Genomic DNA, 72089 nt, shown 5'->3' with positions numbered 1-72089 from the left:
TTTACAGTTCGACTTATGTTAAAGGTTTTTTTTAGTACCAAGCGACTCCATTACATCCATGTTTCGAGTACACGAAACAGCCATGATATGGATACGGAAAAAACAGGACGATTCAATCGGGCAGCCGATCAGTCTTCGTCAGTCGCCGCCGCTTACAGATTCAATTCTGTATTTATTGCGCACTTTAACGGCAGGTGGTGCTTGCTGAGATCATCAAAAACAATGCTTTTAAATGTTAATCATTTAAATTCACACTTACGCTAAGGAGATACTTTACGACCAGGGATTAAAAGCATTTATAGTTAAAAGTCGGACGAGTAAATACTCGCTACTCGGGGTTAGTTGCCACTACATAGCAAATTACATTACACACATACATACATACACATTATGATTTTAAATTGAATTTGGACCAAAAGTTTAAGTAATATTAAGAAAACTACTTGACCTTACGATCGTTTCTAACATCGAATATTAAGTTTGTTTTTTTACAGAATAACTTTGCTGTTCATATATCCACGTTCAAACTGACGTTAGTCGCTTCTTAAGTTCCCCAGCAACTTTTCATTTCGCAACTGAAATAAATAATTAGAAGGTAAAAAATGCAATTAAATTTCTTCTATATTGACCGCGTATAAAAAAATGACACAGAAAATAACTATAATAAGAATAATAATTTTGGTTAACTTTTATTACCGCCTACTAGACGTCAACCCTCTGTCCGGGATATTCTAGGTGGGTTGATTTCCCGTCATTATAAGGGTCGTTGAAGCTCTAATGCTGATGGTATTAATTAATGTAACCCATAATTTTCTTTTACAGAGCCTCACGATGCTTACAAGTTGAGATGGCATGGTTCCATTCTAGTTAGCTGGAAACCACATTGCTAATATAATTGAAAACTAGATACTAATTACGTTATAGTTCAACGACCCTTAGGATTTTTAATATATATATATATATATATATATATATTTAATATAAAAATTGACAATCAATATCGGTTTTAACTCCATTCTTTTAGGATACAGAAAAAACTTCAGCCCTGAGAGTGGAATCCTACATTTACACAGATCTGTTGTAAAATATTGTTGCAGACAATTTTAACTTAAAATTATTATTTTCTTTCGATGACATTAGATCAGCTTTTGTTATTCTAAGAGCGCTGTTTACACAAATATAAGAGGCAATGGCAATTTATTTAGCCTTTTGTAATTTATTTTATCACAATCAGACAAATAAATATTTTAAATATACATAGTCGATTTTATTATCTAACGAAATAAAAATACTGCGCTGGGCTATCATTTCAAATAAATTAATCTTTCACAATATAACCCCGAGTTTCGAATGCAAATCTGTGTTAATCTCATATTTTCGTGATTAATTTTATTCTTGGCTACATTTCTCAAATAATATTGTCTCGTAAATCAGTCGACCAGTGTTTTTCTTGGAGCGCTCGACTCTGCCATGTTTTGTTTAGAATCACGCACACCCTGTCTCTGCTACTTCAGTGATTGTGATTTACCGTTCTTGAATTGTTTCGCCGCTGTTTTAGATATTTATTTTGGCATTTAAAATAATATTTGATACAGTTTAGAATGTTTCGAAATCGATATACTCATGTGTTTATGTATTATTTGTTTTATTAAGTTGTTTCTTTAAGCATGTACTGATTTTAATTACTTTTATAAAGAACGATTGCACTCGATATATTAATTAAGTTTTAGAAATTTAAGCTTGATTTAAGCTTAATATTTTAATGTTGGATTCCACCATTGAAATCTTTTTTGCTGAATATTTTCTTTGATATAGATCCTTAGTTTCGTTTGGTTGTAATCTTAGTGCAACATTTTCGCAACCAGGTTTTTGACTTCTAATCTTTCATTTTGTAGATTCTTTATGATGTTCCAAATGGAAGAGTAATTATTGTTATTCTAATGGATCGCACGCGGCATTCTGAGCATTCCCCATTGTAAGGAGTCCAGAATCGAAGCTCTGATTAATGATGGCGTAGTAAGGGGCAACTAAAGAACAACGCTTACTACGCTGTTTTGTAGTTAAACATTTACTGATTATTAAATTATTTAAAACTATAGTCAAAGATAAATACAAACACTTTTTTAAAACATAAATTATGATTTCTTATTTAAATATCAAACGAGAGTACATTCGATTTAAATATATACATATTTAGTGTAGTTGAGAAAAACCAGTATAACTCAATCGAAGATCGTGGATTCAAAATCGGACAAGCACTACTAAATTTTGATGTGATTTATAATTCCACATGTTCCGTTGTGAAGGACAACATCATATGGAAACCTGCATGCGTCGTAACCATAATAAAACTATAAGGCAATATATCTATAAGGCAAGCGTTTATGTTATTCTGTCGCTAAATTCAAAGACATCATTTTTAACTTGTCATATTTGGTGTTGTAGCGTTATTTTAGAAATTTTACAATTAAAAAAATAACAAAGCATTTGAAACAAAAATACGAAATAGCATTATTCTTAATTTTTTACAAGTAGAGTGTAGTGTACGTTGTTCTTAACGATGTTATCGCGGCATAATGCCACAGCGAGAGATTATAGTTGACCGGCAATGTTTGTTTGCTTAAAACTAGCTTTATGGGGACTTACGGGGCGTTCTGGACACGTAGCTCTGATGTGAATTCTGAACTATGATAACGAATATACAAATAACATTTTCAATATTATTCAATTCTAAGTTAGATGATTCATTAAGTTATTATTAGTTTAGATTAAAAGTGACTGATTACATTGATTGTAAACTTTTAAAACAATGAACTGTATTTTGATTATAATTATAATGATAGTCTTCGAAGTATAGTTAAAGATAGATTTTTTTATGATATAAGTAGACGGATGAGCAAATGGACATCGGCAATGGCTCTGTAAGAAATATAAATCATTCCTTACATCGCCAATGTGCCACCAACCTTGGGAATTAAGATGTTGTCCCTGGTACCTGTAGTTACACTGGCTCACTCATACTTCAAACCGGAACACAACAATACCAGGTACTGTTGTTTGGCGGTAGAATATCTAATGAGTTGTACCTATCCAGACGGTCTAGCACAAACCATCAAGTAAGATATTTTTTTAATAGTAAAATTATTTTCGTATAGAATTAGTAGTGAAACCCTATGCATTTTTATTATTCAAACAGCTAGAAGGCCGCGTGAATATCTCTATGAGTATGTACATACTCATCAAATATTTTTCTACCAAACTACATATATTGTTATATTTCAGTTTGAAGAGTTATAACAGCATGCATGTGCTTTGGAAGCACATGGCGTCTGAGGAACAATTTACATATTGTAATCCCAATTTGTACGAGCATCAACAAAGACCAATTATCTTGTTTCATTAGTTTCCCTACTAGTATTGATAAGAAAATTAAATCACTTACTAAGATTCTTAAAAGAGTATATAGCTCATTGCTTGGTATGCGTCTCCTATCCTCTATATGATACTATATGTAGTTTATTCCACATGAATCCGATATGGTAGATACACATATGTCAATATATCAAAAGAACATGTTGGTTTCTTAGGGTTTTTTTATGATATAGGCAGGCTCACAGGCAAATGGTAATGACCATCCATAGACAAAAGTGCTGAAATCTAAGTTATGTTCATTGTGCCTGTTACACTGGTACACTCCACCATCAAACCCGAATACAACAATACTATGTATTGTCGTTTGACAGTAGAATATCTGATGAGTGGGTAGTACCCAGTAGTAGTAGAGTTGTGCCAACAAAGCTCTAGCCACCAAGTAAGGGTTTCCTTCAATGTTGAACATGAGATTAACTATAAGCACATGAAAGATGATTGCCAGGTTATTCAACTATTATCGGTTGAGATTGACCTGGTCTATTCACTATGCCATAAATGGCATTGGGATATATATATATTTAATAAGTCATTTCTGTGCTTTTCATGCCTCTGTTACTATCAATTTCTTGTGCTAATATTATCTTAATCGAATTCATCTTATGAACAACACGAAGTGTACACTTTTGTTTCAGACCGTCAAAGAAATACAAGAATGTTTTAGGATTTTATAAACAAAGCCATCACGTTGGGTAAAAATACAAACAATTATTGCCCTTATTATTGTAAAGAAATAAAATAATGACGTCTTTATCTTGTTTACTATTTGTAAAAATCATTTTGTACTTCTTAAGTTGCCGCGTCATTTGTTTTGTTCTGTTGATCGCCTCTGTTCTTTAGGACGTTTTTAGTTTTGAAAACAATGATTGTATTTTTTTTATGACATTGCTAGTATAAAAAAAAATTCAAAACAGCTTTCGCCAATAAAATTGCAAAATTCTTTTGGTGATGGGAACGGGGTTTCGAATTTCTAAAACATTTAAAAAAACTATTTGTTACAAAGACAAGATCATTCTGTGACAAAGATTTCGTTTAATCTAGAATATGCACATGTATATCAAAACGTATCCTAAAATACGCACAGAGAACTTTTCAGACAGACAGATAAAGTTTGTAATAAGTAATTATAATGGACCATTCATTTATGATATATACTTAAACATATGTATTTGATTATTATATGTATTATTTTGCTCGATGAAAAAGAGTAATTACTGAATTTCTTGCCGGTTCTTCTCGGTAGAATCTCTATTCCGAAAAGGATCAAATTGCTTGTGAGAGCTTGAAAAAGTATATTAGGACTTTATAAAAAATCAAAATTGAATTAATTTTCGTGATCTTACGTCAAAACGAATCATATATAAGGTTCAGTTAAATATATTAATAGTGCTTATGTCTATTTTAACTGACATTGTTTTTTATGTTCATAAATAAGTAGACATAAATGCAGTCATACATCATGAATAATGTTCGCTCATGACGGATGCTTCTTGTTTCGGTCTTAATATATCGCTTACAACGAACAATGACATTATTAAACACATATACATTTTGCAGTTATTGCATACCCGGCTTCACTTGTGTGGATATTATAGTAACATAATTTTATTTTATTTTTTCTTCTGGATAACTATGGAATACAAACAGTCTTAGTTAGAAAACAAACGATAGATAAAGTTAGACATATATATATAATAGCATTAACAGACAAATTATTCAGTTTTACAGAGTAAGTGAATATATTTAGGTTCATTCATTACTAAAATGACACATTAAAATATCTAAGAAACCACATAAAATTTAAATAAAATCGTCCAGATTCCATCGCCACTTACCGTGTCTAACTTAAACTATCCAACTCATAAATTATGAAAAACAATTATTAATACCAGTGCAATCGTTTAGAAGTAATTCAGTGACAACACACATGCATTATTATTTTTATAAATATATTTTAAATTTTAAATATAATTTCTGTAACTAAATGAATCCATTTCGAATTTTCAATTCTCTATTGCTTTAAAAAGTCTATTGACTTAGAGTAGCCCAGACACCGCTCATAAGCGAGATACCGTTCTAACGTACGCCATAAATCTTCGAATTCACTACTTTAACTGTCAACAGTCGTTCAGTTGACAAAATAATGGAGTTAAACAATATCCTGAGATAATTATTCAATTGTGAGCGTGAAGCGCACCAAATTCACTTTAACAGTAGAGAACCGCGAAGGCTTATTCTGGAAGATATTATTCTATGGTGGTCATTTTGTACTAGTAGATGATAAAATGCGTGGAATTTGTAGTGATTACGCATAAATTTATTCATTATTCACAAGACATATAACTATAACTAAAACACTAACCATAAATAACTAAGCGATTACATTTCGACTAAAGTATTGTGATGTGAACACAAATTGTTAATTACTGAAAAGCCGTTCAACCGATAACGTAAGAAATTATTAATAACTCTTATAACTCCAATGTCTATGGGCGATGGTGTCCACCAGACATCAGGAGCTCGTGTGCTCGTCCGCCTACTATAATAATAAAAAAATGCACAAATGCACGCATAACTAACTTGAATTATTTATTTAAACACTTTTAAATAATATTTATGACACGTTTTTTGATTCTATTTTACGTTTAAATAATATCATCATTAATTTTTAAGTTTTAAATACAAATTAAGCACATCCAAATTTATTGGTGCTTTCCTGGGTTTGAATGCGCAATCTCAGTTTAAGATTCACGTGTGCTACTAAAACTATTACTACTACCTACTGGGAAAACTAAGGTCACAAATATTTATCTTTGTATAAATTTGGCACTCGTAAATATTTTTAAGTAAAAAAAATTGCACGCAGGTATATGCGTGACCTGAAATTACACGTGCAGCGGCAAGTCAAAGCGAACGGCGGCTAAGTAGGAGAAGGTATATTGTTTTAAAGACCCCAATAAAAGGCGAAACGATCTGTTTGTCGTGTAAATATGCCGCCTCTGTTTGTTGCTATCGACGTTTTTGATGCTTCGGCAAATATATTTTTTTAGCTCGCTAATATATGCACTCAAGATGATTATTTACAATTTAGTCCTTATTAAATAATTTATTGAAATTATTTTTAAATATTTATTGGGTTATTGTGCCAAGTTAACAATATCATCGGGTTTCAATAGTTGGATCAAAGAATCATTACAGAATTTGTACAAAAATTATACCACGACAGATGTCCAATTTTTTTTCATAATGCCCATAAATTGAGAAAAAGGTCCAAAGTAAACACGAAGTGAAAGACCCGCGGTAAAACCAAATACAATATTCTGAATAAGCCATCGATTGATTTCGCAAGATTAATGGTAACACATTGTCAGCGCCACAGTATGACGAAAATGTTACAGGAATATTACTCAACAAAAATACACTTTATCGTCATATAAATAAGACCTAGAAAATTCATTTTTGAAATCTTTTTGAGCTGACACAGCAATGAATGGTTTTCGCAGTTTTTATTTCCTAATTCAAAGAACATTATTCATTATGTGTCAGATATAGAGTCTAGAATTGTTTAAAGTCAATAAAACATAGGACTTTATTCGATAAATTAAGTATTTAGTTCCATTGAAATTGTGTTTGGAATTCAGTGTGAAATTGAAATAAAGTTTCTATTTGTAGGTTACACGACATAAGGTGCACCGGGGCGCAGCGCTATAAATATTTATTAAACTTTACACTAATATTATTCAGTTAATTGTTATTAGTTCGATATAAAATCATAAATAGTAAGCAAATATTTAGCCTATTAAAAGGGGTATTGGAAATTAAAGCAAAATATAATTTTGATCTTATTTATTTTAGTTATCTTTCAAAGATCTTAAAATATTTTTATCATAATATCTTATACTTTTAAACTTCAAACAAATGACTTCATTTTACAATAATTGTATGTTTTGTCATTTACTTTTTAATTTATTATAAAAAATAAACTTCTAGTTAAATTAGTTTAATTTATCTGGTAAAACTTTCATCAATAGAATATTTTTAAGATTTTTAATAATAAATAGCAGTTAAAGTCACATAAGTGATTTATGTAATAAAATTGAGTTCACAATGCCCTCGTCAGTGGGTGTGCGCATGTCTGACAGATGCGTGGAGCCGGGAGGTGTTTCACAATGTATCCATATGTCACTCGGGAGTTTAACCGACTTACCATTGGGCAAACGAAGTGTCAACTTAGCATGACTTGCAGCTTAGATCGTAGGTAGTGAACATGTACTTACGTAGGTTTATAGAACTATTATGTAAGTTTCGAATAGAAAGTATTAGTATATTTAGTCACTTTATTAATATACATAATTATTCATTTTTAATTACACACGTACGAAATGTTTGAAATTTTCAAAATTCTAAACATTAAAAGATTATAACAAACACTAATATTATTAATATTTAAATAAATCTATCTGTCTGTGTTTGTCCTTTCTGTTGCTCTTACACGGACAAACTACTGAACTAAATTTAATGAAATTGGATTGATGCGAGCTTGAACTCCAAAGATGGAGATAGGCTACTTTTAGGACTAATATCAGACGACCAACTCCCAAAACGCGAACGAAGCCCTTGTCTACACCTAGTTTCATATAATATTCATAAAGTCAAAATTAAAACTTCGATTCAACCTTAAAAAAAATACAACTTGAGTTTTACTAAATGAAAAAACTTCATAGAAATGGTAATTTATTTTAATAAGCACAATAAAAAATGTAACGTGAGTTATATAGCATTATGTTATATATATTATTATCTTCTGTTTTAACTAAAATGTAATTATAACAGATAAATTTCTTTCGTTAATATTTTTAGGCTTATTCGGTATTTTATTACAAATCTCAATCAACGACAATCGTGACGTCACACGCATGCTCGGGTCAGATCGGGTGCGCCGCACGCGCACGCATACTGCGCTTTTGTCGTGGCCCCCGTTCCAACTGTTGCGGGATGAGTTATGTGCGTTTGTAGACTAAAATTATACAGGCTGTTCCTTATAGCAGTTTGACTTTTGAAGTTAAAGTGAATTATTCAAATAAAAATATTTTCTAAATTGGAAATTTTGTTATGTTCAAAAGCATAAGAAAATAATGTTAACATATAACAACTTATAAATTTGGAAATTAATTTCATTATGTTCAAAAGCATTAGAAAATAAGGTTAACATATAACTTTATGTAACACGTAATTAAGGAAACTTATAATACTATCAAATTGATACATTAAAATTATTAATAAATTTATAAGTACTTTAATTTACGAAAGAAACCGCTTTAGTTGAGATTTATCAAAAACATCAGCCCGTATAGATGCAATAGCTAATTCAACACAGTGACACACATACGCGGCTTTACACTAAACCAATAATAGAATAAAATCAATCTATTCCACCCTCTCATACTCACACTATCGAAATTAAATCAATGATATTGTCGTATCTACGTAAACGCACACAAGCAAAAATTATTGGAAATATTGGCATTGTAAACATTCATAGCATATTTGCGAAATATTCCCCCAATGTACAAAGTATTTCTGTCTCTTTCATTAGCAGTACAATAAACAAAACGAGAGATTGCGAGAGCGGGATGTAAAATCCAGTTTTACAACTTAGTAGAGGGACAATGGCGGTGCTATTGTTGAGAGTACCCCAAATTTTTTTAGGTCACATAAAAGTATTACATTTGCTAGGGTCGTATTGCCTTCTGGCACTTATTGCATTCGATTCGCAGTCAACCTTAGAGAAGGATCATCGTCGCCCACGCAGACAGTTTAGTTTTAGTGAATCTATGTTTCCAGTGTGATTTTGTGTTCGAAAATATGTCTTCAGCAGCTACGACGAATCGTGCAAGTGATATGTGGAACAATAGTGCTCAAGTTAACAATCAAAATGTAAGACAGCCACATTATGGTTATCAATACCCAGTGACGCCTAATGCCTACGATTTTCATAACAACTTCTCTCAAAATAGTGAATATTCTAATGAACATTATAACAGATTACAAGGACTTAACAACTCGTGTAACAAAATTGTGAAAACCGAACCAAATTGGCAAAATTATCCAATGAATTACATGAACAATGGAGATCAAACTAATGCGGAGATGATCAATAGGTGGAGAGAAATGAATATGTATTCTCATCAACAACATGGACATTACGGATATGAACAAGGTTTGCAATCAATTGTTAATAACCATGCTTTAGATATCAAAGGTGAAGACGCCCGATCGATCAATTCTCCAAGTCAGTGTAGTTTACCTGATACCAGCTACGGATCCCCACAGAGTTCCTCAAGTGCTGTGAAGTCCGCATCTCAAGAAGAAGAGGACTTACCAAATTTAAGAGCAATTTTAAGCAACCCTCACGTTAAGAGAGCATCACATTACAATAAAACTTATTCTCATGAAATGTTACAAAGAATGTCGTATAACGCATCCGATTGCGATGAGAATAGTAGAAAATATGTTGAAAACACGGAAGGGACTGAAACCAATTTGCCACAATTTCATGGTGATTATAAAAATAATATAGATGGACATGCGAAAATTAGGATCAAACGTACTATGGGCGGAGCGCCGGTTGCAATCAAAGACGCTAAGTCATCTGAGGATAAATCTGAAAACTGTCACGATATGACGAGGGTTGAAGCAGGCGGGGACAATGAAGATTACGCTGAGAACAAAATGGCCGCTATACCAGAAGTCCAAGGATTTTACCCATGGATGAAAAGTATTGGTGGTATGTATAGTATCATTAATTATTATTTAATAATCCTTATACTTATGATCATATTAAATATATTTTTTAATATAACAATTATATTTTTTCAGGCGAGGATAAGAAAGAAGGATCAAAAAGGACACGGCAAACTTACACGAGATTTCAAACATTGGAATTAGAAAAGGAGTTTCACTTCAATAAGTATTTATCTAGACGACGCAGAATTGAAGTTTCTCACGCCTTAGGGCTAACTGAGAGACAAATTAAGATTTGGTTTCAGAATAGAAGAATGAAAGCTAAAAAAGATGGAAAGCTTTCTACGTCTCCTGATCCATATGGAGCTGAAGATTTAAATGCAACGAAATTAGCAAATGCATCTGAATATATGGACTCGAGACAGCAATTAAACGGATTGACGGAGTATTCCAATGCAAATTATCGTCATCCAAGTTATGAAGGAGCGATCGCTAATATGACTAACTTATCAGGAAATATGAACCCCAATTATGTAATGCCGCCGTATGGAGGCTTGATTCCCAAAATGTGACTGTGATTAATTTTGATATAGTACATATATAGTTTAATACAAATGCATATTTTTTCTTTACAATGTATATATCATTCGTATATAGTATCAATTTTACTAAAGCTAATTCTATTTTTATAATAACTTTTGTATTTTAATGTAATTTAATTTACATTAAAATACAAATATCACTATTTAAGCTTAGAATAAGTTGTTACTGTTAGGTATATCAATACAGATTAATATGATATGTAAATAATTAGTTTAATTATCATTAAGATTTACAGTTCCTATTAAATAAATAACAATAATATTCTTTAATATGTTACCTTAACAACGATTATATTTATAAAATGTATTTAGAATAAATATTTTTGTACTTCCCTAGTCATTATCGAGGCGCTATAAATAAAGACGAGCTCTGATTTCTCATTTACTTTGTTTTATTACATTTCAAATTTATATTTACAGTCGTAGTTAATTTTTAATTTAAAGTTATTCTTAATACTAAATAATAGTGTTTCGTTTAGGCAACTTGAGGCCCTAATTTTATTTTAAGTAAAATATAGATTAAAATATTTTTTTTTCTTTATCATTCAACCTTAAAATCTATCTAGATATAAGAGCAACTACAAGATAACTAAAAGACCCAACTTTATTATCTTTGTGTGCGTAACAGATACGCTTCAGACTCGCCAGTCGAAATACTACTTACTTACTAACTAGCGTGCATGTATATAGTGTCCACCCGTTGTCCACTATTTTTTTCAATGCGATTCGGCTTTAACTGTTTACTAAGACATATATATCAAATCTTTCAACTAATATTTTTATATATTACATACATTTTTACTTAAAAAAATATATAACACCTTATACTTAATGGCCAATACTGAAATATCCCTTGTTACGGACTTATACAAAGAAATCGACTCCCAAAATACGACAATATCCACGACATATGACGGTACTGATGTAGTTAGGCTGTGGTTAACTGTGCGTATTTAGACATTTTCACACACATAAGGTATAGAGCCTAAACAAGTTCAAATTTAAATACATAAAAGCGGTAATTAGAGCTTCAAGCTTTGTTAGCTTAACTTGAAGATATAATTACAAGATAATAAGCAAAGAAACTTATCTAAAGAGCTTTCTATGACAGATTATACTTATGAACAAAACTCATTTTGCCGAGCGAATTAAACCGAAGGAATTCTTTTTTTTATATCGCAACAATAAACCTATTCATTTATTTTAAATTCTACTAACATTTAACTAATGGCAAACATACTTTAAAAAAAACACCCTTAAGATATATATATATATAACCTCATAAGAAAAAGTGTAAACAGGATAACTTATTATAGCTTTTGTTGGCACGGTAAAAAATATTAAATTCTAAAAATTGCAAATATCATAGAAAAATAATATGACTATAAATGCAATCGAAATCAATCATAGCAAATAAAACTCGGTAAAAGCCAAATCTCCCGTCGTGGAGAAGGAATATATATATAATACTAATGTAGCGGAATTGCAGGTTTTTTCAAAATATTTTCCTTAACGAGATGAATTATAGTCTGTTCAAATGCTCTAATCATCTCGCGCTCTTTGTTTTTTATATACCTTTAATAAAATATCCGTAAGCAATTTATTATAAATCATTAATCTTTTGATAGAATAAATATTTAAAACAAAATAGACTACAAATAAAAAATTTAACAAACTATTTATCGGCTACTTAGCAGTACCGGCTTTTTGTCCTTGTTTACGTTCGCAATACTTCCAAAGAACTGTTAAAAAGGGTTTAAGGCTTAAATAGAGAGTCAATACCGAGTATCGGCCTCTAGGGATTAATATTCAATGTGCAAATGTTGACGGCGGTTTTGACTTGTTGTGACTGTTTGTCGGATTTAAGCGGTCAAATGAATGGTGAGGCATTTTGCTTAGTAATCCTGTTAATAGTTAGGCTACCTGTCTTCGGTAAACTAAAAAGGTTGTTTAAATGTTGAACTATTATTTTTTTTAAAAAGATTAAAATAATACTATCTGGATAATCTTTTAAGTTAAAAGGGTATTTTGATATTCTTGTCGGTAAGTCACAGGCTGACTTGACGGCATATTATTTTTTCATAGTGACCTGCAGTCTTAAAAATATATAAGATGGTCTTTCTAAACTATACTGTTGAAGAGGTCAGAGTATTAACTTTGTATAATATTATCCTGGAAAAATTTAAGCATCATTAATGTTTATGTATAATAATATTAACATAAGAATAAAATATTGTATAATTATAATTAAAACAATTGATTTAAAATACTTAATATGTTAATGCAGAGATAGAGAGAGAGGGATTATTTTAATTATAATACAAGTATATAATCTTTATATTTTACGAATGTTCTTTAAATGCAATGGATCGATTTTGATGTAACTTATTTTTAAGCAATTGTTGTTCTATTAAGGCCCAAAAACGTGCAACATGAGCAATTCTGAGGAATCTTGTCAATAAATAAGGCAATATAAAATTGAAAACTAAAATGTAGTTTTTAACAAACGACGAATACACTTTTACAAAGACACTCTAACATATTTTTAGTCTATTTTAAAACTACGTGCTTCAATTGTATCTAACTTCACTCACAATATAACAAAAGAGTTTACCCTCTGCGCACAATATCGGAAGAGGAAAAGAGACCGAAATATAGAATCATTGTTAATAGAAAGGTATAAGCAGAATATCAACCCTTAGTTCTGTGCTACGTCACAATGACGCATGCGCGGCAGCCATTTAACAAAGATGGCTGCTTGTGTTTAGCTCGTATGTGTTTATTTTTACTTAAAATGTGCAAATATTGGGTTTTTTATAAATCTTTGTAGCAATAATAGTGAAGTATGTATGTAAGTAATTGTAATATGACATTTTCCGAATGCCTGATTATATACAAATGTTTAATTTTGTGTTAAATATTAGTATCGTTTAATATTTATAGTGCGTTATGTCAAATTATTTATTTGCCACATTTAACTTAGATGAGGTAATAAAAATGAGATGCATTATATTTTAAAAGTACTAAATAACAAGATTAATACTACGTTACTGTAAAAATGTTCTATTTTTTTGGTTGTAAAATCATAAACAATTACTTTTTTGATTTAAGATTACAAACTATGCCTATATAGAAAAGTAAAGTAAAGTTTTATCTACATAACCGTTGTTGTTACGTACCTAAAGATATCACTCTCATTATTAAACTGTAAGAATCCGACATACTTTTTGCATACTAATCGATATACCTAAAATGACTTTATATTTCTGTTTATTTAGTCATTTTCAGCTCTTCGAAGAGTATTATATCTATATATGGAAGAAAATAACGTTAGAGCGTTAATCATAGGTACGACTAACATAAATATGCATTTTAAAAAAAAGGAAAGTTTTAATAAGAAGCTAATTACAATTAGGTATATCTACCACCACCACTACTGTATGGAAAATATACCAGTCCAAAACAAAGCAATCTAGTTTTTAATAGAGATCAAGCTGTTCATAGCATGTGTTTATCTTAGAATTAAATAGTATTAAATATAATCGTCAATATTATAATAAATAAAACCAACAAGTATCGTCTGACCGAAATATGATTATCCAAACCCGAATTGGGCTCGTCTTCTAATTACAGCCGAAACAATAACCGAAATCGAAATGTACAGCTTGGTTAATTTTTCGTTATATTTTCTGATTTTTTATTAGATTGATAAAAATAGATACACATATTTATTACAATATTATTTTTGTTTGGATTTAACAACGGCCAGCGAATTTTCACTCAACAATATTAGCGAGTGAATTCGTTTCAAAGAAATCCGAAAGTGCCCGACATGATACGAGTGCTAGTTCAAGTTAAATTCCAGCGTTTCCGAACCTTCGGTCTTTACCAACAAGGAATGCATGTTCAATATAAATTGTTATTTCATAATATTACTCTCGTAAATGAGATCAACGGATAGCAATATAATATAGATTAAGCATTTTTATTTTTAAATTGTAAAGTTCTGTTCATATAATTTTATTCGTTGAATTCGGTTTGAATGGCAGCTCTAATTAATCCTAACGTCGAACGAGGTACGTTCACTGAGACTTGATCAAAAGAAACCTTCTAATGGATATTTGAATATCACGCTTTACCTTTGAATTCCTGTTCACTTTATGTTTGGGGTATATCTATATATGTATAGTACACATAGTTAAATACGAAGTTCAATGTTTAACACGGAGACGTCATTTAACTGTTAGTATTTGAATTGAAAATTTCATTTAATTGAATCAATCAGTAGGTATACAAGGGCATTTAGTAATGTTCATTAATAGTGGGTGCAAAATATATTTTATCGAATAAGTTGAAATATACAGTTACAGACTAAAGTTATTGGATTTTTTAAAACTTTAATTGCTTTACATATACAAATATTTAAGAATTTCTCTCAGCTTTATCATAGAATTATTTTCGGAAGCATCAAACAGCACATGACAGATTTAAAAAAAAAGACGTATAATAAATAATGACATAGAAAGTTACTCATATGGTTAACGGTGTGTAAATATTTTTTATAAATATCTACAATAAACATTAGATGTACTTATTAGAGTAAATATTTTTCGTATATTAAACTTATGACAATACTGCCAGTATACTTTTCAAATGAATAAAATAAAATAAATAAATGCCGTAATATTCAAATAATTAAAACAAACATACATTTCACATTTTCTTTGAAGAATCTCAAAGTCGATTATTAACCATAAAGAAGCAAAACACTAAACCGCTTTCAATAAAACTATATACTATAAAATACTTCCCTAATGTCCATTACAATAAATTACGAAACTCGATCAATATTTAGTATTCCCTTATACATACAACATAAAACCTCATCCTTTTTATTATCTATGGTAAAGCAACAGATGTTCGCTCACCGTTGTCTTTGATCTCATGTACGATCAAAGAGCTACCTTATCAGGGCAATAAATTAAGCCATAATTATGATAAGTAACGAGGTATTTAATTTAAAAGTGCTAGAATGTTATTTAATTACATGAAATTATCTTTGTAGTCATTAAGTTGATTATCTTTGATGTATGTGTAGATTAATTTTATTTACCTTTGCTATATTTTATAGTTGGCTAAACTTATGACGTATTACATTTTAGCGTCATTGTTTCAATCTTAACATAGTATAAAACAAAGTCGTTTCCCGATGACTGTACGCTTAGATCTTTTAAATTACGCAACAGATTTTGATGCGGAGGGAGGTTAATATCTTTAATACATACAGGGTCGGATCTACCATATGGCTTTTTGGGCCTCAGCCCAGGGCCCCGTGGATTTAAGGGGGCCCCAGCTAAGTCAAGTCAAAGTCAAAATTAGACGATAATGCGAAAGAATCCATAACTTTATTAGATTAAACAGATCGTATGGTTTGCAGTCCTGTGAGTCCTGCAATTAATCAAACCCATTCAATTAATTTAATTCAAGTCTACGTTCAGATATGTCTTAGGTGGGTTCCTAAGTAGTGTTAGCCCAGGGCCCCCTAAAGTAACGGTCCGGCCCTGAATACATACAGTACCTGGAAAAGTCGAGAATTTCAACTGTCCTAGACAAAACTCTTTTGGGTTGTTATTTAGTCTTAAATATGTATAATGTATACTTAATTATATCCTTATTGTAAATGGGACTGGTAGTACGGAATAAAATCGTTTAAATTAAATTGTTTAATTTGTATTTTTCCGATTTATTTCAATTTTTTCGGATTAACGGATAAACTGCGGTCATATCGTTTTATTCTCCCGACCATTAGATGGAATTCAACTTGTTAATATAATTTATAATATAAATAAATAATAAACACACCGTTAAAATGAATGCCAAAGGTATTTCGTTGTACGTGAGTCTTAATAAATAATAATATTCCTTATTTCACATACGTCTTTCAATTAATTTATAAAGAATAACTGATACTGTGAGGTTGATAACAAAAAGCTACTCTCTAAATATCCTATACATATTGCGTAATAATGCATCTCGAAATTTCTAGTTATACAAACAGAAAATCTACAACGCTGTTTTCTTTTTTAAATCATGATTGAAACAAAAATAAACGAAAAATTAAATCTAGTGCGTACAAACACCATGTATTAATTACATAACAGCTATTAGTGTTTTATAATTAACAAGTATTAAGTATATAAAACCTTGTAAGAACCACATACTTTCATACAAAAAAAAAACACCGAATATTGCAAATAATAGAAGCCGTATCGTCCACGTCGCGGACACGTCACAGAAACATCAGTGTCCATACAAAAAGCGGGACAACAAAAGAATCTACAGAACGCATTGTCCCGGGCCACGATCATTTATCAAGAACGCTCCACTGGCATCGTTCGAAAGCAGATAGCCTGATCAATGCTGTACCAACTGAGGGTGGTGTGACGATTAAAATTTTTACATTAATATCCTTGAACGTTTTTATATTACATCTTAGATATAAGAAAATTTAAATGTGCAATTATTTTATTTTTATAAGTTTAATTTATAATCAACACTACTCAGACTAACTAGTCTAAACTAACTAGTTTTACCGATAAATGAATTTTCCTAATACGGAAGAATTATATTAGCTTATATAATTTGAGCACGTTTCGTGTATGTACGTGTGTGAATTTTATTTATTTTGAATAAGTCAATATGTTGGTATAATTAATTATATTTTAAACCTTGTAAATAATTTTATCTTCAATTATAATTTCTTTGATATAAATATATATTGTATGTGTACAAATTCTTTAAAGCAAGTCGTCAATACTTTTAAGACGTGAATTCTTACAAATACGCTGCAAATTATTCGTTGAACTTTAAGTTAATACTGAAATATGATACCAGCTTAGTCAATTATTACTTGATAAATATATTTTTTCGAAAAACCGCTTAAAAGTAACAAAATGGCCAGTGGCGTTTTTGGATAATCATAATTAGTTGACATCTCATTCTTTAAAAAAAAAGGCAATTTTTATTTAAATTTTACTGAGAATTCCTTATAAATTAACAAAACAGTATGTTTCATTATGATATTCATAATGTAAAATGAAGAACCTTGATAAAAAATATGCAAATCTATGTATTTTAATATATTATTATGAATAATAATAATTACCCCCGGCAGTGAGCAGCTCACTCTGATCTCCTCAGCCTGGGTGTGATACTCGGTCGCTTGCTACCTTTATACTTAATACATTTGTTTAAATAGTATGTAAGTGTGTATATTTTATTGCAATAGTTTTTGTTTATTGTGGAACATGTATTTTTTATGTATGCGGGCTATAGAATAATTTAAGTCATCTTAGTTATATAGAAAAATTTAAAAAATGCATAGCATAATTACTCCTTAACTAGTATTAAGATAGCCCTGCTATGGACCGAGCAATTATTATTACGTAATAAAGCTAAGTGGTCCCGTGGACCATCAAAAAATCGAACCAAAATATAGTTTCAAATTTGGCCAAGCACGTCATATATATTCATCTATTGTGAGGAGACAAATATTAGGTATTTCCAACAATCCGCTACGGAACAGCGCGTTGTAAAAAGTTCAACGAGCAAATGTAGCCATTGTCTTTCATTAGGACATTGATGTCATATAAATAATATAATCCTTATTAATGCAAACGAAAGATTAGTTCAACTTTTGAAAGTTTGTCATACGTATAAATAGTTTATGATATGAAAATGTATGCCTGTGTTTGGTCCCGTACGAAGAAACACTACGGTATTAACGCGGATACAGCTGCTTATAATAATTGCGTCTCTTATAGAACTGATGCTTAGAAAATTATATTCCACTAAGAAACAACTGTCACATATATTCTGATATGTGACACGTTCTGGTAATTGATAAATATAATAAAACATCTATTTATGTTCATCTATCTATTTTAACATCTATCTATATTTTTAAATTAATTGAGAAAATACTTTATGTATATTGTACATAATATTCATACAAATATTTGGTCCCAAATTAAAAGGAGTTGAAACTTCTACAATACCAACATTGACGAGTAAAATGTATTAATATCAATCTATATTTGTATTTCAGATCAAGTTACCATCGATTCAGCTACGTTACACTACCTGTCAGTCACAGAGGAAATCAAAACGTCTTTTACTTGGGTATAACGCAACATGACGTAGGTAGCATGAGCAGGTATCACGATGACCAGCTTAATTTGAGCTATGATCTACTTGTAATGTCTGGTTTCTGTTCATCATGAATTCATATTTTAATGATACTTATAAAAAATTGTATTACACAAACAAATATTGTTAAGATGTTTTCGTAAAACAGCTAACAGTTTTAAAATATAATTCTATAAGTTTTGTTTAAAGTAAATTAAAATGTATCTATCGTACTAACGTTTAGTTACTAATAAAAGAGAGTCCGATGTTTCAAGTAGCAGTGGTCGGGTACGGCGTCAATGTCACTTATGTGTTTAACCCGGCGAGTGGATGGAGGAAATGATGGATGGAACAGCACCCAGGCCGTTGCTGAAATGCGGTCGATCTAATGGAACTACATGGAGCTGTAACAGTCATATATATAATATAATAAAAGTATTAATTATATATTTTTTCTAAAATTAATAAACTTTTATTGCATCAATACTATGTTCAGTCTTGTACGTTATTTTTTGTTATATAATTGTTAATAATATTATGTTAAAAAAGTTCCTCTGCAATCATCTAAAAATAAAATATCATTATAAATTCACAATCAATGCAATTACTTATACCGATTTTTTTTCAAAAAACTATGTCAGTTTTAGGTGTTGTAACAGCTCTATGTATTTAACATCTTGCTACCCGACCCTCCGCGCGCACCAAATTCCAAATTGTTTTTGACTGACAGCTAAATGTAAGTTAGCATTGTTTGACGCACCGCAACCTCGCTTACCCGCTCTTTCTATAATTATTTCTCCTTTAACTTCCACTTATATTACTAACCCAATATGATTTTTGAGGTATAAATACAAAGACAATATTTGATATTGTTCCATCAATCCAGTTGTATAGGTTCTATAAGTTACTGTTATGCACAGAAAGAAATTAAATTTCAGTAATAAATTACTTTTGACATTCAATTAAATATATAAATAATAACATTATATTTAAAATCTTATAAAATAAATATTTAGTATCTGTGTTCCTTTTTAATCGTGAATGGAAAGTATTTAATGTTTATGAAATGTTACTCAAATGTTTTTCAAATTTGGGACATTCTGTTCTCTATTGTCATCGTATAGCATTATTCCACCTACCATATCTACCGTATTCCGGGGCGGAGGGGATAACATCTTAAAACCCGATGTTAAATGTTATCGATGTATTGAGTATATGGGGAACTGCTTAGGTATGTCTTAAAGTGCGGATGTGATGATGATAGCCTAATGATAGCATTAGGTGGTCTATTTGCCATACTGATTCACTATATCTACTGATGAAATGAATGCGAAAGTAATTTGATATGGATATTATTTGAGTCCCAGGGAAGTTCAGACATTTTTTTTTAATTCACTCCTCGAGGTTGAAAATGTCGGTTGACGGTTTGTGTGCTATAAGTAATGTACCAAAAATATCGCTCGGATAGAGCCGCAGGTTCAGCTAGTTATATACAAAAGTACAATATTTAGAGTCATCATGAGACATTTTAATAACATCACACGATGTCTGTAGGTATGTTCGGTATTGGACGGGTGTCGAAAGGGCAAGTTCAGCGTTTGACAAGGGGCGACAGTTTGACTAATGGCGCTGAACGCTTACTTCCAATGCAACATTGTTTGGAATTAGGAAACTTTTAACGTTAAATTAAATATACTAATACTGACATTATTGAGGTTGTAATACACTTTTATATCAATTTTGTTCTTTGATATCGCTCTAGACATATAACATATAAAAAATTGTATCTACAAGTTTTATTTTATGATACATAAATATTTACACCTATATTTGTTTAGCTTTACAAAATATAGAAAATGTTCTGTATGAGCATTAAAACAAAGTATGAAACGAATATTTACAATTTTAGCTTAATAATAATAATATATATATATACTAATTACAAAACATATGCGATTTAACGTGAGGGTCGTTTAGTCGTTGGTCTAATGACTATTCACAAAATATTTCTATGAATTACTTTTCTTGCTACCATTAGTATTCACTCCGAAATTTTCCTAGATGGCATTGCTTACAACCATGTGTCTCTGAAAATATGTAACGGTGTGATCTGGTCGTTCACTATCTCCACTGGTATCAAATTGCCATCCCATCAGATACAGAGAGATCAAGAGATTACGTACGAGTACGTAATTATGTTTGCGCTACCTGTGCAGTTGGTTAATCTTCGTTGGAATTAGCTGCTGTGACTGAAACTAGTCAGAAGAACATCATCATTATAGAACGTAGAACACGCGTCCATAAGGTGGCTTATTGTGAGTTTTGTAATGGTGTTAGCCTTCGTCGCCTTGGCAGCGTTAATAGTTGGGAGCCGAATACTCAGACAGTTTAAATAAGTAGAGAGTGGGACGAAAATCTTAAGATTGTCTTCCGTGAGATTTAACCTCAACTTTGAACGTTGTCTTAAAGGAGGAGATTCTTTTTCAGCGAAGATGTAACTGCGTGTAATATCATCTATTAGTTTAGGATATGCATGTGTCGCCTGTTTTAACTTTTGTACATATGTGCACGCTTGGGCGACCACTGAATACGTTTGAACTAGAAAAAACTTTTTCACAATATCGTGTTGGCAATTCTTCGAGTCGATTTTTGATGAACAGGAGAGGGAGAGAAATAGAGATTTGAGGTACTCCGACACATGTTGGATATGTTAGGTAGTAAGTATTAACATTACGCTGCGATCATAAGGTCATCAGTCCTATGATTTAAATCGCAGAAAAGATTCATTTATGAATATTTTTTAAACCGACTTCTCGAGCGCCAGGAAATTTCGTGGAGAAAATGTGAATGTTTCCGATAAAAAATAAATTGCGAGTATAATATACGATTGTATATATAAAGTTTTGCCTTTTTAGTATTAATTTTTATTAGCACATCGATTTTTCTAACGATTTAACAATCTCACGTTTGATATAGATGAGGAAACCAGATAATTATAAAAAAAACGAAAAGCACCAAAACAGTGTAGAAAACTTAATAAATAATGTAAGTTTTTTTTTAAATAAATGTTTGTTTGTTGTTTTTTAAATAAATGTCGTTTTTTTTAAATAATTTATAAAAATCCTGTGTGTTTTTCACGATTCAATTTCATCCTATTTTTAAAGACAATAAAGGTTATGGCAACCATTCAACAGGATCCAAAATAAATTTTGGTTGTTATACACTTATATACATACAAATTGTTTATGATTAATGTTATTAAGAGTACTTATTTCAATTTGATACATGTTATGACAGTTAATATATTTGTCTCGAGATTATAATTTAGGCTCCAAACCCATTAAAAACATTGTAGAAATCATAATAGGCGATGCAATACCTATAGTAATCTGGGTACGATTGAGTCGAGATGGCCCAGTGGTTAGAATGCGTTGAGCAAATAGGCCATCTGATAGTAAGAGGTCACCATCGCCCATAGACACTGACGCCGTAAGAAAGAATAAAACATTCCTCAAGACCCCAATACGGAACCAACCACACGCCACCAGCTAAGGTGTCATGTCCCATTTAGCTGAAGTTATACTAGCTCACTCAATTCTTAAAATCGAAATAGGTACAATGATAATGAGACTTGTAGTTTGGCGGGAGAATAGGGTATCTTATGAGTGAGTGATACCCACCCAACGGTCTTGTGCAGAACATGGTCTGCGTAGTTGGCTGATCTCGTTCAAGATTGACCACTGTACGTGGTAAAATATATAAATTACTTGTCTATTTTTGACATAATGAATTTTTACTTTGTATATTACAAAAAGAGACCTTTGTATGAATGTTATCTCTCGAATTACCTCGCATTTTAGGGGTTGGTCATCAGGTTTTACGTATAAAAAAGTAGCCTATGTCGTTCCTTGAGATTCAAGCTTGCTTCATACCAAAATTCATTAAATCTGTCTGTAATTTGGTCTAAGAATAGATATATATATTAAGGGTTTGTTTTGTAGGGACAATCTTAATAGCAAATCATTCTTACAAAAGTTCTATAAAATGCTCTACATTAATAGTAGAAAGCTCAAATTCATTTTAGCGCCATCTATCGAACAACATGGAGTTACCTAGTTTAAGTAACGTCACATCAAAGTACGCCACCACGCGGCGCCAGCGTCGTATTTAAATTAAAGAGTAAGTACCTATTGAATGAGTAATGAAATGAAAAACATACAAGTAAATACTTGAAAAATAAGTTAAATACTCACTGAATGATTGATAAAAATAGACGAAATAAAATAATTAATTTTATAGGTTTGTTCAATGTTAGATTGAAAAAGTTCTATAGAAATTTGATCCTTATACATTTTTTAAATAAAGTGTTAAATATCGCAACAAACGCTTTTGTCATACCAGCAGAAGTAATAAAAAAAACTGAAACTGAAAATATTAACAAAGACTAAATATATAATATAAATCTATTTACTTTTTTTCTTAATTAATACTTAGTTGTCTACATCCTATCATTAATTAAAATTATTGAGTTTTTAAGGTAAATTCATAATATCTTTGTAATCATTATTAGGTAACTATTTTAAAAGTTCTTTTTTAGATTTATGTATATAGACGAAGATTATAAATATTTCTATAAACGCTTGCAAATACGAACAATGTATAACTTTGTATAAGTATATGTATATCAACACTAGATTTAAATTTGTTTAAGTGTCACAGAAGTATCGTTTTTGATTAGTTTAATATTCATATTGACAAATGATTTTTTGCCAAAATTTCATCAAGACTTAGTAGGCACAAGCATTATAAATTGGTAAGCTGTGCGAAACAATTGAAATTTAGGATTTAAATTGCATATTTACACGAAAATCAAAGGGTCTCAGTTTTTATTAAATATAGCCAATTCAAATAGGTACATTGATCAAATGAAATTTAAAAAAATACCTACAGTAAAACTTACCTTAAAAATGTTGTCCATAATCGATGATAATGTGCTTTAAATCAGATCACGTTTTATAAAAAATCAAAGGAAGAAAATTTTATCAATCGTAAAGTTTTCTGCTATAAAACTCACGAACTTCTCCAACACATTCGCACCCCTCTTATCCTAACTAATTTCGACCAATCACAAGCAGTCATTTCACGCAAAGGGCCGCGCCCACAGCCGCTGCAATACGCATGCTTCTGATGCAGCGCAATGACAGTGCACCGTCTGTCTCACTCACTCCTATAAGGGGATTAAGTGTGTGACAGTGACAACAAGTATATTTTCCAGCACAATTACATGCAAATTTTTATTCAATTGCAAATCAAGTGTTGAATTAAGTAATTATGTATTATCTTATGGATCGTAGTCGCTTTGAGATTCGTATACATTTGAAATAATAACAATCGTGTCACGATACCTAAAGTTTTCCTTAATATTTCCTATTTAGTTTCTCAAACTAAATGTAATGTATACAAAAATAAAATAAATATATACCTATTAAAAAAAAACATACAAAATTTTAGAAGTTGAAAACCCAGTCTTCATAAGGAATATAATTTAAAGCTCTTATTTGATCAGATCTTATTATCTCTTTCAGATACTACACATATTCAAAAGTACTTAGTTGTACAAATATCTTACCTAAACTTAGATAATTAAAAAGTAAATTATGTAATAGAAAACAAAGACATTTTTAATCTATTTTTATTCTTAAAAAATGTATAAATTATTATATAGGTACAGTTGAAAAAAATTGATCATCTTGTTTCTATTAATAATACCCATTTAACAACTATTAAAGCTTAATCATATTTTGTATAGGTCAGCTTACCGCTTTATTATTAATAATGCAATAAAAACAAGCTGACTATTCATACCTTCCTTTTCAGTACTTTATATTGAACTAAATAACCGTTGAAAACAAAAACCACTTTTATTTATATTTAGAACTAATGCAGACAAATAAGACAACAGCTTTAAGTATGTGACTATTTTAAAAGTAAGTATAAGATAAAATTATTATTATTAAATTATTATTTTTGCGATTCAACGAGTCATGATTTGTACCGTAACGATTTTTAATTCTCATTTGTATATAGTGAAGGCCTTATTATGTCAATAATATGTAAACAGTTACTTTATTTTGGTCAAATTAAATCATAGCACCTAATCAAATGTTTTGTTCAGTTTTCAAATATAAATTTAATCAATAATAATATTTATTGTAATTGGTCCCTTGATAAGATACTTCGTTACACATGAAGCTATTTTTTCTATTAGTATTACACGTGTCATTTGTAAAGTATACCAATCTAATTAGATCTAACATCTAAATCTTGACAATATTTTCAGTCATATTAGATTACTATATATATAGGATTATGTAAACTAATTTAAAAGATCTTATAAGGAAATTATCTAGTTTGACAGTTCAATGAAACATTATACCTAAAACGTATCAGAGAAATCATATCTGAACAACCCGACAAAAAGCATTAAAAAATGACCCAAGATAATTAAATACCAATAAACGATTTTTAAATCAACAATCGTCTCTCCCTATCATTCTAGTGGTAACAGAAAGGGACGTCTTCATTACCCTAAGTCGTAAATAACGCCGAGACAAGTCACCGTTTGAGTTATGTGTTAGAACATGTGCATGTTTTGTCGTGTGGTTTATTAAGTTGTAATAAATTTTATACCCGCGGGACGGTGTCCCGGGAACGAGGTGAGACAATATCAAAGGACTTGTCATATATTGGTTATTTATAACTATTTTATTACAAGCTATAATATTAATTAAAATATATATAAACATAGTTTTGGAAATAAAACTTTCATTTGGCAACAACTTTGAACCACAAGAACTTATTTGGAACCTACCATTACTGCCTACCTATATCATTTTGTTATTAGCATCATATAGATAACAAGAATTCCAGATTAAGATTTAGAAAAAAAAATTAAATTGAATTGCGAGATTTTTGCCATACAAAGTTATTTTGTAAAGAGAAATAAAAGTTATGACAAGCTGAACTCAAATTTGAATTTGTAAGCTTACTCTCATTGCGCTCATAGAAGTTTCACATCAAAAACAATTGTATAAATTGCATCTAATACATATAACAATAATATACACTTACTGCATTTCATTCAGCGCATATTAATCAAGGAATTAATGGATTCTGGTAATGTAGAAACTATCGCATGATTTACAACTGAATACCTTCGTAATAATATAATTTATATAAAGGTATATTCAAGATGAAATTATAATTTTAAATTTATAAGTATGAACATATATACAGATATTTATGGTAAAGATACGTTCATAAATATATGGTTTACATATTCTGATATTTTCATAACAATTGATTGGCAATTACAATTATATTAAATTCCGCAGTGAGATCATACACATTCCTACTTGTAATACGTAGGTGTATGTATCTATTTATGTCTTTGGCAATTAGTCTATCTTAAAAATGTTACGTCTATATCTTTAGCAAAACTCAATTCATATTTTATACATTATATCCGAACAATTTACCTGAAAAGCCATAATTTGACGAATGTAGGATTAGAGTGTATTAATTTTCCACTGTGAAACTTAAAATCCTTAAATACCTACATTTTTTTCAAACAGTACAATATGAAACACAAATCTTGGCAGATACTAATTGTTATTTGAAAAAAAAAATAAACTTATAGATTACATTTGTGTAATAACAAATAAAATATAATTAAATATTCAGATAAATAAATTTATAACATTACTAATTATTATTAAAACTATTTCAGACATAAAAATATATAATTTCAAATACAAACAACAGTTTTAATTCATATATTTATTAATTTTATTGTTAATTAAATAACAAAGTTTAATTTAGTGGAAGGTTATTTGGTTTATAGAGCCTATATTTTAGTTTTTAGATTATACAACTGGATTTGGTTATTGTTGAATTATTAAAGTATATTCTGGTTATTATGAATAGTTTTATTGTAATCGTCAGATTATAAACCCGATATTATATACGACGGATATCTCAGGAAATTAAAGAGTTGTTGGCAAACAATCAAATTATCCGCAATTTCCCGTAAAACGACGGCTAAGATTGTTAATGAAAAACGCGATTGTTTTTCGTTTAAGTTTTTGACTTGTCAATGGTCCACGCATTTAAACCACGGATACTACAACCAATATATTGTATCCACATCTTCACAGCCTATTTTAATGCAAATTCTTATTAATCGTAAAACAATCATCTTGATTATAAAATATAATGATAAATTTCCATTGATGTTGTTATGACAGAGGAAATAGAAAATTTGTCACTTGTCTAGACGGTCAGCGTTTACACTCCAAAAACTATTCACAAATAAACTTGTTTAGACTTGTCTCTTTTAGGTAAATAGGTTATATCTATTAATATATTATTTAAAAACTTAAATAAAATCCCATCACATAATATATTTTATTTTAATTATTGATATTAAGTTATCATTGACATTTTTAAGAAGTACTACTTAACGATGAAATATATTTAATGAAATATTTGCACACAAGATTACAAATACTATTAGTGTTTAGGAAATAAGATAAACTTAAATTTTTTAGAACTTTTACACATCTAACAAACTGTAAAGAACATTTAATATAGAGCAAAATATATCTAATAGCCTTATGTTATATACTTACATAGAAAAAGTAGCATCGTATAGAAAACAAAAAAAAAACAAAAACAGTATAAGTAATACATTTCATACTTAATATAATAATAATATACAAATAAAACAAATAATACCACAACCAAACAATCGTCTCATACGATCATTATTACATAGTACCTACGCTCCTGTTATATTTTATTATTCGGGCTATATATCCAACTACGTAATTTACCTCCGAATACCTATAGCCCGAATTATACAAGTGTAAACTATTCACAAAAACACACCCAACTTGAAAACATATCCAGTTATTCGTATATTATTATAACATGCACTTCAATATTTTATTTGTTATTTTAAATACAATACAAAATACACCATCACAATTAATCACTATGCCACCGGCTTTCCTGGATCTAGTGCCGTTTAATTACCACAACGTAATCCTTCACATTGTCTTAGCGTGCATAAAAATAGACACATGTACATGTACATGTCATTTATTATGAGTAGCGGTTGGCAATTTTTATGCCTCACTCTTGTCACTCCCGTCACTGATGCATGGAGTGTGTCCGTCCGTTCCGACTTAGATTGAGCACTTGTAGGATATTTTAATACAGTTTTTATCATGTAAATAATTTTAAAACTATTATGACAACATACTTTGACGAGGACCTCGCTTAGTGTTCGTGTCTGATTTTTTCGATACGAGATTCGTTTAATCAGTACAAAAATATTTGTTTTATATTTAATAGCAAGTTTTATACATCTCAATAAATGAAATATAACTGCACAATCAATCATGCTCTATCGATATAGTTTAATAATAATATATTAAATAAATTAAATTAAACCACTCACTGAAACGCAATCGTATCGATCACTAATCCATAAGAAATAAAAAAACGTCAACACATTAAAACAAATACGAAACAGCGTTGTAATAAACGCTCAAGCGGAGCATAGAGCTAGCGTGAGCGGGCATGTAGCCAGGTGCGCCCCGCCCCACCCCGCCCGCTTCGCTCAGCTCACCTCGGCGCGCTGCACTCGACGCTCGAACGCCGGGAAAACACCAACGGTTTTCCGCCGCGACAACACGTAACTTTCGGAAACCTTTGACTCATACTTGCGTCTTCGAATACGAGAGCCGTTTTATTAGTGTGAAGTGACGATACATTGTGGGATGTTTGTGATTTTTGTGCGTTTTAAAGTTTGACAACGCTGACTTTGAAACTAATTAGAGTAAGTATTTTTATTTCAGTTCAATATTAATTATTAAACTGATTTTGTATTAAATAAATACTTGTCAATTGATCAAAGCGTATCGCAAATAATCTTCTAGGACGGCATGGACTTAAAATGTCAGCTACACGAGCTTAAAAGTTTAAACTAGAGCTTATATCGTCGACCATGAAGGCAATTAAATTGTAATATGTATTAATAAGAATATTAATTTTATTTTTCAAATTGACGAACAATTAATATCATTTTGCAATTGTAATACTAATTGATTTTAGGTTCGAATAATCACAATATTTGTGAGACTGTTTTGAATTAATATTTATAAAATGAAATAGTGAAATTGAATTATTTTTTTATGAATTTCGAATAAGTTCAATAAACAGGAAAATTAAATGTTATATTGTTTATTAAATTATTATATTATAACTTTATAGATTTATCTTATAAAACAAAGATTTATATATTATGCAACAATATAAATTATAAACGTCAGCTTAAGGCGCGAATTGACTAAAATATTCCACTTTGTAATAACAATAAGAACTAATAAAACAGCGGTTAACTAAAATTATAGACATTCCAAATCGCCTCATCAAAGGATGTCGAGGTTAAGCCACTAAGAAAAAGTAAAAAAAAAAAAACATACGAATCGTTCGGCCCATTTAATGTGGACCGGACGGGAGTGACAAAAATCTAAACTGAAATAACCTAACACATGTTGTCTGGGTGTCACACGAGAACAAGGGGATTAAAGCCGAATAGAAATTATATTGGAAATATCAAATAAGTAAACATATTTTTAATCTTGAAAATAAAAATATAAAAGAGTATTCGCAGTATTATAAAATTCATCGGCAGTCTAAATAATATAAGAATTGATACTCCTTTTTTAAATTCGTATATTCGAATAAAGATTAACTTTAAAAATCGAATAATTTCTAATCAAATAAGTATTTATAAAAATAATCTTTATTTGATATGTCGATTCATTGACTATTACTTTAATATGTACATATTTATTGACCAAAATCACAAGTACAGATTTAAGAAAAACATGTTTCTTAAGATTTAATTTTATCTTGTGAAACGACGATTCGAAAGTAAGCTTACTTTATTTAGCTTACCTTATTGTATTCAATTTTATTTTTATTAAATAGTAAGCTACAAGTTATTTGTAATATTTAACTAAAAGTATTAATGTTGCATGGGACATAATGTTTAATGTTAAAGTAATTATAAAACGGTCATCGAATATAAATTATACATAGAGCAACTTTCTGTGTAACATTCAAACAATATTTCATGTTGCAATAGCATTTAAAATTAATTATCTTTATAATATTGAAAATCATAACAATATTATGACTAGACGTTCAATAATATATCACACTTGCAATTCCTTGACTTTGAAACAAATAGAAGACGATGACAACGTTCATAAATAAATAGAGCCAAGGAACAAATTTACAAGTGCATTAAAGTGAAAATATTATGATATTAATACGAAACAATTATTCATTTAAATAATAACTCATTTCAGCCCGTCTTCAATGAATAATAAATCTTGCGGAGTTAAAAAAAAATCGAAACACGCTCCACATAAGATGCAGCGTGAAAAATCTGCCAAATGCACAAAATTACGACGCATTTCGGCAAAATTCGCACATTTGTCATTCGTTTCGCGTACGCGACAAATAAATCGAATACACAATGACTGCTAATTTGCTCATAAAGATGTATGCACCGAGCGGAGTTCATAAATCGGCAGAAGTCACATTCGGCCTACCGCTTACACCCATAAACCTCTGTGGACACTTTTATAGCCCTACCACGTGGCGGAACTGAGATTTTTTCCTCATGTCACTTGACATGTGCACTCCGCTTTAAAATGTCTTATATTAATTTATTGTTTAGTAATAGACCCCCTAAGAATGCCAATTTCTTAATAAAACGTTTGTAGTTTTGCTAAATTTCAAGCAAATACGTTTATAGATTCAGAGCAAGCTTATTAGTATTAAGCACAAATAAACAACATGAACTCGTGTGTGCGTTTCGTTGTTGTAGTTAAAATTATTGTTGTATAATATTTCCATTATTATGTTATGATTTACAATAAGCTTAAGATGTGTATGTACATACAAAACATCAATTATACAATAATAAGTTCGGCACAATTACTACTTGACAATATTAAGCTTTTCAAAAATACAAAATGTATAATTTAAGATTGCTATCTGATACGGACAATATACATTCATCACTAGTAACAAGACGTCGTACTTGACCAACTAATGTGTTTCATTCTATCACAGGTCCATCAATCAAGCTCCACTCTACGAGGACAATTGAGACGTACCGCGAACATCTGTAGCACTTAACATGTCCAACTAGACAATTCAGTGTCCGACTAAGAATGACAATCTTCGAGTAAACTTCAGGGAAAAGATAAAAAACAATCTGTTACCAATGAACGACCTAAATTATAACGCAGGAATGAGTTCCTACCAATTTGTGAATTCCCTCGCATCTTGCTACGGGAATCAGGTCCCGGGACGTACGGGGACCCCTGTAGAGCAATCTGGCCATCCAGGGCTTCCTACGCCCGGCGCAGATTACTACAATCCAAACGCTACAGCGTCATATCCAAACACATGTTATTCTCCGCCTCAAGTCGGGCATCATTATCCTCAACACCCTTACGCGACACCAGCAGCCGGGGCTCACATGCAGCCTCAGGCTATGATCGATTACACGCAACTACACCCACAAAGACTAGGCAGTGCAGCCAGTCATATGCATCAACATTCAAATCCAAGCCCTGGTGCGCTGTCACCTAATCTAATGTCTACACCACCTAGCCAAGCTGCTAGTGCAAGTTGCAAATTCGCTGACTCGACTTCCACGACTGGAGTTGCATCCCCACAAGACCTCTCCACTTCGTCGGGCCCTGGACGAACGTCACCGGGCTTTGGGAGTGTTGGTCAGAATTCAGGTGGAACGACTAGTACGAAACTAGGTCTTACTACACCCATTGCTTCTCCAGTGGAACATAAGGCGAATATAAACCAAAATATTTCAAGCCCCGCCTCAAGTACATCCAGCAATGAAAGCAACGAAGCTAATAACTCGAGTTCAAGTAATACGAAGAATACAAAGTCTGCTTCCAATACGCAGGCGAATCCTCCGCAAATTTATCCATGGATGAAACGTGTTCATCTAGGGCAAAGTAAGTAGATTTTTTCAAAACACTTTACTAGTTTTAAGCTATAACGGTTGTCAACGAGGATTTATTAGTTTATTGACTACGGAAACAATTAATGATGTTAATATCCCGATTCATTCTTTTTTACTGGTGGCGTGAAATCATTAATGGTTCTGTTTCCTCTTTTGATCAGCGTGACCACGCCTCCGTTAAATCCATCCAACACTCGTGTCTAACAAGAAACTATTCATCAATTAGTAGTCAAAGTGGAGACAAAATAAATTATATATCTGTTTATAAAACATTAGCATGCATTAATGTTGGATCAATATGGCGCGCTGATGGATGATGTCCATAATAAGGCATAATGGCTTTGTTGGCGGGCGCTTACAAGTGAACATCCGAAGATTTTTTTCTTTCTAATGACGGGGAAAGCGCGTCGTCACTGTGATATGTGATTTGACGGATCCTTCTGGTATTGAGCGAGAACTAGGTTATTTTATTTAATCGGCTTTAAATTATGCTTGTCTAACAAGAAAGCGATATATTTTAAATATCTTTAGTTAGGTATTAGTTGATTAATATAAAGGACATGTTTATAAATATAGCCCAATAAGCTTGAAGAAATAATTTAAAAAATAGAACACAAAGGAATACGGTAACAGGTCACGCAATCAAATTAACGTCGTAATTAACTGCACTAAGTACAAAAACGCTTTGAGTTTAGCTTTTAATTAATATAAAGTAAATATATCTAGTGTGACATAGCAGCGTATATTAGAATAGATAATTCAGAATGAAAATAGCGGAATCAAATCATCAATGTATTCGCGAATGATGTTGGTCTAATCAAATTAATCCTTTAAAAGAGAGATCTATGTCTAGCACTGGGAGATTTATAAGCTGTAACTTCATATCGATCATACAACTTGTAATAAGAAACTTCTATAATTAATATAAATATTTCAATCTTAATCGTATGACCTAAATAAAGACCGCATAGCGTCATATCACATAGCACGTTTTAAATTGACTTGACACATATGTACGAGTAGGTAAATGTTTTAAATGTTCATGTCACAAAAAATACAAGAGCAGATGTTCCGAATTCTCTTGAATAATTGTATTGTATTCTTACGTTATTCGTTTAGACGACCTTGCGAAAAAATTCCTCTAATTTGTTTTTAATTGACAAGATACAAATTATAGTAAGAGTTGTCAAAATATTTTGATACAAGAATTAAAAATATATTTTAAATATACATAGTTACGGGTATTTTAAAAATGATTTTGCTAAGTTCTTTGTAATTTCTTTGTAAGCTTACGTAATAACTGCCTGTATCTAACATTGTCTGCCGCTGTAATTTTACTTTGAATAATCTAAGTTATTATGTAATAAGATTATTGAAATATAGCCACTATATATGTTACAGACAAATTTATTAACATTTGGACAAATTAAATTGGAATAAATAGTTTTTGATGACATTAATTATTAGATAGTTTGGTATGCAAATAAGGGTCGCAGTGCTGCCATGTTTAAGCGTAATAATTTAAGTGTTGCCAACACGAGTATGCGTGCCGTGCTTGAATTTCAATAGTTTTGCGATAGATAAGTATATTAAAAGCAACTCGAGGCACTATTATTGTACTTATAAACAAAATACTGTACTTCATATCATAGTAATTTATATTTGATTTAAGTAACCCACTTCCTGAAGTAAATTCCCTAAATTTCTATTTGGAATAAATTCTGAACACATCTGTATAATTCTAAAATTATTATTGTAAATGTTAGAGAAACTTAAACTTCCTTGAATAAGTGACAATATACACTCCTCATACATTATCTGCTGAGCAAAGTTTTCTCTTTTTTGGAATAGGACCTAATTCTATCACGCCGGTTCATTGCGATTTACTACATCTCAATATTTCTCACGACAAATGTCGATTTCCATGCGTTCATACTTTCACCGCTGAGCACGAGATGAATAGAAAAATAACTTAAACGCAAATTAATCACCTGGAAATACGTTGGCACTAACACAGTTATAAATACATCTTAGGTCTTAAATAGTAAAAAGATTAATAACTAATTCTACGAAAGAAGTTTTACTATCCTTAATATTACATGAAGTCATACAAATATTCGAAACTCGAAGGTTTTGTTACTTAATCACGCTCGAACGGTTAGACGGATACATATAAAATTATAGAACTCGATTATGTCGTAAAACAGGATATAAGACCTTTTTCTACTATTTCGAGATAAAAAGGGTAAATTTTTATTTGCCTCTACTGAAATGGACGAGCATCAGTCCTTTATATAATAACTAAAGAAAAAACCTAAGTAAGTGTGTAACAATATAACAAACACTGTTTTTATTTCGCTCATAATTTTTATATCACAATGTATGAGTATGTGCGTGATTTGTTTGTTTGTAAATAAAAAGAAATAACAAAAAACACTCACGAACCAGTATTTTCTTAGGCAATTAAAAATTAATGTGAAATACAATCAACTCCTTCATATTTAATGTAACATATTTTAACATGAAAGCGATACAATTTTAGTCCTTATATTTGAAGGAGCAAGAACGATAATCGCATTAGATATTACTCAAAGGTTTAAAATAAGGTAAATAAAAATAGAACTAAACGCTTTTTTGTCAAATTAATGACACCATGAATATTATACGCTTTTATCGAACCGCGTTATCGCAAAAAGTGCGTTTAAATTCCGAGAAACTATCGAAACGTATGTATTTATGTAAAGATATTACTTCAAGTACTATTTACTGATCTCAATGCAGTTTAAGTAATTATAGAGTATAATAAATGATTAGATGTTAATCGATGTAGATTGCGATCGGTATTTCAAAACGCCGAGACATAAAATTATAGTTAGTTATTCAAAAGTACTGAATTAATTCGAGTAAAATTCAACTGAATGTCGTTAATATGATTAGTCGCAATTTATTATATCATTCTTGATAAGCGCGTGAATTATTTTAAATTACATAATAACCTTTAATTATTATGAAGGTGATTTTATTGTTTAATTAATGTTTTTCACACATAAACAGAAAATATAGTATCAGTTTAAAGGAATTGTTTTGCTTCTTGTTTATACTAAAATGAAAAAGGTAAAACAATAGATTTATTTATATTCTTTTATAGTGTTAAATTAATTTAAAGAAAAAATATCTTGATTTTTGTTGCATTAATCTTAATCCGTCTTAATTGATTTATAATCTCAATTTTAATTACAAGCAAATTGAAATGAGATTTAATTTATAATTTTTGTTTTAAGACTGTTGTGTACATATGGGAAATGTACATATAATGTTTATAAAATTTGTTTCATTATATTTACAACATGCATTTTAAGTTTTGAACGATCGTGGAGACCGTTATCAACGGGACTAGTCAACTGCGCCGAAGATATTAATAATGATGTACAAGCGCTTGAAAACATATTTACATTGATAATTCTCTCATATATTCTTAAAATCCAAACAACCTCCCACAAATTTTTAAAACATTATTGTATTGGATATTAAAGACATAAAATACATAACAATAACTATACCTAAGTGTCTTACCAAGTCTACATCACGACTGGTATAAACCAAGATAAAAGATAATGTAATGAAACAGCAACCTCCCCTATATTTACTATACATAGATAAGCCTTGGGATAAGCGTTAAGATAAAATGACTACAAGCGTTCTAGACCTCAGGCCCTTACTAACCGGTCACTACCGCGGCGAGCACCAAAGCATTAAAAAAACTAACAAAACTTGACTGGTTAAAATACATATACATGCAAAGGGTAAATATAAATAAAATTCTAAAAGTTGAATGGTCAGGAATAAATAAAAGCAAGGGATTAGTGAGGCGGCTGTGGTTGGTCGAATCGGCAGCTATGGCGGCGATGACGTTGCAAAACCTTGCGAAACTTGGGACCTGACATGCCCATTATAATTTTATGTATAAAAGTCATATGTAGTGGCCAATTTTAAAAAGGTCATATGTTTTACGAATTTTTATTTGTTTTACATCGTACCGTCGTAAAGTAAAATGCAAAAAATTGTGTTAGATACTTTGAAGAAAATTATTTGTGGATTATTTTTATGTGCCATACACAAAAAAAAACTAATATTATGAGTATGAAAATATGTACATTTGCTAAAAAGCGTGAAGTAATTTGATGTATTATTTATTAATTTATAAAATTTGAAACAGTGAATTCTATTCGTAATATACTTAATTACTTTTGTGAATCGATTAAAAAGTATAGGTATAATTTACCTTTAATAACATTCTCGGTGAGAATATTAAATAGCGCAAATAGTATATCGCGAGACGGAATCTATAAATTATACGTATTTACTTCAACCTGAGGAAACTTATCATAATTTTAAGCACGATTTAGCTCCAAGTACCTGGATAGAAAATACATACCTTAATATATCATTAAATAATTATAAAATACATTCACTCGCTTAGTATTCACGTAAAACCGTAGAAACTATTACGTACTAAATCATTTTAAATACAAGGCATAATTGCACTTGCTGCATTTAACATAAAGTTCATAATGCAATAAATTGAATATATATAGCCAGTATCAGGATTCAAGTAAGCCCTTCGACTCCCTTAGGACTTTCCAACTTCAATTATTGATGGCAACTTTAGCCGCTATAAAATATAAAGGGAAACCGTTATTTTTCATGATGTTTACTTTTAAATAACACGTAGCTTCAGTTGAACACCTTTGGTGAAAACATGTAATTTAGTGTCAATTTTTATAACTAACCTGTAACATATGCATTTTATATGACTTGCATTTATAATTTTACTGTAATCATATTTAAGAAACAAGGCGGTTACTCACGCAACTGCGAAAGGCAGGTGTAATGTCATAATTTTTTTTTAAATTTAATAATACCTTACAATAAATAATTTGCTATTATTTTATTAAATAGACGGTGCTTGGCATTATTTACACGTAGTATCGATCGATTATTATTTTTTCCTCTAATTACTGTCTAAAGTTATATTAAACTCGTAATTATTTCACGGTTCCGATACTTGTATACAACTAATATCAAGTTATTAATGTTATAAATTTAAAATTGTAATAATATACAATAAATGTAAATACCATATAGTTAATATTTCAACAAGTTTTTATAAAATAACTAAGTATAATATCAAATAATATCTTATAATATCATCAAAAAATGTTTATACTTAATAAGCAAGGCAACAATATTAATATAAGTATTGTATTGTATATTAAATACTAACAAATTGTTGATTAGTATTTTATACATTACGTTCTCTTTAATACGGTTACTCTAAGGTAGTATTTATTTATATATATGTGTGTGTGTGCTCTCCAATACTTGCGAGATAGACGAAACAGTATGTGCACTTTCGACACAACTAAAATAAAAAAAAGCTAAATTATAATTTCATTACATAACCTTACGTACATAGATACGTTTAAAATTTACACAGCAAATAATATTCGAAAAAAAAAAATCTCTGATCGTCTCTTACCACAGTCAAAAATAGTGTTCTCAAAAAGGCAATTACGATATAAATTCAAAAACAAACAATTGTTACCTCATGTTATTAATAATAATAATTTATAATTAATTAATCGTTAGTTTGAACACAGATTACTGTTAGATAAGCTGTCAGATGCTATCTGTATTGTCGTTGTATATCTACCTACTCAAACCTTGAACAATTACAATACTGTCATCAATTATAATTTAAGTAAATGTCTCTTAAACTCTACAAATAACACATTTAAAAAAATGTTGACATAATTTCTGTTTTGATTTCTTTCAATCCGATTTTAATCAATAACGCTCATGTAATGAAAATACATTATATTAACGGATATTTATATCACCTACGTTATATCAGTGTTTAAAATATTTTTTTTATTATTATATTGGTGGATGGATATATTGTATCGTAATGTAATAATATATTGTATGATATAGGTAGATGTAGGCCCAGATATATTAACCATTCTTTTCATCGCCAATGCAACACCAACATTAGGAACTAAGATGTTTTGCCCTTGTGCCTGTAGTTAAACTAGCTTACTCACCCTTCAGACCGGAACACAATAATACTAAGTATTGCTGTTTGGTTGTAGAATATGTGATGAATGGGTGGTACCTACCCAGATAGGCTTGCACGAAGTCCTTCCACCAAGTAAAGAATACGTATTAAATAGTTGAATCGGTATGAGCTAAAATCATGTATAATACTGAACATAAACGCAGTCTTATGAGAATGATAATGTTCTCCTGATTTTGAATACGACGCCGAACTCAACAGAGGCCTCTCAGCTGTTTTAGAAGATATTACAGGGCACAAGTTGTTGCACAAGAGGTGCATTCTCTTCTCTCAGTAGTATAATCCTAGGGGATAGCGATCCAGCACGACCGAAGAAACTACAGACCTAAAAACTTTGGATGATACCCGAGGTATGGAAGTTTCAACTTCCATACTCTGGGCTGCTACTGAGAGAGAATTCTCTTATTATTACTGGTTAGGTTCTCGAGATTCACAACCTAATAAGCTAGACAATATACGAACTAGACAATTAAAATATCGATGTATATATATTTTTCATATCCGAAGTTTAGTTGAAATCCTTATTTATAATCACAAAAACGAATAAAGCGCCGTTGAAATTCAAACCCAAGAAATCATTGTGACCCTTGGGCCTTATTGATAAATTATTGTATTATATGACAATATAACTCGTAAAACTTTGATATTTGCTTAATCTAAGCGATAATTTGCGATATCTAAGCACCAAAGCGAAATGAATGTTTTATGTAGATACATATATCGTGAGAGGTTCCCATTTACAATCACAAACTCTATCTAGTTTTAAGTATACCTTCTAGATTTCATCAATAAGATAAATAAATACCAACTACTTCAAATACCAAATCCAGTTATTCTGCCAATATTTTGTATCCGTGTTTCGATTTGAAGGATAGTTGATAAGGCATTAGCGGTCTGAGTAACGTCTAATGTTTCTTAAAGGGCAATAGTTTCTTTAAGGTATTTAGTTTTACTTTCCGTCATAAAACAAATATGCACTACCTTTCCCATCTTTTCAAAAATCAATAAAGTAATATATAGTAACTAAATACTTTACAAGTTTTTGTACAATTTTATTTAACAAATAAATAGTTTACCAAGAAATTATAATCAATATATTTAAATTATAATTACCTTTAAAATAATACAATACGATAAATTTTGAGTACGAGAAGCGTGCGGGATCCCTTATTAATATTACTATTAACAAAATACAGAAAGTTATATTTAATTAAAATTTACAACATGTATAATGAAAGCCGTGTTCGCGTTTTAATTTCATTTCAATAACCCGTGTCGACGCACAGACACTGATTAAGTTCCCCATAAGGGCTCGCTTATAAACGTATACATACATATACATATATTTATACATATATGCGCAAACGCAATATCGCGTACTCGGAATTAGCATAGGCATCCTACATCGTTCCTCAAGCGACCGGTTCAGACACTCTGAGTTATGAATTTTGAATATTTATAATTATTATCTGTTTTATATACAATTATCTATTTGTTTTAGCTGGTACTTGTATCGTTTAATGAAAACTATAATTTTCATTATGAAATGATTAATTTTAATACATTCATAGTATACATCTATGTCAATGACATTTATAAATAAATTTCAAGCGAACGAAACTGTTTGGTTTAATTAATGATTTTTGTTGAAAAAACTTTTTCTTTCAATTTGGAAAATGTCTATTTTTATTTACAGATATAAACTTGATTACTTTAACTGAACACAAATATGATTTCATAACAATTCATAGACGATTCTATATAGGTAGTTCTAATTTTAATAAAATGTTAATGCTAACGTAATATGAGAACATATTATATACAATTTTTTACTAAAATGTTATGCTCTCAGCATTTTTTACTAAATATTTCGAAATAATCTCAAGATCTTATGCATTTGAAAAAAATGTAAAGTCATATTTATACGACTCTTAAAATAATAAAAAGCTTTAAAACACATGGGAAAATGTTTAGAGCGATGTCACCCAACGCCCATACATTAAGATCCGCTACATTGATAGTGTAAATTAGCCAGAACCGTGCAATGTGTGTAAGAATCTGAGTCGGCTGCAGTGGAGATGTTCTCGTTGCAAAGGTCATGATAGTAATTTTAACACTGGTTGTAGCGTCTATTTAAATATATGAAAATATCTTAATACATCTTCCTACGAATTACATGTGATACTAATGTTACAGGGTTGTATGTACATGATGTCTGCTAAGCGATTAACAGCCTTACATATAAACGTTGATGAGCGAGTGTTTAGTTAAAGATTGACTTTTCTCTTTTTATCATTGTTGATTTAACATTTGAAAGAACAGGACACATAGCTTTGTTTAAACAACAAACCCTTTTAAACAAATTTAGTAATAGTCAATATTGTAAATGATTGAATTTATACTTAATAGAAGGAATTCGATAATTTAATAGCTTTTAGCTTTAATATAAAAGAAACGGTATATTGGTCATTCTGGCATTTTCAAATACCTTACAGGCAGAAAACTGTATTCTTGTCGTAGGGCTGGATGGTCATAATGTTGTTTCGAAATTAATCTTAAGGACATAATCAAACTTAACTCACAAATCATTTTCTACCTATCTCCTGTATTCACATTCGCTAGAACAGCTTGGAAAATTTCGTGCCCTGGTGAAGTGTCTCCCTCAAGCACAGCTTGTCATAGACAATGGGATTTAAACTGTGTTAAACTTACCCACGAGTTACTACTGTGCCTCAAATTCGGTCCTTGCCCTCAAATACTCAAGCTCCGCAAATAATTACTTTTATCCAACGAGTATGAATTTGGGTGGTTATCACATACTAAAAGTCATAAAAGATTTTAAAAAACTAGTCCATACTTTTAATGACACAAGAGCTGGTGCTGACTTAGCTCAAAGGCCTTACCATTCAGGTAATAAGGTCCTATTCTCGGTACAATGCAACAGAACAATCTTTTGGACGGCGTGTTCTTATTATAATTTGTATATCAGGTATTATTTAATTTAGTTTTTTATTATTTTTCATTTCATATTTTTTAGTCCTCAAAATTAAAACTTACAAACAGTATTCGGTTAAAGATGGTCTAAAATAATATACTTATATAAGATACCAACTCAAGGGATATTTTTTTAAAAAATTATAAAAGCTCTCATGGTTAACAAAAACTTTATCTTACATCTCACTGTCATGCGAATAAAATCACACCTTTTTCGTTATGTTTTTGTTCAATCAATTGATTTTTAATCTATTTTATAAATAAAAACATTACAAGCAAAGAAAGTTTATATTTATAGACTTAGCAAAATAAAAACAGCCCCCTTTTTTGAGTTGACTAAGATTTAAAAGAGTGATAAAATGTCAGTACACAAATTATATTATTATCCAGAAAAATGTCACACTACTCTTAACCAATAAGTTTCCGCTCTTAAGTCAATAACCGCTATTCCAAAAAAAAATTGTAGAAAGTACACACGCTTCTGATACGACTGTGACATCTTCATTGAATATATAAAAAAAAAACCGAAATAATACAGTTATTGCTGTCAAACTTGATATAATAGTAACACTGCAATTGTTTTCAAGTCCATAAATATCTCTTAACAAAGAATTTGCGGTTTAGTCAAAAGCTGAACTGTCTGATAAAGTTTTTTTTCATCTTGAAACCGCCTTTCCTGCGGCGATTCGATGCCTATAAATATTAATACAATCAAATGTTTTGACGTGGACCTTTTTTAAGCTTTTATCTTCTTTCGCTTATTTTTTTGTAAGGATCGATTTCGTTTTTATTTCGTGTTAATTTGGGCAACGAAGTCAGTCTTTTAACAGATCGTAAAGTACAGTCTCAGGGCGCGGCGCCAGGTGCGTATCGGGGGTTTGGCAAGTTATTCAAGGGATATTATTAAAATTGCAAGAAACGCGATAACTTCTTTGAATATTTTATTTTTACGTTATTATTAATTTTTCATAACAATTTTTACACAAGCCATGTTTAATTCCATCGGTATAAATTATAACCTTATAAATATTTATCACATATTTACCTGTGGCATTTTGAATAAACCATTAAATATAAAGGCCGCGGCGTTTAAGTCTTTAAAACAATCGTAACATATTTACAGATGTCTAGATATCAGCACTAATATTTAGATGACAATTTAAAACTAAGCATCGGGTTACAAACCCTAGGACGCATTTTAAATTATTTATATTTATGAGCTCAGATTATTTCAAATTAGCATAACGGCGATTACTCACACTATATCATTAATTCTTAAATAAAAACATAAATCTCTACGCCGACTCTAAAGACTGTAGAACAAACACCCACAATTTTAACAATGATACAATCAAAACTAGACTTTAGCATGTAAGGAATAAGTGTGACGTAAGCTTATTTTATCATTGCAGGTTCGGTTTCGACAAGATCTGATCAAAGTATCTAAAATGGTCACAGTTAGTGGGTTAACCACTTTAAATTGTCATCTGTCTGATTTATTTCTGTGTCTTTTGCGGTCAACATATTTTTGTGTGCGTCCTGTCTTTAATTTCGAATTTCTTTCTCGTTCCGTCTTGTTTTCGTTTTGAACGAAGTTATCTTAAACTGTAACAGTTCAAGCATATTTTGCACTTATATAGGTTACGTATTAGACATATTTTGGCCACCGCCTATTTACAATTTCGCCAGGGGCGTATTCAGTCAAACGCTCGTAAACTATAATCATTTGCGGACCATAAATAATTGCGTAGTCCGGACCAGCTTTTTGTCGGTCGCGATGCGCCCGCGCAGGTAATATAGTCATAAATTTCCATAACCGCCACTCGATCTTATCAAACACGATTTTAATTTGATTTCGGAACCACACGTGTTGAGGTCGTTTCTTCACGAGTTACGATGGTAGGTATAACTAATAAACATACGCTTTAGTAGCACATAATAAATTTATGAAAATATCGCATAAAACATCGTTATGGTTGTTTTATACTAATTTTATAGCTGTTTTTATTGATTTTAAATGACTATTAAAATATTTTCACTTTATTATAAATTGATGTATATCGTTGTTGAATAATCTTTGAGTAGCATTTAAAAATTCTTCCTTTGACTTATTGGTTCTATTTCGTAATCAAATTCAAACCGAACGTCACAATGACCTTACCATATAAGCCATTAAATCATCATTCGCTTCTCTATATTCACAAAAAGTATATTACTCTTAAGAGTGAGTAGTAATCGATTAAAGGTCGAAGATCATTCAAACATTAGCCTAATTCACACGATATTAAAAGTGCACCACGATTTATTGTCAAATGTAATCAATAACAGCGAGAATCGAATCGTTTTGTAATGACATGTCGTAATAAAATACATCACGCCTTTTAAACTATAATGTGCGACAGACTATATATCATTTGGATAACGATAGCACAACGATAATCGCTATTAATATAAAATAGTTTTTACATAAATGTTTTTGTGACTGTAAAACAATGGTAGCGTTAATGTATTTTGAATCGCGTGCTTGATATATAACCATCATTCAGTAAATGGCTTACAAATAGAACAGCTAGAAAACAATGTGTTTAATAAGAATAATTTTATTATAATTTTTTTTTTTTTTTTTTTAAATTAAAGTGTGAAATTAAAATAAAATTATCAAACGATAACGAATAAATTGTCAAATTCGAATTTCGAATACCAAAATCTTTTATTATTGTAATCGAATAAAACTTCATACATCATATTAATCGTTAAAAAGTCCGATTCTTACATTGATACACACTGGCCACTGGCCCAAAATAAGTACTGAGCGCTTACGAAACGACGATTTACAACCCACAGTGCCTATTATCTAGTATCAGACTATAATCCATTTATCACCGCTTTTGTTTACGATCCTCGCGTATCATCGACTATTAATTATAATGCGTTTTTCACTTTCGAACTTTGACGTGCTCGCTGTGTGACAGACCGCAGATAAGAATGTTAATGTTATTTGATACCGTCTGTACCTAATACCATAACAATGCAATGAAAATAACAATTTATTTCAAGGTGTTAAGATCCGTTTTGAGTTTTCGCTGCTACTATAAAAGGATAATTGATTTTGAATTGTACGAAGTCGAGTTAAAGTCGACTGTTGAGTTTTCAGAAATAACTTTGGAACACCTTAAAAGCAGAATCGAGAATTTTGATGAATGCGGTTATAATTGTTTCTGTATTGATTATGCCATTGATAAATATTTCTACTATTGCTCGTTTTATTAATGACGTGGAAACGGAAGAGCTGGGCGATGCCCTAAAGACACGAACGTCACAATTAATATCGGAGCTGTCAAAACAGCTGTCATCAGCCCTGTACGTCTGCTTTACAGCTTGATGTAATTAAATTCGTCATATTAATTTACTTTCAACGTATTCAATGTCTTCTGTGTTTGAACCGTGACCGTAACTTTTTATCATATTTAAGCAATATTGTTAACGAAACTTTGACAAGTAGGTTAGTGTGCGATATTATTTTAATGACATTTATATAATAAATTATTGTTTCTAAAACTTTTATATTTTACATACTGTTACTGTTATTCACTTCTTATTCTTTCTGAATCTTTTTTACGTATACTTATAAAGTAAATGATATATGATTTTTGTTTTACAAAAATCCTATCAAAAATATATTATTTTGTCTCTCAACGAGCAAATAGCGAAGAAAATCAATAGCACCCTTAGTTCAATTTCTCTAAAATTAACGGCACCGTATAAACCAGCGACGCAACGAACCGAACTGGAATTTAAATAGTCTGAAGACGACTTTAGCGCCGCAGTGTCGATCAACTGGAATCCCTCGATAGTCAACTACACTGGACAATGTAAATTCAAACTTAATTCAATAATTATACAGTTTAAAATCTACTAAAACTGTTTTAATGATAAGATTTGCATTATGTAGCACAAAAAATATAACATTTTATAAAATTATAACATTACAACTAATTTTACACTTTATTTTTATTTGATGCTTTTCGATAAAGAAAATATTTTCATCAGTTTTTTAACTAATGATCTGTTCATAGTCAAATTCATATCCTTAAGAAACCTGCATGTTTTGAGATCTACAAGAATCAGCTATCTAAAGAATCATAACATAAGTTTTAGTTACGTCAAGCATAGGTACTGACCGTCAAGAAGGGAACATACTTTTGTCCACCAGTAGGACATTGATATGTATGGTATGTCTTCTTATCTAATCTTCTAATATTTCCAAGTATTCACCTTAAAATAATTATGAATACGAAGTAAATTTCTACAACATTGACAACCTTCACCCATTCCCCTTTGAACATGTAGGCGCATCGACGCAAGACCAAAATTGCTATATTGGAAAAGCCCACACGTTTCTTAGACATTCCTGCGAAAGGTCAGGAGTCAGGATAGGGCTCGACAGCATGTGACGGAGGTCGACATGCCCACTTCATTAATTCCTGAACGTTTGATCAATATTATTTGAACTGTAACAGCTATAGAGCAATTTCCTTAACTTGAACTTTCAAGAGACGGAGGACAGACTTGATAAAATTTTCGGACGTATCCCATAGAAGCCAATTTAACGAAATTCCATAAACTACCAATATGAAGTACGATCTCAAATTTTACGGAAATATGAGTTATTTAATGTACCAAACACAACGATAAATATACACATTAAACTAAAACTGTCTACTTAATAGATGTTAATTCAAAGTTGTAAACAAAGGAATCGACAGCGCAATTGTGGAGTTACAAGTCTACAACTACCCCGCGGTGGGGCGAACCGCCTTCTACGAAACAAAACGACAGATATTAATGGTTATATGGAAAAAATATTGTTGCGTTTGCTTTCCCCGGCTTTTAAAGCGCAATAAACAATGTGCAATTAAAACGCCAATATCAGATTGATGGTTTGATTAATAGTTGTTTAGTTTGTAATTAGAATTTGTGAGCGGTTTCCTGCTTTATACTAAAATATGAAAAGTAAGTTATCCTGACGCATTTCTTATCAAAGACTTTCAAATTTTGAAAAATGTCTTACTAATTATTAGTGCCTATTGGTATCTTTTATATACGATCCTCTAACTGTATTTTTTCAACACTACACACGAGAAAGAGAAAATTATATTTTGATAACTTTCCTTGAAGAGCGCAAGTAAAAAACTTGTTCATTCTGAAGAAAAAGCAATTGAATATTCTGAATTAAAAGTAGGTACGCCTATATTGCGTGTCAATATTTTTTGCTCAATATAAAAACACAGAACAAACAAATTCTCATATTAGTATTAGATTTGACATTTTAATTGATTGTGAATAACAATTGTTTTGGCCTAGTTTATTAAAATTGTATGTTATGTTAAGTATCTTAGTAATTTTTACAATACAATTTTAAATGAGAGGTATATTTCAAAAAATAATTATTTTACTTAGCTATTTTAATATAGTTTATAATCGGGATACTGGAAAAATCAAAATTTAGTAAAAATTTAATTGGTAACAATTTTAAAAAGCTTCAGTTAGCCTGAAGCTTTTTAATCAAAAATGTTAAGGAACAAAAGGTATTATTAATAAGGCACAAATGCTATAAGACGTGTAATATCTTTGAAAATTTCATTTCAAATTCAATGTATTATAAAACAATTCGAGCCAGATTCGAATTCGAGACCAAATATTGTATACCTACAATCCGTTGGAGAATAACGGCTTCATTGAAACTAAGCTGTACTATAGTCTATATTATATCTAGATATGCATGTTTCCACAAAGCGCTCAGCAACCCAATTAAAATGGCGGCGGTAGCTTGTCATATTGTAATTGGTTAATTATTATCATGGAATGGGAGGGGCGGCCTTGTTCTATCTAGCTCCAGGTAGTGGAGGATAAGGCTTTAATAAAGCCTGTGCATAATTCTGTATCTTTAATTATCATTTTATAGTGTGTAAACTTCGATAATATGGCTAATTTATACGATCAAAAAAGTGTTATAATAATTTTTTTATAAGAGAACGCTTTATCAATTATTTTTTTAATATTCTACGTATTAATATGATTCTATATGAGATTATATTACTTCCATACCTACATTTCACGACGAGTAAAATGTAGCGAAACACGTTATGTACGATAGTTTTGTTTTTTCATGTAATTACGAAGCTAATTATCTCTGCTTATATATAGTATAATTTATTAAACAATAATTATGATAATGTTAATGTAAGGAAAGCTTAAAAAGCGAAGGCAATCATTTTTAGCAGTAAATAAAAAACCGTCGATTTAAATTATACTTAGCCTTACAGTGTTTTCTGGCAGAGCTAATTAAAGCAATCTTGTCACACAAGGCGGATATATTGAGGATTTTTTATTAAACTCACCTCACTCACTAAAAAAAAAAAAAAAGCGTGCTGTTAATACTTGTTAACTTCCAGGCAGGAGACATAACATACATATATAATTGTATTTAATTAACGTGACTGTATTTTTAGATGTTGAAAAAGAGTAACTAAAATCAAAATCAAATCAAAATACTCTTTATTGTACACCAGTAAACATAAAGTTGAATCATATTTAAGAAAGATGCACAGGAGGCGGCCTTATCGCTAAACAGAGATCTCTTCTAACTACTAGACTACTATACTATACTAGACTACTAGATCTCTTCTAACTTCTAAGAACTAAATACAACATTAAAGTGCAAGATAATATTGTTTCAACATAGTTTTATATGAAGCAAGTGATTGTGCACGTCTTACTTCAACAGGAAGAGAGTTCCACAGACGAAAAGTCTGACCAGTAAAGGAATTTGTACAGAATGAAGTCGAATGAGGAGGATTTTTTAAAAGTAAATTATCTTTAGAACGAAGCGTTCGATTATGAGTAGTACATAAAAATTTAAAATTCTCCTTTAAATAGAGCGGATTTGAAGGATGAAAAAGAATTGAGTAAAGAAGATGGAGAATATGAGTATTCCTGCGATAGCGAATTGGGAGCCACTTGAGCTTTTTGCGAAAGTCGGAGATGTGATCATATTTACGAAGAACTACTGAGTTTCTTGCCGGTTCTTCTCGGTAGAATCTACATTCCGAACCGGTGGTAGCTATACTTTAAATAGTTTGTTAAATAACGATTCAAAAGTGCTTGTAAAAGCCTACTTGAATAAAGTATATTTTGATTTTGATTAGTACCACTAGTACTTACCGCATCAGCAAACAATATCTTCGCTAGCAGAGCACCAATATACTAGCTAAGCTCATGAAGCTTGCCGTCAGATAGACGGTTTTACAAGTCTGCAAGTTCTTTTTTAATATTGATAATAGCAAGATCTCTACATAGTATAAAACAAAATCGCTTCCCACTATCTGTACGCTCAGATCTTTTAAACTACGCAACGAATTTTAATCATCATAAGCAGAGATTTAAAAGAAAGGTTTATATGAATATTTCATTCATGTTACAGTAAAGAAAAGCCGAGAATTTCAACTTACCTATCCGGATGAAACCAAGAATTTTTCTTTTTATGTTTCTTCTGCAATCTAAAAGTTGTATATATAGCCTTATAGCATCCGCGTGAAGCGGAGTCGGGTAGCTAGTAACATTTTATATAAACATATCACCAGCGTCATCGCATCTGAATCATCCATTGGTAACTATAGGCCTTTTCTCTTTCACGCAAACTTTTACGGTCTCGTGTTCTTCGTATTTACAATTTTTCAGTCGTCCCAGAAATTTGTTCTGAACAACATGCTGCTGCGAACAAATGTAAACTATTATCAATTTAAGGGAAAAAAAAACATAAGTGGCATTTATATCCATACCGAAAATTGCCAAATTAATGCTGATTTTATTTGTAATGAAAAATAATCGAAAAAAATTACCTTCAGTTTATATTATAAAATATAGTTTATATTCAGATTTAGCTAGTCAAAACATATTCAAACAGAGTTGAAATCTGCGAGAAACACGTCTAAATACTGACGTTTGAAGATCAGTTTGTTTTGAAACGTCGTACGCGACGATTGCAAGCCACTCGTTTCATGTCACGTTGAAACGCCCCCGATTTTACGAAATTACTAAGATACCGTTATATTCGACTAATATTAGGATATAATATCGCCTATCTCGGTAAACATCAAACAATTTTAGTATTTATTAGAACGGAATAGAGATAGATTTCGTGTGTAATAATTTTAATGTGTGTCGGACTGTATCTTATAGCAGATTAATTTTGTTTGTATTATCTTCGAAAGCAATAGCCGTGTTATAATTTTAACATAGTACCATTAGAGAATTTTGTAAAAAATAAATAGGTAAAAACAATATTATATTTAATAGAATAAATAAATTTTTGCTAAAACCTGACTTTCATTCTATAAAGTAACAGATAAGAGATTTTTTAAAAGTAGATAAACTAAAAACAAAATCGTTCAGATATTTAACTAAACCTTTACATACAGTTCCTGGAAACAAAACTGTATATTTTTTTTCCACTATTTAGTTTCAAGATGAAAACTATTTCCGTTACTTTAACCAATACTATTAAACGTAAAACTAAAACGTATTCTCAGAAATGTCTTCGTATCCTATCAAAATTTTTGTTTTAATTGTTTTGGCAGAACCATGTCTCTGTCTCGATGAAGAGAGGCGCGGGTGCGCCCCGTCACTTAACAGCGTCTGCGCAAAGCACGTCGGATTTATTTAATCCACTCGCTAAGATGAAAAGTCCTATAGAGTAGACGCGATACATCGTAATCGCTTTATTAATCATTTGTTATTCAATATCATGAAAATTGTAACTTAAAATTACCGTTGCTTATTTATTATTTAATTGCGAATAATGTTCGATTACTGTTTGCTAATTTTGTAAAAAATCTTTGATAGATTTTTTTTTTAAATTAAGAACCCACATGTTTCGTGTAATCTAAACTTTACATCTTTTTCTGAAGTTAATATACCAAACCGATCTTCGAACATAAACCATCTCTTTCCCCGCAGTTGGCTCATCAGTCGGCCAACAAATTAGTCGGTGTCACTACGATAATATACAGTAAGCGGCGTGGTGTACTCCACGGGCTGCAACACGTCGCATAAATCGCTCAACACTGACGAGTAATGTTTTGTATGGAGATTTCTTTCGACGAAACCGCGGCTGCCGTGTAGTAGCCTTTATCTAGTCGTAAATTAACCCATGAAATTGATAAACGCGAGCAAGTTCTTTCTTTCTCCAGCCGCCGACATATCGACATAATTATTCTATTTGAATTTATTACTACACAGGTGCCAAACCTGCGTGGGGTTGCAGATAAAGATTGGTAGATATGTCTACAAATATATTTTTGTGCATATTTTTTAAAGACGATGACCTCTCTCGATACATCTAACAAACTAACAAATATGTTTAGTTGGATAAACGATTAGACTATTTAGGTATAACTGTGCTCCAGTAACTGTCGTAAAAGTTTTATCAAGTCATTTTAATTTACCTACCATTTAGATTAAGTAGGATTATAATTTAATATTAAAACAAGTATGATGAAATAATTATTGTAAATTGATTTATTGTTTTTAAATAAAACGTATTTCATAGCATCATAAAAACTAACGAAATTACTCGCAGTTATAACTTTGACTTATTATATAAATATTTATTCATTCATATTTTTACAACCGATCGTATTTTTTATAAAGTATCTCAAGATAAGCTAAGCTACATCGAATCTATTATGATATCATAATCTATTCTTAGACTATTATGGCACACGTTTACATTCGCGAACTTCGAGGTCTTAATACTCCATACTAAAACGTAGTACATTTGTAGTACTCACATTATTTACAATACAATAGTACCATTTAATGTATTATCGTCGCACGTTGGAATGCAAGGGGTGCTTTAACATTACTCTAGCTACACTGCCCTGTTACAAATTCACCGCAAGTGGTATTTTAAAACAATATGGCTTTAACTGAAATTAAACAAAGACTTTTTTGTGAAGACGATAAATCACAAGTGTAAAAATTCGCAAATGTGTTCAGACGTTGCCATTTTCCGACGCACAAGGTCACCCGTATTGTTATCGCTTTGTCAATACTAGTATTCAGTTGTCCAGAGAAAGGACTTTCTTTAGACATTGTCAGAATAATTGATCTACTAATGGACATCGACGTGGCTATTATACTTTTACTTTCCTTGAAAGGGAGTAATAATGACATGAAAAAAATTAAAGATTTGCATGGAGCCGACCCACCACGGGCAGGTAGTGTCTTGTAATCGGTCGATTTGTCTTATTGTCGGAGATGTCGTTTGTTTGTGTTCAGTGACCGCGACTGTGCTCGAGATAAAAGTAATAAATTACAAGGAACGGAAGGTGTTTGTAATGGTCGCCGCCAGAGGTGTGGCTCTTAACATTAAACGATGCACTTTTGGTATTTCGAAACGATTACCGAAATTATTTTAATTGAATTAAAAAATATGACGTTTTAAGTACTTATTACTGTATAAGTAGAGGCAAGTAATGCCAATAGCTAATCTCAGGTCGGATTGAAAATTATTATTAGGTGGATTCAAAATTATTATGAGCGGAGAATCGGTACGATAGTTATCAAAACACTATCTAATGTTACTTAAATTTTATTTCGAATACATAGATTTATAACGTCAAAAGATTAACATGTTTACTGCAAAATTGAAATATGTTTCAAATAATTCGACGATTCTATTCAGAGTAGAACAATTGATTTCAATCATACTCTTACCGAACATGAATATGTTCCGAATAATTTGTACCGACGGTTATGTCGTAGGCATAAAATACTAAAGTCATTCGTTACTTTAAGCGCGAAACATTGTATGTAAAATTATATTTACACTATTAATTCCATTAAATATTGTTAACTAACATATTTATATACTGGCGCATGGTATCTAATGTAGATTTTTTTTATTATATAGTTCAATGGACAGCCAAATGGTCCACCTGGTGGTAAGTGGTCACCATCACCAATAGATATTGGCACTTTAAGAAATATTAACCATTCCTTACTTACCACCAATACGTCGGCAACTTTAGGAATAAAGATATTATGTCTCTTGTGCCTGTAAATACAATCGCTCACATCCTTCACGCCGGAACACAACAATACTAAGTAAGTATTGATGTTTGGCGTTGATGTTGGGCTTGCACAAAGCCCTACCACCAACTAAATTAATAAAACTAAATTTCTTAAGCATACATAGCTTTACCTATAAATGTTGTTAAGTATGAATTCAATAAAAAAAATGTAATCATAAAGAGTTTAACTAAGCAAATAATATAAATGATATGGCCATAAATTTATATGTTCAAAAACATATGACTCATAGAATTAAATATTTTGCACTATACTAGTCCTGAATTACATCCAGTGCTAATATAAATTAAATTAAAAAAATCGAAGACACATATTACCCACCAGGTTCATTGCCACTATAAAACGACCGTCAATTAATATAATTATCTTTAATATTCAAACAAAATACGTAAAAAATAATAATTTATTTCAACGACGTAGGCGTAAATTATACTAATGAAACGTATATAAATACTAAATATATCAATGGCGTTACACTTTCGAGATAAGAAAAAGATCTATAGCAGTTATATATCACGTTTTAGGGGTTTTGATATTTAATGTCGTATAATCAATTACTATATCTATTTCCTTGAACATTAGACTTAAGTTATAAATAAAATTCAATACCTACAAGACTCGTTCGACCAGATTTATTATAAAATTAATATTCAATTAGCTTTCCGCACATGATGCCGTGGCTGGGCGTGCGTATTATTAAGTTTAATTTATGGCATCATTTACGAACGATATTTTTAAATTATTACCGGTTTTTCGTCCATGGTAATTGTGGACACGATCAATTTGAGAAGCGTCCGAAATATTTTCGACGGTTTTTTTTAAATTAAACATTAAATAAGTATATACAATTTTAACTCGACATTGGATGTAGTTTGAAATCGATCGATAATATTTTAAACGAGTAGTTATTCAGATGGATAGTTTTCGGTAATTTATGAACAACGTTATTACTGTTTGCCTTGAGTTTTGATATTTGTTTTTGAATTTTTTAGTGAAGTATCAAGATTATCCATGATTAAAATGTGCCTAAAATTGATATTCAGCTTTGACTCACTTATGATGTACAGGAACTTGTACGGAATCTTGCACTGGGCAGAATCATACACTATTACCAAAAAGTAGAATGATAAGTTTAAATTATTACATACATTTGTAGTATATTTTGTCTACTGTGCATCCTTTATATTGAGCAAATGTGTACGCAAACAAGTGCACTCTATAGTACCTTCCTCTTATAGTCTGATGATATGGTATTCCAAAACCGCTGGAAAGAAAATAGACGAAGTTGTACAAGCTTTGAGACATAGGAGTTTATCTAACTGCGAGCCGTAGCCAAGAATTATTCTGCAAAAAAAAAACATTAATTTAATTTGACTTCGAAACGAAATTTCATGCACCGCACAAGTTAGCCACTGAGCCTAAAAGGTTTTTAAATAGTATCAACATAATTTCTAAAATCCGTTACAAGTCTGAATATTACGCAATCTTTTTATTTCCACTTAGGGGCTTAGGAGACCACCCGAGAGAAGATTCTATATATAGATTAATAGAGAACTTTGAGATGAAATTGTTTTGTCTTCGCTATTACTGATTCGAAATAAATGAAAATTCTCAAACATTTTTATTGCGTGGTAGTAGGAAGTAAAATTTTAAAAGAGGGCGTTTAGTATACAATTTAAAATTAAGTCGGTATGGCCACTTAGAAATAGACCATCGAAAAGCTCCAATAGGAATTTATCAACGGCGCCGTCTGCGCCCGCGCACAGATTTATTGCGCGTTATGTAAATGTGTACAAGATATTAGCGTCCCTAATATTTCTACGTCGTGATTAGTTCACCACGAACTTGAGAAATTCGCTCTTAATGCTGAGTTTGTACATACGGATCCCGATCAGATATCGCTTGATTCACATTTATGTAACCCACTTACCATTCGGCCGTTTGTATTATTATCCGTTTAAATAATATAAACGATTGTCAACGTTTATTTTCTTACAAGCTTTGAGTAAAGCGACTTCGCGAGTGTTCAAAGTAGTGATAAATGATATACAAAGAAAACCGGATTCAAATACGGGATTCTAACTAACCTTTAACAATACCTGGTATTAAATAACACTGTTGCTCTCGTATTTCGGAGTACCATAATTGTCTCATTATATATACATACATAACAGTAACTATTTTTCATATGCTATTTAAAAATGTATTTTTTAAACTCCAAACAGTGTATTTGAGAATTAATTTAGGGCAGTTATGTTTAAATAAATGTAGCAAGTATAACGTTGTTCTGCCAGTGGCTTGGTACCCGCGCATTTTTCTAGAGCGAAAAGTTACCTGTCTCAGTGACATTTGTGTGTTCTCCGACATATTAACTTTGCCATCAAAAATGTTATAATGATCATACCAAGACGAAATGTAAACAGCAAAACCTAGTATTACACATTTATCCCGACGGTCTGGTTTGACTGTATTGGATCGGCCCGGAAAAAGTCGTGAACTTTTCCTTCGAAAAATTCTCAATAGTATCCCGAAGTTAGGAAATTGGCATTGCTACACTGCTGTATACCTCGGAAATCCAATATATCCACTTCCCGCTCTATAGACTTGTGAGTATGAGTGCATACATAGTGCATATATGCACATACACTTGTTGCTTTAATATAACCAGATCAAGTGGTCCGTCCTTATTATTAAACGGCGAGGCAAATATTTGCTTACGACGACTTCTTTACTAATAGCGATTTAATTTCACCGTTGTTAACTGAGTAACAACAAAAATTACATACTGAACTATTTACAAACGAATGAAATTACTAATATCATTGTGAGTCAGTAACTGCTTTCATTTCAATTCATACACTTTTTAAATAGAATCCCAGAAAACGTACATCCTGCAAATATATATTGCTTGATTTATATATAAATTAATAAAACTAAAAGACGGTTCTCTATAAGTATTATAATAAAAAAATCGCTCGTGTATATTTTAAAGATTGTAAATTGGCTTTCTAGCCTACCTCTTTACAGTAGAAAACAAAATTCGAAATATGTATTTTTGATCCTAGCCATTTTTCTATAATCAGAAATCCTTGCTCTCTTAATTATATTTCATGTACTAATAATAAATTTCTATCAACAATAATAAGTTCTGAGAACTTTAAATTTTTAAAATAGTACGGCAACTAGAAATTTCGTACAAAATTTTCTCGTATCCAATTTTCTTTAAAGTATTACACCAACCATGTTGCGGTTCAGATAAAACAAAAAAGCGAAGTTAAGAATTGGACGAATAAAAGTCGAGGCACGATGCGGGTAGCGTTTTAAGTAGACCCGCGATAGGTAGGCGACAAGTTAAAATAATTACTCGCCGACTAACTCGCGATAGTGGCGGGTTTAAAACAGGACTTTATCGTGAATACCTTAAATATCATTTCATACCCACTTGAGCTATCTTTGCGATTATTCACGCCGGGATTAGTAGCCAGACGGTATAACCTTTACGGAATTAGTGAGGACTATGATTAATTATATTAAATAGCTCAAAGTCGGCGCACCTTTTTAGTTTCCCAATAAGCGTAATTGATAAAATAAACAAATACAGTTATAAATTGTTCTATTTAAGCTTCCGAACTGATATTGGGTTAATTTTATATGTCTATCTCTTTTCAATAGTATTAATATATAGGAGTAAACTAATATACCTAGTATAAATGTATGTGACAACGATATTTCAGCATTGTATTTTTTTTCAATTTTAGAATACCGGTTAACTTTTACATGATCATCGGATATCAATAGTTCTAGAATTTTAGTTGATTCGAAATATGAACTTTCCGCATGATGAGAGCACAAACAGATGTACAACGTGTAAAAAATTTTTTGGGTTTCTCTATCCACAATATTACGAGGCGGTTTTTCGTTCTGTTTGAGTTCTATTATTTTTAAATAGACTAGCATCGTATGAGAAAAATCGAATTTTGATTAATGTATCAGACACATGCTCTACTAAATCTTGAATAATTTGATGCAAACAAGCGCATCGATGAGGGCGTCGAAACTGAGTGGGCGGACTTTATACCGTACTCACTGGGAACAACCTAACGCCATTCGGCATTGTTTCAGTCTAATGACACGATAAAAAAACTTTGTTAACCTAGCGACCGGTATTCAATTGGCGATAAGATTTATATATATTAAATAGATTTTTTTTTTATATTTGGTAAGATTTCATGCAAGAACGTCTGGTTTTTCTAAGAGTCAACATATACTTACTTTGAAGTACAATATAAATCCATGGCACCGAAATTTAAATTCTTTATTTGAAATCCTACAATTTTTTTTAAACTGACACTACACAAGGGCAGTTATATTTAAAATACCGTTTCAGAATATAGATCTTACTAAGAACAATCGACAAATATCGCAGTAGTTTATATTATTTTATTCAATAACATACATACATAAGAATATTTTACAATTAAATTTATATGTCCTATAAAGCTATGTATATTTTATTTAAAATTATTTATTTGCTATGTACCTGCTTTTTGTTTCTTTTATATTTTATTTACTATAAGTGTTGACAACGAATACCGATGTACGGATAAATCCAATAGGGTTTTTGTTACATCGTTTTTAATACAGTACAATATAAATAAAATGTATATTCACTTAAAATAAATAAATAAAGTCTTATTTTTTTAACGAAATTTCAATGTATTTATTTGAAATTTTAAAGTTTAAGTAGACTCTTCTGTCGGCGTCAATGTATGAGCGAATTTGACCTCTTAAATCAGGTGGTATGTTTATATCCGTATAGTTTTTGTATAATTGAAAAGATAGTAGTTATGAACATATCCATTATTTCACTTAGATAATTGAATATACTTTATCATGTTAAAACTTTTTACTCAAGTTCCGACACAGTGATAAGGATTTTTTAAATTATCCGTTAGCTTATTCAGATTTAGAAAAAACTTGTTCTATTTTAAATGCTCTTTAAACAAACAAGTACATACCAATTAGATATACTTTTATTTTTTTACATTGAATAATATCTAAACCTAATATATTATTTTAACATAACTTTTTGTACGAAAATCATTCTTAACATATTCGAATATTTCTCTTCGGTCTCTGTTAACAATAAAGCACACTGTTTTGATCTTTGAGAAAACCACTAAACAATGATTGAAGTAAGTACGAGTACCTATTTTCCTAGCTTGCTTTTTTATTTATAGTAACAGGGAAATCGAACAAAATGAACAATAATAATGTACATTTTGAATAATAAATAAATGAAGAAATTTTTTAGTAATTTTTATCTTAAAAAAAACATTTATTAATTATATTGCGAAGGCGAAAGAGCCATCTGATCGTGACCAAGTGCTCATCACCTCCCATATCCATTGACGTATATAAAATAACTATGCCATCACCGAAGCGCTACTAACCTCGGCATCTGTGAAGTTATGTGTTTGCGCCTGCAGTTACGCACTGGCTCACTCACCTTACAAGCTAAAACACAACAATACTTGCTTGCATTAATCTTTATCACCTAGTTAAACCTGCATATAAATCATCCAATATTATTTGAAAGAAATTAGGCTTTGCATATGGCTATTTCTTTTATAATAACTCTAACATATACATAATTACATATTTTCTAATCGAGCCTTTTTTGCTTAATATATAATGGTTATTGGCATATGATAGTACGGAACCAATGACAGACCTTAACTGGCAATAACTTTTATACCTATATAAATGGAATCGTCGGTATAACAAAAAAACAAACGTAATTTTCCTGCCTAGGTTCAGCTCAAAATTCAGAACACTAGACTAGATGTAAATTTAAAAATTCACCCGCTATTCATGATTAATGTGTCTGTTTGAATTGAATATTGTGGGATGACCTGTTTGACGATGCACCGACTGCTTATAATGGGCAGATGTTATAAATAAGTTTGTTCTACGGTTGCATGGTAACAACGTTTTGTTCTTCAAATCGTTTGATATATCTCAGTTGTTCAGGTGCTTTATGTTTTTTTTTCGTATTTTATGTATTTATTCGTACCATCAAAAAGTGTACATAGAATAATTTCATCGTATAATATATCGTAAGCCTAGAATAACTCGGACTCAACTACATAAAGTATGAATTATACAAAACTAGCGACCCGCCCCGGCTTCGCACGAGTGCAATACTGATACTAAATATACTACAGAATGTATTTATATACAACTTTGACAGCTTACTGACGTTAAAAACGTCTCTGCATTTTTATTCTGCAATATCTTCGAAAATATGCGTTTAAATTACATGCTGTATAGGGCCTATTGATCTATATTTTAAGTACTTAATTGGATAAGGATTAATGCTTTATTGCTTAAAATCGCTTCGTAAATAAGCCATTATTTCTCGTAAAAATAAGTATAAAAAATGGTTATTGTGGGTTATCCCTAAGAAATAGACATATACTAAAAGTGTTTACTGTTTTAATACTAACATTATTTTGATCTATCTCGTAGGGTTCGGCCAGCGTTTACAATGTAAGCGCAAAATGTGTTTACCTATTAACAACAAAGACGACATTAGAAACATCTAAAATTATCAGTGTCTCCCTCTGTCCTCTTGAAACTCTATCTATCTATCTATTCTACCGCCAAGCAGCAATAATTAGTATTGTTGTTGTTTTGTGTTCCGGTTTGAAGGGTGTGTGTAGTTAAACCTATATACATACAGGCACAAGGAGGTAACATCTTAGCTCCAAAGATTGATTGCGCATTTTCCCTTAAAAACCAGCGTAATCTACTAACTTGTAGTATTTACAACATTTTTTATATCATGAATGCATAAATCATCACAAAATCTCATATTCGGCTAAAATAATCTTAGTTAGTTAGTATACGATTCCCTTCACTATGGCATCACAAATGATAATAACCGCACTAAAGAACAATAGGAATATTTAAATTTTAATTATTTTATTACACGTGTGAATTAATTTCTGATAAATGATGTATATTTCTAAATTCGTTTAGAAATAGTATTGTTATCATTTATACTAATCATAAATGCGAAAGTAACTCTGTCTGTTACTCTTTTACGGCTAAACCATTAAACCGAATATGTTGAAAAAAATTGGTATGAAGTTACTACATATTTATATATATATCTAAAACTTGATAACTGACCCCTGAAACACGAGCGAAGTCGCGGGAGATAACTAGTATATAATGACGAAATAACGCCGGTATTAATTGCATACATTTTTTTAACATCTATTTTCATTCTTAGTATTTTTTTTTTACATTGAATATATATAACGCATCAGTCAAACAATCCCGTTACTTTACAAAAGAGACGCTATGCATCTAAGTTATTATTTACAAATTTGGAGAAATATAATCGAATTGAACATATTATATTTATGTGATTATGTCGTTCTGATGATGATGTCTCCGGTGTCGATGAGAATAACCAATTACGCAGGACATAGAAAGAGCCACCGGAAAGAGTTTAGGAGCGGGACCAACGGCCTTACGTAATTTACGGGAATGTTCACACATCCAACTTCTCAACTCCGGGTTGTACTGTGAATTTTTCAATAGAAAAACCTAATAACTTTTTGTCGGCCCGTTTGAACCCAGGACCTTGGGATCTGCGGGCATATATCTACTAGACCTACGAGTCATCATGTACATAATGCATAATCATGTAACTAGTTCAAACAAGGAAAAGTTTTCCTACACCAATAGAACTCGATTTCAGTATACTATGTTCTTAATATCATACGAGTATAATGAATAAAGGACATACTTATTAAGTACCGAGGGAGTTAAGTAGTACGAATAATAAATCACTGGAAAGAACTACTACATAACAAGTAACTGCAATAATCTCAGCGTAGAGGATTGGGACTGTCATAAAAATATGTAAAACCTTCTTGGTGCAATAAAAATATTATTTTTATTATCTACTATTACACGGGAGTCACTTCATCTGCAGCATTTATCGTTCTCGTGATCATAGAATTGACCAGAGCTATAAAAATAACATGTGACATTTTTATTACATATATTCTGTTTTCATCTAGATGTCATTAGTCATGTCCACTTTGATGTTTTATCGCTAAACATTTTTATGTTGGCATATCTAGAGGCCTCGTTAAGTATCTACGTTGATGGAAAGATATACGTTCGATGGAAAAAAATATTCGAAATGGTTTCTTTAATCATTTTTCATGTTCAGATTTAGAGGTATGTTGTTGTAAGAGTCTATTATGACTCAAGTATGAAAATTGAATTCATTTTTTTTTTAAATTGAAATCAGGCTTAGGCGTTTCACTTAACATCTAAGAGATACATTTAAATTTTAATCGAATAAATATTGAAAGAAAAAATGATGAAAATCTTACAAATGTTTAAAATGGGACGTTCAATATAGTAAACTAAATAATAATTTTACTCCTAATTAATCATTGGAAAAGTAATTAATAATCAATATCACGGTAGTTAATTGATCTGGCAAATATTATAAATAATTCTCCACGAAGTTGATACGGGATAAATGACAAATTAAAAACATAAGGTGCTCATTTATCTAAAATACTTGATATATGTAGATACCTACTACGATAAAATAACTAAAAAAAAAAAGAAAAAAGATCGAAAAAGTATAGACCGCACATTATTTTATTATTGTATTTAAAAAAATATATCAGGCATATTTGATGTTACAAGAAAAATTTAGCGGCATGCAAAAAAAACGTATTAAACCAAAATCGTCTCCAGACAGAAGCTATTTTAGTTTTCAAATTTCTCATCCATAGGTATCACGATGTCATTCATTTAAAATTCGACCATGCAATATGTCTAGACTCAGAAAATCGAATATAAATTTTTTTTGACCTAGAATTACCTACGCTAGGTAAAAGAGGATAAATTTTGATACTAAGTATTATAAAAAATATAAAATGTATATGGACTTAAATTACATTATTATATAAGTATATGTATACCTATATAGTATATTTTCGTTTTCGTATTCGTATTTCATTTTGTATCAATTGAGACAAAACATGTTTTCTGTTCAAATCTCTAACCATCAGTAAAACTTAAGAAGGTAGAAAAATTTATATTTTTAAAACTTCTAATGTTTTAAGAAAACGAACTAAATGTTAAAAGGAAACTGTGATTATAATATGCCTTAATTATGAACAAAAATTCCTAACTAGTACTTACTTCCAGTTTGAAAAAAAAAAAATATAAATATACACGAAATCTATACATTACACGTAAAGAAAAATTGAAGTACTTTCTAGTTGAAAATTACAATTATACTATGAACATTTTTAATATTCACTAATCACCTAAAAACATTTACTTTATTGCTACTAAAAATAAATACACTGGGAACATTTTTATTAAAAACATTTTATGGTTTGAATTAAGAAATCCTAATTGTTGCAATAGCCGTTCTAAATATTATTAGTTCATAATGTTATTACCGTAAAGGATTAATTAATCCACGTAATCAACAATGAATCTTCCATATCGTATTAATACTACTTGTATTAATAAAACGTACTACCTAAAAAAGCTATTTGACAGCGTGGCGTATCCACTGTTAGCGGAGTTTGAACGTTATCTAATGACATCGGGAACCTTGATGTATTGCAAAATAATGTAACAGGCCGTTCGCTTGTCACGATGACATATCGAGTATACCTGTTCTGAAATATTTTTCTCCATTTATAGTCATCTGCACTTCCTAATCATATCTAATTCAAATTAGATTTTTAATGTAAGCATTTCATCAATATTATCATATTTTTGAATTCACATTGAAATTCATATGCCCTCGTATTGTGTCCATTCGTTTCGTCTCTGTACAAGGATTATGTTAAAATAATGCTGCCAGTCAGTTGTTTGTGCATCAGACTGTCACTAACATTTCAATCACGAAGGGTTTTTGCTGCTACATCACTTGTTGTACTTCGGACGACATCGAATATTTATAGTTTTTAAACATCTTTATCGACGCGAGTTTGACATCTCGAACGGAATAAGGGAGAATATTGAACGCGTGTGCTGTATTTATTACCATCGCCTTTCTTTTATGTATTGATCGTTCCGATTCTATTAATAATTTCTGTTTCTGTATTTTATAACGTCCATTTTAACTTATAGCAAATTTCTTAAGTGACGGGAATTGTCAATAGAGTTGATAAATAAACAAACGGTTAATAGTCGCTTATTTTGAAAGCGATTCATTAGCGACCGAGGCTGCTTAAAGAAATGTAACAAATGACACAGTTTAATTTGGAAGACAGAGTCAGACAGGCCGCGTATCGATCAAGAGTGGACTGGCGGCGGTCCAAGCCGACCAAGTGGTGGGCTGCACCGCCGACATACCGTGACAGGTGCGCCGCACGGCATGCAACCCATGACTCGGACGTCTGTTCACACCGCTGTCTATGTCTTTTCCCAATTTAACATTATCATTAGAAATGAAAATTATATCTATTTAACCAACATCATCGTACTCTAACTGTTATCGATCACGTATTGTTTCTTATGTAAAATGTAACTATATGCAATTTACAAACATAGAAACATAACGATAAAATAAAACCTTTACATAACAATAAATCAAAATATTATAATAAAACGAAGAACATTATATAAATTATTAACAGAAATCTCGCTTTGAATCGTGCGCATTGCCGCAAGCTGTACATCACAATCGAGCAAGCGTGGCAAGGCACGAAGTCGATCGAGCCAACTATTCATTGGCGCTCAGACGGACATTCAGCTCTAAATATTAGCGGTCCTTATTTTAAAGAACTATTGTGAATAATTTTATCTTATTGTAATGAAAGTATATGTATGATATGAAATATTAATAAAAACTCGTTTCCTTTTTCCAGGTACGGTAAATGCAAATGGTGAAACAAAACGTCAGAGGACTTCGTACACTCGGTATCAGACGCTGGAACTCGAGAAGGAATTCCACTTTAACAGATATCTGACGCGGAGAAGGCGGATCGAGATAGCGCACGCGCTGTGCCTCACCGAGCGCCAGATCAAAATCTGGTTCCAGAACCGGCGCATGAAGTGGAAGAAGGAACATAAGATGGCGTCGATGAATATCGTGCCTTACCATATGAATCCGTATGGTCATCCCTACCAATTCGATCTTCACCCGAGCCAATTCGCTCACTTGTCAGCATAGGATCAGTGGAATTTTTCGAATAGTGGATAACTGATTTATTAAAAAAAAATTAGTCGACCGTACATCGGACGGAGTTGTGTGTAACATCTTCATAAGGATATGAGATGTTACAGTAACTAGACTAGATCAGTTATTCGCTGTTCGAAAAATTATCAATTAAATATAGACTAATTTGTTGAAGTTGTTGTTGTGACATTCAGTGACGTTTTAAATAAAAGTGCTTCTGCTGTAAGACGCGCAAGATAGAATCCAGGAGACAGTCGAGACCAAACAGGACAATCAACTACATTCAATCTTGAACTATCTGTATTTACATAACTGGTAAAAAAAACATACATTTCTATACATTGAATAATATGTAGCTACGTTTATTGTTAAATTAAAATCAACAAAACTGTCAAATTGTTGATTTAGAAAGAATTTTGCCTAGTCATAAGCTATAATTTGATCTGCATACTATTCCTAAAATTGTAAGATAAAAACGAATAATGAATATTAGTGTAAATTGTGATGGCTAGTTAGATTTAAGCTAAGGCATGTTTGTTAGATTCGAACTTTAAAAAATCATCTATAAAAATATTCAAGGAACATTTAATATACAAATTCTATGTTTATAAATAAGCCGTCACCCCAAAATAACAAATTCGGAAATGTACAGGGATAAGATAAAATTTGGCGAATACAAAAATGTAATATTGAATACGCATGATTTTTACTTAAAACATTTCATTACTCCAAATAGCGAGGAGTAAAGTTATTTTCTAGATTAGCGAGGGCTTGTAAAAACGCTGTGAACTTAAAAACAGGATATAAGCTCAGTTAATATCTGTGAATAGGTAGCTATTTGATCTTAAATTGTAAATATTGAAACTGTCACTAGTAGGTATCTGAAAAAGTTTAATATATTCATTATAGTGTCAACTTTTTCGATGAACTGTTTTATGTTCCTGTTCTTAGTTGTAAATAACAAATAATGCAAATATGATAACAAAACCATGTTTAATAGCATTATTATTTAGATTAACTATAAATAGAATTAAATGTCCACCAACGATACCAATTTAATAATTCATATGACTATTGCGTACTTTAAAATCTTTAATGTCGTATTTGTAAAATGTACTTAAATTGTAGTTAGTGTGTAAAGAGTTTTAATTTCTTCTTTAAAATATTCTAATGTTACTTTAATTATTTTCTCATCCACTTCCATTCAACTTCGTACATATTTGCTTAGTTTTGTTACTTTTATATAAATGTCGTGGTCAGCTGTGATATTTTGTTAAATTTTATTGATAAGTGGAACAAACATTTTTTGTTTCATATTTTACATCAGTCGTTTAGCGTTCTTGATTTTTTTTTTATCCGGTTTCCTGATCTGTTTAATTTGTTGCTTTATTTCTTGTTTGTAAATAGTAGATATGTCACTTAGTGTAACCGAATTTATAAAAATTCAAATATCTCAAAGCAATCGTTGTTTCTCGCGTAATCTTTTGTACACTGAAAATTGTATTGTGCAATAGGATGTGCCCTAATTTTCGACATTTCTCTATTATTTCCTATTTTTGTATAATATTATTTATTTACTTGCGTTATTTCTTTATAATTAATAAATATAAATATCTTTATCGTTCATTCCAATTAAAATGAGAGCTCTAGGGAAGTATGCTACATGATCATTTAAATTATTGTATTGTATGAATAAAGTGTATTAAATTTGAAAAATTGGTGAAGATGATAAAATAAATTATGAAGATAGATATGAGTTTCATTTTATTAACATTTTATATAGTAATACTTTAAAATGTAATATATTAAAACCTGTTATAATAATATGGATCGAATATTATTATGAATTCGAAAGCATTTGTTGGACAAATGACTTGATGATTTGAATTTAGAACAACAGTTTTTGTATGTAGTGGAATATACTTAAATTATCATTATTTTGAATCAGAAAATGGATAGTTACGTTATTATTTTATAACGAGGCCAAGCGATATAAACTAGAATCAAACGACTCCTAAGCATTTATTTACAATTTCATGTTTCTATAAAAATCCTTTATGTTTTATGCAAGTCCAATATAGTGAGAATAAGAAATTGTATTCCAAGACCGATATACCAAGTTCATTTGAAACATTTGCTGCAACCGCCAGCTCGACGCCTTCGTATTGAGTGATGATAAATTATAGAAGCAATGACAACCTGCGAAGGGGTGCTAGCGTACCAACGTGCCAACAAAGAGTCGAAAAATGTGTAGGTTGCCTGAGTTTGTAGGTCGCGGGCGCGTGTCGGGGCCTGAACCGATAAATCATTCCGTCCGAATATTTTGCATCATACACAGTTACGCTGTATGATACAAAAAATAATTGGAAACTACCATGAAACGGTAAAGCTTAAAATTAAATCGCTTACCTGTTTAAAAAACACAACACATGCACACGTACTCACACATGCAAAGGTAAACATTAAAAATATATATTATTCAAAATTAGAATTTAATTTACCAATATGATGCTGTCGTAATACATGTTTCAGATTTTTCTCCGTAACACAGAAGACCTCACGCGATTTCCTTTACGGTCGCTTGAAATAAATAGCAATATCTCATTTAATACTCGATATTATAAATTTCGTCTTCTTTTACGAATCACGTATTAATACAACTAATATATTGTATAATAAAACCGAAAGGTAATCTAAAATAAAAGTCAGCTATAGAGTTCACGTTTCCGGAACGTAAACGTTTTGGTATTTGAATGTTATTTGTAAGTTTCCTTGTTCTTAATTATGTAAATACATTAAAATATATTTACATAAATAGTTCATAGAAATTATTATAACGTACTAACACAATGAATTATTATCAAGTAAGTATTCTAAATTAATATTTATATGTTACGGTACGATCTGAGATCTAAAAAGTTATGTCACGATACGATCTCGGTGATATTCCGATACAACTTCGACAGAATCGCAACAGGATAATTGTGTTTGTGTGACAATTTACTAGTAGATTTGACACCTAGCTCAAAACCTTCTCTGTTTGTCTACCAAATTTGTTTTTTATAGTTCTTCTAACGGGCTTTAATGTAATAAAAAGTTTATATATTTCGTTTTCATTTTTTCAATGATAATGTTCGAATTAAGACCACTGGGAGAACAATACTTCCTGTAATTACACAGGCTGAACTACTACTTAAATTGAAACGCAGTAATATTTTATATTAATTACTACTTTGATATATTGTCGATAGAACAAATGTTAAGTAAGTGGTGCCGAATTAGACGATCTTGCAAAAAACCGATACGAATGTGGTTACTGTTCACATACATAAATTCAAATGCCCGTACAATAATTAGTTATACTAATCGCGATCATACAAATATTTAACTATAAGATTTTCTGCATAATTAATCGATACTATAATTATTTATGAGGTGTAATAAATATATTTCGAATTCGCAAGTATGTGGCGTATCGAAAAAAAAAAAACGATTATCGATTTTTATATCGAGTATTATATATTGAATCACTAAATATAGAAACCGGACATGCGTCATAAGCTAAATGTAAGTATATTTTTTCAAAACGATTTCACATGAGACATTTCACGAGCAATGCACAATACTCGAACGTTATAAGTACTGCGGTATGCTGTTTAAAAATATTATATGACTCAACATTAATGATCCTGCTATGTGACTTGTAATAGAGACCGCGATTAGGTGATATATGTAGATATGCTATGTATTTGTAATCAATGAAATTTTCATTACGCTTCAATTCAAGACTTGGTGGTAGGTGTGACCGTCGGTTGGCGGCGCATTGTTGTTGTAAGGTATGGTCAATATTTTTTATGTGGGCGATGTGACCTCAAACCATCTCAATCGTGTACTCGCTCGCCTGCTCTTCTCAATAAAAATACTTCTTGATTGTATTTCATCCACGTGACTGATCGTGCTCAAGAACTATTAGACTGACAAGTGTGTTAAGATACAGGTATAGACAGAAGATACAGTATAGACATAGGCGCAGTAAGAAATATTAGCCATTCTTAACTACCAATGCGCCACCTACGTTTAGAATTAAGATGTTATGTCACTTGTGCGTTTAGTCTACCGGCTCACACACACTTAAAACCGGAACACTATATTATTCGGTAGAATAGCTGATGAATGGTACCTACCCAAATAGGAATGCAAAGCCCAATTAAATGAATATTAAAAGTACGAATAAAGTTGTTCTACGTAATATTTTTATTAGTAACAATACACAACAAAACAAACAATGTCAAAACGTCGAAGTTAGATGATATTTTAATTTCGATTGTGTGATTTCGGATTTTTGTTAAAAAAAGGAAAAATACGACCACAATATCAAAACGCATCGCGTTAAACCACTATTAAAATATTCTGTGCCTGACCTCTATTTATATTTTAAGAAACTCAAAATGATATATCATAATATCACTGATGACTTTAAATATAAAAATGCCGAGCTATACGAAAAAAGCAAGGAGATTTCGTTGCAAAACACATTTTGAACAGCTATTTGGAAATGAAGAATCATATTGTATTTTGCTTATAAGCGAAGATGGTCCTCACGTCTGGTAAACCGTCCTCAGGAGCGGTACTCGCCAAAAACAATATCCTCGACCGTGCTTTGATATAGGAAAATCTGTTAGGCGGAATATATTTTTATATCTTTAGTATAATTGCATAAGCTTAAGTTATAATTGCACATTTTTAATGTTATTAAAAGTAAAATTATGATTGGAAAATATTATTATATTTAAGGTAGAGTTCCATATGAGTTGATTATTTCTAGAATTAGTTTAAATCCACATTCCGAGCCGTTTCTAACTTCATATAAAACTGTCTCGGCTGATTAATAAATCGATGAATCAAACGAGTTCTTTTTGTTTCGTCAATTTGAATTGAATGAAATTCATAAGATACGTTTTTATAAAATATTACTCGCAAAGACGCATCCTGGTTAGTTTTATTGAAGAAATAGATACTGTATTGATGTTTTTTTAAAAGCAACTGGTACCGAAGCTAACCGATACGTATCGTACTGTGTCACATTACAATGACTAATATTATTAATGTTGGCCTGTCCGATCGCGGTTACGATGGCAAGATACCTTACATTAAGGAGAACTCTGTGTCGCGAATCATTTTTCATCTGATGCCCACTGTGTCGTGTACGCCGTGTATGACATTGTTTTGACGACCGATAAGATACTATTTAAGGTACAACAAATCATTTTTGGAAAACAATTTCTCTTATTACCTACCTAGAAAATATTAAGTCAATATAAGTGTAACTCTATACATTTTTAAAAAAGGACAATTTTTATAAAATTAATGTGAATATACTTTGAATATTACATATAATCATATTTTTTTCACTTTTCTAGAATGTTTACCTAGCTAACTTATGTGTGTATAAATGATAATATTATTTTATTCAATTCAATTTTTTTTTATAAGTGTGAAAAAAATATCACATTGAATGTTTTTTGATTATTTTGAACAATTAACGTCAAAATAACTTAATTTATATCGTTACCTAATTCTCTATTAATTAATGGCATTGAGAAATTTGAATATTTGCCAAATCTACATAATATATGGGAAATAACGTAATTATAAGACATTTTTGGTATTGATAAAAGCAAATTACCAAGTAACTTAATATATATTATTGGACTAATAACCGGTTTTTTAGATTTAAATCTTCCAAAATATTTTTTCTCTTTAATAATTTACCTTTTTTAAATTTATAACAGGTATTTAAATAATTGGAAATTAAAAACAAGAATTATCTTAACCACGTATGAAATGTTTGCAAATAATCAGATTTTTTTTAAAATTAAATTTTAAATGTTATTATAATAACTTATTACAAAAAGCCAATTATAAAAACCTTTATACTACTTCATCAGTAGAGTAATCAGCACCCTTATTACAACAGATTTATTTTCCACATCCCTAAAGGTCATAAAAATAATATAAACATAACTAATGTAGCTTCATCCAAAATTTTTAATATAATAAAATATATTTTTTTAGTTTTTTTTATTTACAAAATTTAGAGCGACATCTATCATTTTTAATAAAAACTGAAATGAGAATTTAAATAACCCCGAGAAGTCAACAAGCCTGAGAATACAGTAAAATGAGATTTAAAAATTTTCCGATAGATGGCGTTCATAATATCATATTACTTGTTTGAACTCTAATAAGAATTGTATAATAAAAAATATAATTTAATTATTAAAAATAAACTTTTCATTTAATCAATTCAGGTTTTTTTTTTAATTAATATTAAATTATACTGTCAACAGAACAGAAGCGCTTTAACAATCTAAGAAGACTATTTAGTACTTCGTGTTGGAATTTCTTTCGTAACACGTACGAGTTCCTTCTATCCGATGCAAGATGGCGTTGTATGTAGGGAATTTGTTGGTAAAGCAGTTCGTATAGGATTTTCGATGACATTGACTAAGCTTTGAGAAAGCTCTACGGTAGCTTTGTAAGACGACGCGTTTCATGACTGCTTTCAGTCGATTTCTATATTTTTCCTTGTTTTAAGCAAAGACGACCTTGGCGGTTACTTCAAAAGGGTGAGTGAAGTATTACTAATATAATAGTATAATAATTTTATCTTAAATCGATTCCAAAAGCGTTGAATGTAAAAAATCGTTACATTTGTGAACGAGAAAGGTAATTACGCTTAAGTTGGCGCAGCGAAGATGCGCCCTGATTTTATTTCGGTTTGAATTGTTTGTTTTTACAATTGATATAAAGTGTTGGCCATTTCGGTTTTGTACTCAAGTTCATACAATTTTTATACTTCAAATTAAGATATAAATTTAAAAAAAAATTATGTATTAAATCGGTGTTATAAAACAAGTGGCTATATTTAAAGATTAGTAAAACTAAACATTTCAAACTGTCAGTACCGTTACTGCGTTATTTATTTAAATTATAATTAGGTAAAAGTAATTTTTATCAGTATTACACAATTATTTTATTAAAATTAAATTACTAATTTGAAATCATAAAGTTCTAAACTTAACTTATTAATTTTTTTTCTTTATTACCATGTTATTACCATTTTTACTGGTTTTTTTTTTTTTGTTATACCAAATCAAAGAAATTAATATAGAAGATTTTTTTTAAATGACATAATAAAAAAATAAATAATAAAGGTTTTAAAGGTGAGTACTGTTTATGTAAGAGAAAAACATAAAATTACAATTCAACTAGTGAAAAGAACTTTAAAAGGCTCACTTCCAATAAAAATGCCTTCGTAAAACTAATCGTAGTAGCGCGCTTGTTAAAAGACGGGGTATAAAAACTGTTGACGTGAAATTTATACCTGACTTCCATGAATGGTGATATTTTTGTTTAAAGGTTGCCCGAAAAAAAGCAATAAAATATGGCCGCCACAAAGGCACCTCTGGTGCGCCTGCGCCGACTTGGGACTTGCGCATTTTGATTGAACGAAATTGCCGTTGTTAGGATTCGATCCTGATCGAACATTTTCGAAGCTTAAATATTTTAGACTCATATATTTGGAAAGTAGAAGGTTTTTTTTCATAAATATAATTATAGAGACAGTATAAACGGAGAAATTAAAGAACTTTTATTCCATTTGGATTGGTTCATTTAATTGATTCATATATTTTTTTAATTTTTACATTAGACTCAAGGTATATGTAGAATTGGAATTTTAACGTTATACCCAAATTATTATAAAAAAATAAATATAATTTATTTTATAAAAAAAAATTATTTGCGTTTCGGCAGCTAAGCACATTGTTAATTTAACGCACAGTTATAGTAAATACAGTTAGAAAAAAAAATTCATATATGTAAATTAATCTTTGAACGGAATATGAAAATTTTTGACGTCTACATGAAATCTGTATAAAAAACTATAACACAAATAATTTTAGTTTCTAATTATCTAATTATTAAATAATTTTAATTTATAACACAAATAAATTTAGTTTCTTATGATAACAGATTTGTAATAATGTATTTCTATCATTTAATATGAGAACAAAAGCCTCTGGTATAACAGTCAGCTTCATATTAAATAAGTATTTATTTTGGCACAAGATTCCGACCGTGGCTTCGCCCGCGTTTGTGAGAAGGGGAGGGCAGGTGTTAGGTACCCTACGTCCTTTTCTGTAACCCCGGACAACATGCATGCAATTAAATGATCGGTTTAATGGTTATGCGTAACAAACAAATAAACAAGCTTAAGTACGCATATACAATACTAGTTGCGATTCTTTAAATTTCCAATGATAAAATTATTGTTTAAAATAGAGGGAAAGAAGAGGATACGTTTAGAATCAAATAAAAAACAATAATTTGTAAAACGGTAATTTAATGCAGATTGTAGAATTGTTTTTTTTTACGCTACGGAAGAAAAGAAACAAG

General features: G+C 30.6%; 2 protein-coding genes across 2 annotated transcripts; both read left to right on the top strand.

Annotated features, from left to right (window-relative positions):
• The first annotated feature begins 9294 nt into the window (after positions 1-9294).
• On the top strand, positions 9295-10745 carry LOC113392969 (homeobox protein Hox-A5-like). Its single transcript, XM_026629620.2, has 2 exons — positions 9295-10216; positions 10309-10745. Exons 1-2 carry the CDS (start codon positions 9295-9297, stop codon positions 10743-10745), a joined length of 1359 nt encoding a protein of 452 aa, XP_026485405.1.
• Positions 10746-28683: 17938 nt separating this feature from the next.
• LOC113393047 (homeotic protein Sex combs reduced-like) lies at positions 28684-65380 on the top strand. The gene is made up of 3 exons (XM_026629740.2): positions 28684-28866; positions 31179-32092; positions 63319-65380. The coding sequence occupies exons 2-3, from the start codon at positions 31333-31335 to the stop codon at positions 63621-63623; spliced, it is 1065 nt and encodes a 354-aa protein (XP_026485525.1). The 5' UTR covers positions 28684-28866; positions 31179-31332; the 3' UTR covers positions 63624-65380.
• The last annotated feature ends 6709 nt before the right edge of the window (positions 65381-72089 follow it).

The sequence above is a fragment of the Vanessa tameamea genome, chromosome 12 (assembly GCF_037043105.1).
Source record: "Vanessa tameamea isolate UH-Manoa-2023 chromosome 12, ilVanTame1 primary haplotype, whole genome shotgun sequence".
NCBI classification, from domain to species: domain Eukaryota; kingdom Metazoa; phylum Arthropoda; class Insecta; order Lepidoptera; family Nymphalidae; genus Vanessa; species Vanessa tameamea.
The sequence above is the reverse complement of the archived record's forward strand: the minus strand, read 5'-3'. Positions and strand labels throughout refer to the sequence as shown.

Bases quoted from the DNA above. Each gene is read 5' to 3' on its own strand.
- LOC113392969 (XM_026629620.2), top strand. From the start codon at position 9,295: ATGTCTTCAGCAGCTACGACGAATCGTGCAAGTGATATGTGGAACAAT. The intron at 10,217-10,308 runs GTATGTATAGTA...ATATTTTTTCAG, and splicing joins ATGGATGAAAAGTATTGGTG to GCGAGGATAAGAAAGAAGGA.
- LOC113393047 (XM_026629740.2), top strand. From the start codon at position 31,333: ATGAACGACCTAAATTATAACGCAGGAATGAGTTCCTACCAATTTGTG. The intron at 32,093-63,318 runs GTAAGTAGATTT...TCCTTTTTCCAG, and splicing joins ACGTGTTCATCTAGGGCAAA to GTACGGTAAATGCAAATGGT.